Below are 52,945 nucleotides of genomic sequence, written 5' to 3'. Positions count from 1 at the left end.
CTCTGCCGTGCTTCTGGTCCTGCTTGCCAGCTCCTGCACACATCTACACCTCAGCTCCAGTTCAGTCCTGCATCTCTGGTTCCACCTGCCATTATTTATCTTTCTTACAATAAACTCTCTATTTTAGCTCTGTGTCTGCGTGCTCTGTCCGGGTTCATCCAAGAACAAATCATGACATAAACACCATCAGGGCGTATATTGTTTTATTTGAAGATGATTATATGGGGTTTTTATGGTCATAGTACGTGACTAGGCCCTTTTAAACATTTGTCAAAAAAGGTTTTAATAAGCCAAGGTTTGTATTTTCATACAATCTAAGGAAAGACAAAGGAAAGACCTTTAAGTTTTGCATTAAGAAAAGAGAGTTTGATGTGCGACACACTTGAAAGCGTTGCATAAAAGAAAAAGAGGCTCAATCTTCATAATGTCACACATGTCAGTGATTCAGCTTTAAGTTAATCAAACTGTTTGAAACAAAAATGCTTTCCACCCACATTTAAAGGTTGAGTCGAGCACTGATCTCTATCCCTGCATTCAAATTAACAAAAACAATAAACACTTTATTTTGTGTCGATTTAATTCCGAAACAAAAGTTTAAATCTTTCCTGGTTTTTCACGTTTTTCGCCCAATATAAACATCAGTTTCTCTTCCTTCATTATTTTTGCACAACTACGTCTGTTTTTCTTTACATCTTTTGAAAAAAAAAGTAACTAAAAGCAGAGTTAACGTTGTTTTTCATATTTATCATGCATGCAAAAAAAATTGTTTAGTGTTATACAAACTTGAAGTGGTTTACAGAGCTAAAAGTAATGAAAAGCGGAGGGCCTGGATTTGAATTATAAGGGAATAAACTTGTGGAGCATGAAAGCAGAAATGTTTATAATTGGAATTACTTGAAAACAAATCTGATTACATAGAAAATAACTATCATAAACCAAAGGGTTAGTAAATTCAATGCTGCGCTTCCAGTTCATCTTGTTTTTTTTGGAGTTTTTTGCCGTTTTAGATCAAGTACAGTAAATAAAGTATAATTATTTTATCCTGGAGACAGAAACCAGATGCATGGTCAAAAGCCCAAATATTTAAATAACATTCATGAACATGAATACTGTGTTTTATTTAGACTTTCTAGTGTGTTCTGTGCAAACTAACCCCTATAATTAAAGCTGAAAGTCAACAACTCACAAACAAAGAAAGAACATCTTGCAGAGAATCTCTGGATCTCTGGAAATGTGTAAAACCGTGGAAGCTCTAAAGAAACGTGGCTGAAGTCACAGGAGGGGTTTCTGGCGTCTTTAATAAATTACAATTTTATTAAAAGTTCATTCAACTCACCAATGAACCAAATATTTATAAATCAAATACACACAGATCGATGTTTTCAAGCCTTTATTTCTGTTAATTATGACTCGATCGCACGTTGCTGCTGCTGGCTGCTCTTCACCAGCTCTCTCTGTGCTACACAACTGATTTTAAAAACATTTTATTGCTTTTCAAGTGTCTTAATTGTTTTTGTTTCACCCTCACGCTCTTCCTCGGTCCCTGGTGTCCAACACAGCATTGTGTTGTCTAACGTTGTTTTATGTCTGTTTTTACTTTATTTACTATTTTTACTTAATCTCTTAATGTACAGCGTTTTGGTCAACCATTTGAGCTCTTTAAATGGGCTTTATCAATAAATCGGATTGGATGCATTTCCGCTTACAGCCAATGGAAACACGATATTTAACATCACAGTATTACCTTAGACCAATAAAAACACATTACTAATACAGAAATGTGGGCCTAAGTCAGGTTGTCTGAGTGTTTGTATTTTCAGACTTTTAGTTACTTTCTTATTCTGTTTGAGTTTGTGTTTTTTTTTTCTCTTTTTGTGTGTTCCTGTTTTTATTTCATAGTTTTTATTTTATTCTGTCTACATTTAGTTAGATTCCTCCCATGTGTTTCCCTTCAGTTCCTGTTCATTGGACTCCTCCCTTCATCTCATCTGTCTTCATTGGTCTCAGCTGCTCCTCACTTCCTTCTGATTATCTTCACCTGTTTCTCCCTCTCCCCCACATTCCTCTGTATTTAAACTCCCTGGTTTTCATTTTTCGTTGCTGGTTCTCCCCTTATGTTCAGGGCTACTCAGTTATTTTCTCCATGCCCGATGATCCTTGAGTTCATTCATAGGTTTTTACCTTTTATTGAGTCTATATCAAATTCTTGTATAAAACCTCACAGATAATGACAGTTTACCTGCTTAAAGGTTATTAATTTTAATCTGACAAATTAGCCTCATCTGAATGCATATTCTTATTTATTAAACATCCATAATTTCTGACACTATTTTTCTTTATCCCTAAAACAACTGTTTCATTAATATCTGTCACATGCTTGAAACATGCATCTGCCGCTGTGGCCGGTGGATCTGATGATGTGAAACCACCACCTACAAATTATACAAGACCAAAAACAAAAGCAATCATTAAGCAGAAGACAACCCTGTACAGCAGGGATTAAAGCCACTTTATCAAACCTGTATTGAGGGAGTACAGAAGGAGTGAACATTTTGTGATTCTGGTCTTTATGATTATTGAGAGATAACTTATTTGGTTTAAATGTATTTAGTATATAATAGAACAGAATAGAAACATCTTTAATATCTCCCTAAGAGGAAATTCAGGCGTACCAACAGCAAAGAGACAGGCAAATTGAAAGCAACGGTAAGAATAAAACAATCAAAATTTGAAGAGGAAACTGTAAAGTAAGAGCATATTTACAACATAATAACAAATACAATACAGTTTTTAGTTATTGAAAACAGCATATTTTGATTAAAAGGCATATAACTGTGTAGGGCGGGTTAGAAGATCTACAAACTGTGGAAATGTGTATTTGCGCACAAAGAACACAAACAGAATATTGTGTAAAAACGGCAGCGATGTAAACAACTTACTGAGTTTGTTGGGAGCAGAAATGTTTGTAAAGTCTAACAGATGCTGGGAGGAAGGAAGAGCGATAACGCTCCTTTGTGCACCTCGGATGTAGCAGTCAAGTTTTTATTTCATTATTTAACCAAAATCTTTATCAGCAGTTTTTATTTAATTCCTCAGAACCGCACATTTATTATTTTTAGCAATCACCAGTGGCTTTTTTTAATTTTCGATCCTCTTTTCTAAACGCATAGCTGCTGCAGGCGGATCCGTTGCACCCAGAACAGCCGCTGGTGCCAACCCATGACCGAGGCCACCAGGGATGAAGTCACCTGCAAGGTTTTTGGTTCAGATCTGCATTCATCAGTATTGTTTATTGTCCTCCAAGGTGTGCGATTGGATTTAGAGGGTATTCAATGTAACTTGAGAGCAGTCATGCTGCAGAGAGACAGTATGACGGCACCAGATAAGGTTTTAATAACACACACACACACACCCTCTGACAGGTAATCTACACCTGTGTAGTTGTGATAAGGATGTAAATGAGATCTGCTACCGTGGGTCTCGTTTCTGTAGTGGCACCAGGTCAGTCTTTCCCCCCTGTTTTTCTCTCAGTCCTTTAATTTCACAACTAGATTTTATTTTCACCACCTACAGGTCACGAAAAGGTTGGCTCTTCATCGGCCGTTTCTTGAAAAAGCAAAACAAGCTGGACCCAGAAGAAGAAGTCCTGTTTATCAACAAATATAATTCACTCTGATGTTGACTTTGTGGTTGCTTAAAACAACTGTAAGGATGCCTGTCGCAGACAGGATGGCTTTGTTTGAGTTAAATTTTCCAACCGCATGATATTTAATGCGTAGAGGAGTCAAATGATATCTTTACACTGGATACAGCCCTTGGTACAAAGCAGAAATAAATCATCATGGACATGGATGGTCTGCATTAGACACGTCCAACCTTGAAGACCCAAATCCAAGCTTTCGTTTTAGTTCTCTAATTTACCAGCTCCCGGTCTATTTTAAGGTGCGTTCACACCAAATGCACTCGCTTCACCGCGTCATCAGGCAGGAGGAGCGTCTTTCTGCTTGCCAGTTCCTCCTATCTGTTCAACTAGATATAGACAATATAGAAAAAAAAACATATAGATAAAATGAAAATCATATTGATTGATATCGATAATTCTCAACATATTAAAAAAAAAAACATTTTAAATGCAGCCCTGGACATTTTATACTGTTGTTTAGCGACCTGTTTTTAGATCCAGACACAAACACTGAATTCAAACTCAACCCTTTATTCAACCAACTTTTTACCAAAACTGCAAGTTTTTAAAGAAGAAAAAAGAACGTGTGCTCTCTGGACTCCTTGAAGGGGGCGGAGCTTGATTCCTGGGTCTGCGCTGTCATTGGCTGGGAGGATGTAATGATGTAATATTAACCTACATGATTGGCTAGAATGCAGAAGGAAGGAAAACTGTTATTCTATTGAACTTTTTATTGACCTTTTGTGTTATATCATCAATATAAATCTAAGGGTATACTATGCAACCGGGGTTTATTTTTCAGCGAGGCTCCCCCCAGAGGGCGAAAGTAAAAGTGCACTGTCATAAAGATGCTCAGCTGTTCTGGTTTCTCCGTCAAGCCAGGCGCGGTTGTTTTGAGCTTAGCAGACAGGCGAACGCAACGAAAAGTGGAAAAAACGGCAGTACAAACAATGACTAACACAGTGAAAGTATGAACATGCACACAGAGAGAGAGAAACCATTCCAATGTTACTTACAATCGCATCAGCAGAAACGCGAGGTCCACGTCAGCCTTGAAGCCTTTTTTTTCTTTTAGCTCTCGCTATTCTGAAAAATCTTGCCCGATGTTCACCTGTGTACGACTCCTCTCTCTGTCCAGAGCCCTTTTCCTCTTTCTTGCCTGCTCAGACATGGGCTTTCGCTGTTTTCTCGCTGGTTCCGCCATGATAACTGCACAAATATCGCCACTGCGCTAGCAACGAGCATGCCTTTCACTGGGGGCATGTAGCAGTTCTCGCCGTAAAGCAAGACCGACTCTCGCGATGCACCAGACTTCTGAGCCTGTGTGTGCGGGCCGAGGGCTCCTGCAATTGCAAGTACGGTATTTCCCCCACAGACCCCCAGGGTGGCAGAGAAAACCTTAGTTCGACCTGAAATGACTAATTTAATCATCCAAAACGGTATGGAACACATTAATTAACTGAAAAATGTTGCATAGTATGTCTTTAATTGATATATATTGTTATTTAATTATTGTCCAGCCTTATGTTCAACACATTGTGGTGGATGTGGAGTCATGGTGATGTATTTAATGTGGAAAGCTGAAAAAGTGCGTCGGCACCGCTGGGTCCACCAGGTCCTCCAGAAACCACCACCTGTAGCTGTGTCTGGAGGACGGTCGCTTCCAGTGGTGTTTCCATCTGAACCCAGTATGAGGATCTGCTTCCTGGGGAGAAGGATCTTCCTCCAGGACCTACAGGCATTTAATCCGTCAGTAAATCCATCATTGCTCAACAGAAATATGGCCTAACTGTACCGTCTAAGGCTATGTTCACACTGCGGGGAAATGTCTATCCCTCATGGGGTGATGAGGGGAGCCGGTGCCTATCTACCAGCTGTCAGTGGGCGAGAGGTTAAGATAAGATAAGATAGTCTTTATTGATCTCACAATGGAGAAATTCACTCGTCACATCGGCTCATACAGAAGGTGCAGAGTAGGGAAGGTGCATTCAGTTATATACAGTGAATCTTCATATCTACAATGGATCAGAAAGAATACAAAAAAAAAAAAAATACAAAAAAGGAAATAGGAATGTAAATGTCTCATTTACATTCTTAGTGGTCTATATATATATATATATATATATATAAACATATCTATATACTTAAATATATACATATATCTATGCGCCTACATACATACGTACCTACGCGTATATACGTGCATATACATTGTATACATTTGTACATACATACGTGCATACATTTGTACTGACTTATGTTCAGGTGGTGATAGCAGCAGAAGTTACTACATCAGGATTATTGCACAGGTTGTAGGACAGTGTATTAAATAGATTATTGCACCTTGGTTATTGCACATTAATTATTACAGTTATGGTCACAGTTGCAGTTACACCTGGACAGGTCGCCAGTCCATCGCAGAGAGGTGCTCCAACCTTGGGAAAAGAGCCTGAGGCCGAAAGGAGGATGTGGAAAGTAAGATTTTGCTAAAAGCAGTTTCCTTCCCCCTATGAATAAACGCAGTTGGATTTTTCTAAACTTTTCAGAGTGAGATCATCCAGCGGCAATGAAAGATGAATTAACCAAACATCTTGACCAGAGGTACCATTAATCTAATATTAAAAACAACTAAATAACAGGATCACAATGCCTCATTCATTAATTGATCCCTGACTAAAAACGTATATAAGAGATTTTTATCCCCAGTTATACGTTCCAACAGTGTCTTATTGTGATTTTTAAACTCTAGCCTTGAACTCGGCCCGGTCGAGTGAGCTCTGGTGTCGATGTCTTTGGACTCGTTGGCCAGCGTGAGACACGATGAGTCTGCCGGCCCCGAGGAATCCCTGCCGTGTATGTTTAGCTGCTGTTTGTCTTGCAGTAACCAAAGCAGACAGCCTCACCGTTTGTCACCTCGGCTGAAAGCTGAGCCACTGTTTGGGTTGCAACAATGACCTCATGCTGTTCGCGCTCACCCCCTCTGCTCTGCATCCCCGGCCCTCCCTCCCTGAACCTGTGACTGGCTTCAGCGCAGCTGTAATCTCTGAAAGAAAGAGACTGTGTGCGTCTTACTCTAAGGTAACCTCAGGTATCACCATCTTATTGATCCATTCCTGCTCATAAGTCTGCGAGGGTGATAAACGCTTTCCCCCCATTTCTGCTCCTGGTATTAAAGTCTGCAGCAACAATTTTGCATTTTATGCGTGGCGCTTCATCAAATGCAATAAAGTATTCAAAATATAAATGCAAAACAACTGGTTTGGATAAAAAGTCTCAGATAGCTGCGGCTGAACTTCAGAGGATATTTAAGTTCAGTCCTGCAGAGCTACAATCCTGCAGCTTCTAGATGCATCCCTGCTCCAGCTCCTGAGTCCAGTGGTCCTTCATCAGGATGTCCTTAAGCTCTGCAGAGTCCAGGGGCCCGTTCTTCATACGTCGCTAACTCAGTTAGCTGGATTTGATTGTTGACGATTTGGCATGATCTTGGATCGTTTGGTTCTTCGAAACTCATCCTGGACTTGTTGTCATAGCAACATGTGCGCTAGCTTAAGCCTGCTCGAGAGCAGGCTTATTTCATGTAAACAGGATTAGATTGCAGCTTTATAAGAGGAGGAGATAGGGAAGTCTGTCGTAGCCATGTCCATTTTTACGACAACCTGTTGCGGAAGGTGCAAGAATAATTTGCAGAGTTTTTCGAATTAATCGCGTATTGCGCAATAGACAGGATCCTTTAGCGCAGCGCAACAGTGTAATTGTAGAGAGATTTTTCTTGGTGGCTGTTATAAACAGACAAACACATCATTTAACAGTCGCTTTTAAAAAGAGGAAAAGGTGTCTTTTTAAAATAAAGTATAATAATTAAAGGCTAACATTTTGTAGAATATTCTTGTACTTCACTTTTACTTGTACCCATGTTCTAGTGTGTCCCGTGGAGGCTCTGATATAAAAGAACAAAGTAAATATCAAATTATTAAAATGCAAAAATTCATGCTGTAGAAAGTGATAGAAACATCTACCATGGACAGTATTTACGCATTAATTTGTCTGCTGCTGTTTGCCAGCCCTCTCTTCTGGCTTAAGCAGACTTTGAGGTGTTCCCTGTCGTTTTAATTAATGACTCAAATTCGGCATAACCTTCCATTAAAAGCTCTTGTTCTGCTTGAGAGAAAAACTGTGGGCGTTCTTTGGCCATGCTGAACAGCCTATAGCAGCGCTGCTGATCATTATTTCTATCGATACAAGGAAGAAAAATGTCTGAAATGTCTGAGATGTGCAAACATGTTTAGAAAAGTCTTTCAGCTGTAATTACAGCAAAAGCTGCTTCTACAAAGCTCTAAATTTAAATACACTCCACACTTTTATGATTTCTATCAGTAAAAATTTACATTTTCCTTCCTTTATACGATCATTTGAAGCTTTGATCGGTCACATAAAATCCAAATAATACATAATTATTAAAACTCGATCAGTTGTGTAAAATTACAGGGTGGTACGGATTATTTTTAAGGTTCAAGACATGTTTGATTATTCAGTCACAAGTTGAATATTCATCATTAATAGTAATAAGTGGTTCATTTGTGGATAGTTTGGAAAACGAGCTTTCAGCATCATAAACGGGTGGAACAAAAAGACCCGGATGTCGGGTCTGGGCGCCTGCATGTAAAAGTCAAACTAAGCTAATCTCAGAAAATAGAAACGGCAATCAAATGCATGAATCCTGAGATATAAATTCAAAATATCACTAAGTCAAACATTTAAAAACGTCAAAAACCCAGTACCATGGGATTCCCTATCCCTTGTCCTGGGAGGACCTCCATGTTGAAGATGTTTTCCTGCTCCAACATGATTCAAAGTACTTTAAAAACATGCCATCAAGTTCTGCAGAACCCTTAAAACAACTTATTTAAATGTTGTTCTGGGTGTGTTGAAGCGCGGAAACGTGCAAAACACGCAGGGCTTTTCTGCTGCTGAGGAACAGGACTGGGAGCAGGAGGATCCAACCAGATCGTCTGTATTTTAGGACTTTTTTCATTTTTTTTCTTACTTTTTAAATATTTCAGAATGCTCTTTTCATTCAGCCTCTGTTTTATCAAAGTAAGCTCAACACATCGGTTCCCTCCATCTTTTTCCACACCTGCCATAAACTAATTATCTCCTGGCGTTGTGATAATTATCAGCTAAAGAGGCAGCAGAGGTGATAACGTCTCGTGGGTCGTCTCTCGCCGTCACGTCGTGGCACCGGCAGGCATGAAGCCACCTGTGGACGGTTTGGAGATATTTCCAGGCTTGTTCCCATTGGAGTCTGGACTGTACCAGGTTAGCGGACAAGATCTTAAAGTGTAGGCCTGGAGGAACTTGAGCGTCTCGCCACAGAATGCGGTTCTGTTGGAGCCTCTAACTCGCAATCTTCAGCTAGCATCGGTGAGTTTGAAGCACGATCAGAATCAGCTCCTCTGGGTTTGAGGCCGTCTTTCTCAACATGAATGAAGTGTGGTGCTCCTTCAGGGTCAGGGGTCGGCCTGTGCCTCAAGCGGAGACGCCTAAGCATCTTTTCTTTGCCTCTGGCTCATGAGAGATGGTGAGGTGGAGTAGAAGACGGAGAGACGGATGAGAGGACGTTGAGCCAAAAGGCCAAGCTCTCGGTTTTCTATCTACAGGACTGTCTCAGAAAATTAGAATATCGTGAAAAAGTATACTAGTAGGCTATTCAACTAATCACTTGAATCGTCTAATTAACTCAAAACACCTGCAAGGGTTTCCTGAGCCTTGAAAAACACTCAGCTTGGTTCAGTAAACTAAATCACAAGTATGGTAGTGGTTAAGAGACGACATAAGATTCTCACAGTAACTGGTGTACTGACCATGGCATTACTGTCCTTGATTGGCCTGCCAATTCCCCTGACCTGAACCCCATAGAGAATTTGTGGGGTATTGTGAAGAAGAAGCTGAAAGACACCAGAGCCAACAATGCAAATGAGCTAAAGGCCGCTATTGAAGCATCCTGGGCATCCATAACACCTCAGCAATGTCACAGGCTGATTGCCTCCATGCCACGCCGCATTGATGCAGTAATCTGTGCAAAAGGATTCCCAACCAAGTACTGAGTGCATTAACAGACATTTTCAAATGTTTGATTTTGTTTTGCTGTTATAATTTTTTTTTTACTTGGTCTGAGGAAATATTCTAATATTTTGAGATAGGATTTTTGAGTTTTCTTCAGCTGTACGCCATAATCAGCGATATTAAAACAATAAAAGGCTTGCGATATTTCAGTTGATTTGTAATGAATCCAGAATTTATGACATTTCATGTTTTTTAATTGCATTACAGAAAATAAAGAACTTTATCACAATATTCTAATTTTCTGAGACAGTCCTGTATGAGCTAACCCTCATCTATGGTCAAGAAATATGCACCACGAGCAGGAGAAATGTCTTTCCTCATACGGTTATCAGGTAATGCCGCAGAGATGAAGTGAAGAGTTTTGTCGTAGCTCAGAGTAGAGCAGCAATCTTTCTCATCCAAAGCAATCAGTTGAGGAGATCTGAGCAACTCCTTCAGATGATTTTTGGAGGTTTTCCACTAGAAAGAGACCCAGAACTTGCTGGAGGATCTGCATATGTTTCTTTATTGGTACAAGAATCACTTTGAACCCCTTCATGGGGAACTGGAGACTGACGGCCAGCAGAAGGATGTCTGGGTTTCCCCTTGGAAGCTGCCGGTTCTGCAATAAGAACACTGCAAAAAGGGAACTGAAAGTAGGTAAAGTCCTTATGAAATTAGTGGATTTCTCATTGATTTGAGCTGGTAAATCAGACTATTTGCCAATGGAATAGGATTTTCGCATTTAAAATAAGAACAATTCATCTCCATCATCTTATTTCAAGTGCAGGGTGTCTAATTATCTTATTTTAGGGGTAGAAATTCTCATTCCATTGGCAAAGGGTCTTCTTTAGCTATTCAAATCAAGGAAAAATACATTAATTTCAAGAAAATTTTACCTACCTTTAGTTCCCTTTTTGCAGTGAAGAAGAAATCTAATTAACTATCAAAGCTTTTTCACCAAAATTTCACTTCACATTACAGTGAAAGTGGAACTAATTTAAAAGTAATTTAACCTTTCTGTTTTTCCTGATCTTTTCTTTTTTTTTTTACAGCAGACTGGGTGTGAAACTGGTGTAGCGTTTCAGTCTGATCCCAGTCTAGCGTTATTTTTCTTTTCTATATTTCTTTTTTTTAATAGATAACAGGAAGGAACAAAGAAGACAATAAGGAGACGATGAAAACAGACCCATCTGCTGTACAGTGGGAATAAATCTGATGATCTTTCTGTGTGAGGAGAGAGCAAAGGTATCAGGCCTCTGAAGAGGAGCACCATTACCTCATCGATTCCTCCCCCCTGGCAGAGATGGACAGATGGACCTGGTGTGTTTGTGCGTGTGAGCCGACCTAATCCCGGTTATGATCGCTCGGGTCGACACAGTGTGGAGGAATGTGCATCTGTAGCGCGTCTTGTCCGTTCACACAAGGCTTCATTTCTGGGCTGGGATGTGAACATGCTGTGTACAGGTACAGTTTGGATTCCGCTGTTCTGTTTTATTCACGCTTTGACAGATTCACAGACAAAAGACGTCATTTCCACCGCAGTTTTTGTCCAATGACGTGTAGATCTCTGGGTTTGTGGATTTACATCTCTCTCTGCTCGTCTCCTGTGAAATATGCTGTCGCAGTTAGGAGTAACATCCATGGATATAATATAATTAATGTTGGGAATGTTTCCCATTTGTCTTTTTTTGTTTTTGTTTTGGTTGAATGTTGATAAAACAGCTGGAGGTAGGCACCACACACCTGCATGGATAAGTAGACAGTGGATGGATGATTTTAAGACACACCACTGAAATTCTTATTAAAAAATAATTATTTATTGTTGATTTTGTCTAATACAGCTAGTGTCAATAATATACCCAAACCCATTCCTTTTCTATACCCACTTATCCTTGCAGGGTCACCTGCAGGGCTGGTGCTTTTCTCCAGCGGTCATTGGCCGAGAGGAGGGCTACACCTGGACAGGTCGCCCGTCCATCACAGGGCAACACAACCATCCACTCACTAACACCTGAGGACACCTGTACCTGTAGAGAACCAATGCATTTACTGGGATGTGTTGCAGAAAGACCCCGGGCTGGGATTTGAACCTAAGACCTCCTTAATTCAGACCAACTGTACCAACCATTTGTTTGAATAACTCATTTCACCAAGTGAAACACATTATGAAGATTAATTAAACACAGCTCACTGCAAACAGGGAACTAAAAGTAAGTAATATTTTCTAGAAATTAGTCTACTTTTCATTGATTTGAACAGGTAAATAAGACTATTTGCCAATGGGATTAGTAGTTCTACCCCAAAAATAAGATATTCAGATATTCTGTACTTGAAATAAGATGATGGAGATGAATTGTTCCTACTTTAAGTGCAAAAATCTTATTCCATTGGCAAATAATCTTATTTACCTGCTCAAATCAAGAAAAAATGCACTAATTTCAAGAATAATTTACTTAATTTTAGTTCCATTTTGCAGTGAGACTGGTGTTTTCAAGCTGTTGTTTCTGTTGATCATGATGCATTTCTGACATTTAAGATTAGAATACCACATCAGCAATAAAAACATTTTAATACAAAAATGCGGGTTTAATGAAAGCTAATGTATGACCTTGAGGATTGGTATTGTCAAAACTGGTAATCTAATCGAGCCTCGTTGGAAAGCATAATCTAATTTATTGAATATGACCAAAGTCACATTGGCTGTCATGACATGTTGGACTTTCCTGTTTTTTTTCCTTTCAATTTGACTTCTGCTTTCTGTCTCTCTTTTTTCTGAGTTTTTTTTTTTTTTTTTTTTAAAAAGACAATGTTTGAAGGAGTCCAGTTGGAGCTTTCATCCATTAAAAACACAGTGGCAACCATCGGGCATGGAAGTGGTGGCGTCCATGATATGGGGCTGTATTTATGGACCATCCTTGAAAGCTGTGTTATGGCAGGAAACCAACTAGTTTTAATGATCCTTACTAATTCTGCTGTGGATAAGATAAGATAGTCTTTATTGATCTCACATTGGAGAAATTTACTTGTCACATCGGCTCAGTAGTCAATAGTCAGGAGAAGGTGCCAAAACTAGGAAAAGGTCCATCATTTATATACAGTGTATCTTCATATATACAGTGGATCAAAAAGAAAATGAGAAAAAAACAAAACAAAACAAAAAACAAATAGATAAAAATAAAAATACAGGCGAAATCGTACTAGGCAAATGAAAACAATAAAACAATAGCACAAAAGCAACATAAAAAAAAGGCAATAATTTGACATTTATAACAATAATGAGTAGATTGAAACTCAAGAGTGCTGTAGTTATTGAGGAACAGTTTCAAATAGTCCACGTTATAAAAGTCTAACTTGTACAGAAATGTTTTGGTTCAACCAAATATGAAGGAACTTGATGTTTTTTTTTATTTCTTATACACGAATCCTTTCGCTCATCACCGGGTTATAAATAGAGAAACGTCTTAGCGTCTGTTGAGCAGCCATGTAAGACGGAAATTATTTGCAAAGGTCAACGACGTTCTCATGTTGGAAAGTTTTCAGATTTCTCAGAGGGAACTTCTTAACTTCCCTCCAGATAAGTCAAAGCGTCATCCGTAACGTCTGCCCGGTGATAACTCTGTGCAGATGCTGATACCGGTGCCTTAAACCCCCCAAGTGCTGCTTGTTTATACCAACAGGAGAAACCACCGTCACTTTCCTCGCTGCGTGATCAGGGACACTGGAGGGTTCTCATGTTGTCCCTGGGGAGGCTGTTGTTTGGCTCTGTCAACAATGAGCTCATCGGGTCCGTCCCACCCCCAGCCCCTGTTTCTAGGCTTAGACTGAAAGGGGATCCACATCTCCCCACCAGTGCGCCATTTCAAACCAGTGGAGCTCCTGGGTAATTAAGCCATTCTTTAATCCAGCATGCGTGTGCTCTCGCTGACCTGTCGCACAGGGTGACATAAACCTGCCAATTAATACATCAAGTGCAACCAGGATTAAAGATTTAGTTGTTTAACAAGTTCAAGCCAAAAAAAAGTCTGAAACTTTTATACAATTTAATGGACTTTGGTGGATATTTAGGTAAAAAAAAAGTAATGAATGTGAAGCTATCTTTGTATCTACAACACCCTTAAAAGTCAAATCATGTTTTGTTTTTTTTCCTACACTGGGATGTTGAATTTAATTAAATTGCTAAGATTGCTGCATCAGGTTTTGTAGGCACAATGTGGTGCAATCTCCTTCAAACTCTGAATCTATTTCCAGTCGGGAAAAAAAACCTGGACTGTCCATTAAACTCAAATTTCAAAGGTGTACAGTAGGGATGGGCCTTTATTGTATTGTTTTATGGTTATTGTGAAAAATTAATTTGGATTTTTCTTGACGACAATGAACTCCAGCTAGTGGTTGAAAAAGAAAAAACTACCAATATTGTCAGCATTGTTATTTATGCTATTTTCTCCACTGTTGGTTTATTGAGAGCACCAATAAATATCGCTAAATTCAAAAATACAATTAAATGCAGTTACGGTCTGCAGTTTGGTACTAAAAAAAAATCACACTTCTTTTTATAACTAGAGTCGTGATGAAACATATTTGGAATTTTGTTGTAATATGTGATACATTTAAAAATGTTTTTGAGGACAGTATTTGTGCTTATTGGGCAATAATTGACATGCAGTCATAGCCATACAGTTACCTGAAAATGACTGCAAGAAGCTGTAAATAGTCTTTTATCATCACTTTTACCATTATCACAACATTGCCAAACATATTGTGATAAATTTTAAATTCCATCTTGCCCACCGCTGGTGTACAAGTAGGCCCAGAACTCAAAAATCGATTTGGCAGACATACACCTGCTAACTGTGTGAGTGAGATGACAAATTAACCAGCTTGTTGGTTGACATTTTCTTGTAGCAACTGAATCCATTAAAATGCTGCATAATACAGTTTTATTAGCATACATGGCTAGCAGTAGGCAAAGTCAGCATTGGTTGCTGGGGGTGCCGTGGTTGGACATGGACCCCCCTAATGAAGGGTGTAGGCGCTAATCTCAGCAGTAACGCAGGCAATAAAAAAAAAATTAATCAGAAGAACAGAAATTAATCAAAGTGACACTGCGAAAACTGAATCTCTTCTTGTTGTTCATGCTTAAGTACAAGCTAGCTGCTAGCATTAGCTCTGCAGCACAGTCCGCCCCTACAGGAAGTTATAAAAGCAGCAGTTTATAATTTTCATGAGCAATGATTGGTTCATTTTACTTTAGTAAGTGGAAACTATTTAAACATAAGAGGAGGATAGAATAGAATACAATAGAATAGAATAGAATAGAAAGATCCTTTTTTGTCCGACAGTGGGGAAATTCAGGTGTAAGAGCAACAAAGAGCAAATTTACCGTAGAAGAAAAACGGTGAAGAGTTATTAGTTATTAAAAACTGCTTTCTCAAGAAATTAAATAAGTGTGCAACTGAGTAGGGTGATTTAAAAAATATTTGCAAAACATATGTATATTAAACCATAAAAAACACCAGCAGACTATTTACAATCTAAAAAATGCTGTGCAAAGATAACTGCAGGGACGTAAACATCTTACTGAGTTTGTTGGGAGCAGTGATGGTAATAAAGCCTAACAGCTTCTGGGAGGAAGGATCTGCGATAACGCTCCTTTGTGCACCAAGGATGCAGCAGTCTCGGAGTCTTTATTCCAGTATCTTCTTTGCACTTTGCCCAGAAATCCAGTAATCTTGTGCCTTCTTGATACTTAGGGCACCAAAGAATGGATCCGATTGGCTTCCCATGTTGCAATTTGAATAGTTGGCTTGGTTTTGAGTTGGGATGTAAACAGAAGCAATAAAATAATCTTACATGGGACTTTTCAACAGAAATCATGTCATTATCTCACATGTCAGAAAGTTTAAAGGTTAATGGGATTACCTCAGCATTACTTTCCTTGTATTCACTGTTATTGGCAGTTCCTTTTTTCCTGTAACTGCCATGTCATGAGGTTTACATAATCTCATCATGCCAAATCAGTATCAACTTACATTATGAGGGATAATCCCTCATTATTTTTCAAAAGAGGGCTTATGTAAATCCATATGTGAGCAGTTTGTGTCTTATCTGGCGATAAAGCTGACTACTCAAATGTGTTTAAAATAACTGGTATAAAAACCTTTTTATTGTGTTGGTGTAAATTTCATCTTGCGTTAATGGATTTTAAAGTAAAATTGGTCATAGGCAGACATTTTTTTTATTTGCTTCAGCAGAATTACTGATTTTTTTAAGTGTATCCGGGGATTACGAAAGACGTAATTGAAAATGTGGAACTATGACTGTATTTTCTGTCCTAGAAGGACACATCAACCCCTTTAAGTGACTGTAAGTGTTAGATCATGCTCTGTTTAGTGACATGCGGGTTTAAGGTGATGCATGGTGTTAGCAGAAATCATGTGGGGTTGTGCTGAATTTATGGTTCTCTCTGTGACAATAGAACAGTGTTATCAGAGTAATCTATGCTGGTGTCTGACACGTCCCCTTACCTGTCCCCACCTGTCTCCACTTTTACCGTGGCAGCAGGTCTCTTCTCGTGTTATCAACACCTTATCAGGTGATTAGCAAATCCTGCGTGTTCATTACTGTGTACCGCCTGACAGCAGAGTAGTTGTTTGTTTTGACTGTCCCTACTGAAACTGGGGCACGTGATCGTCTGCATGTCTTTGTTTATACGAGACCGTGTTAGTTAGGGGTAAAGAGGTGGCATTTTAAAGCTGTGACAGTAAAAATACTGCAGCCGCTTTTATTATGTCAACATTCTTGGCACGTTTTGTGGCCTGCATTGGAGTCTTTAATGAAAAAAAAAAAAAAAACAACAAACATGTTTTTGTCTCAATTGTACTGATTCTGAATTAAAGATCAATCAAAGAGTCAGATTTGCTCACCTCTGTCCAGTCTAATGTGTGCATCATCCCTCTGGGAAGTAAATTCTAATGTCATGTGTACTACATACAGAAGTTGGCAAAATATCATGACACATCCATCCATCCATCAAATCTTTTTACTCACTTTGACAGGATTTAGGACTTAGGTTGTGTACACAGAGAGCTGTGAGCAATTTTCTTTCCTTTAGGGCAGGAATCATCAACCTTTTAGAAGTTGAGAGCTACTTCATTGATACTATCATACCAAGGGCTCCCTGTACTAACCTTTGAAATAGAAGAGTCAGGGCGAACATTTACTTTATGTAATATAAACATGATTTTAATGCATTTATCATTTTAAAACTATGTAGTATGATTAAAAAGGAGGAGCAACTAAATAAAATAACATTTTAGATGCGGCTCCGTGGAGGGTTGAGCTATTTTTTTATTTTTTTTATTTTTTTTTATAGGCTTCAGGGCACCTCATATGACCCCTGCTTTAGGGGTATGTATGTGTGTGTTGATGCTATGATTAAACTTTGAAGATGACATAAATTAACCGGCTCCTTTACTTTTACTTCATCTTCTGCATTCATCCCATTAAGAGGTTTTTTTTGTCTTTAATCAGACAGAAATTGTGTTAAACTCAAAGTCTGAACAAGTTTTCAGCAGGAGGAAGCAACATTTTATGCGTGTATACCTTTAAGAGTTTGCAGAGCATCGTTGTGTGCTTAGAAGTTAGCCTCTACCGCCCTCTAGCGACCAAAAGCTACCATTACATTTAGTCTAACTCGGTGAAATGTTGCTTTTATTTCTACTTTGAAATCTATTTTTTTTACCAGTCGTTCAATTTAATATTGAAGAGCCCTTATTTTTCTATTTTTTTTATTTTGCTCTTTTAGTTTTAGTGTTTTAGTTTTTTTGGGCTAAAAAAACAGCACTGTCCCTTTAAATCCGCCGAGCGGGTCCTTTTTTGGCAGGAAGTTAGCTTTGGCTAGCATAAAACCAATAATGAGGACCCTCTGAGGACAAGTTAGCTGCTTTTGGCACAAGGTAAAATGACTACGACGTGATATTTAAAGAGATAAAAGCGTATTTTCTGTCATTTGTTGCCCGCGGACCGATTGGCTGTGTCTGTGGTTTAAATGCAGGTTTGGCGCTTAGAAATTGCTCAGACATGGTTCGTGTTGACTGGATTACATGCAGCAGACAACACTCAAACAAATTCACTGCTGCTCCTGCTTAATAATAGGAGTGTTGACCGGGTTGAATCAGTGTGAATGGCTGTTCGGACTGAGATATTATGACTGTGTGCGCAGCTCTAAGACGCTTACAGGAGCTTTGAAAAGCCTGAAGGATTTATTCATTTGGGTTGCGTCGAAACCTGAACTAAATCTCACCTGTGTTCCTATCTACACCATATCACCAGAGGTATTCACTCCCCTACAAGCACAGTAACTTCACTGACATCCCTTTCTTAATTCATAAAGTTGTCCACAAGGTTCTGAGGTGTTTATGGGATTTTTTGTTTTATCATTCTTCCATGAAGCACATTTGTGAGGTCAGACACTGATGTGGGACAAGAAGGCCTGGCTCTCAGTTTCTGTTGTAATTCATCCCAAAGGTGAAATAGGTGTCTCTGTACTAGGGCTGGATGATAATTCGATAACTATATATATATATATATATATATATATATATATATATATATATATATATATATATATATATATATATATATATATATATATATATATCGACAGACGTATGTCGATGATAGAAAAAAATGTTCTGGTCAAATATTGAAGAGCGACACAGTCGAGTGGAGAAGCTTCTCGACTAGATCTTATCGAGCCTACAGAGCAAACGAAGTCCACTAAGCAGGCTGGAGCCAGGCCATTTAAGATCTTGTAACCCAGACTAAGGTTTTAAAAAAAAATGTCAAAGCTTAAAAAGCAATGTTTTTTAAAAAAATTCTGCAGTTATGGTACTGAAATGGCTTTCTATCAAGGACTCGCGGGGGTTGCTGGTGCCTATCTCCAACGTTCACTGGGCGAGAATTTAAAAATTCCAGTTTTGGTAAAAAAATGGTTGAATAAAGGGTTGAGTTTGAATTCAGGGTTTGTGTCTTTATCTAAAAATAGGTTGTTAAGCAACAGCATAAAATGGCCAGGGCTGCACTTAAAATATATGTTTTGAATTTGTTGATAATTATCGATATCGATCAATGTGATTTTTATTTTATCGATATGCTTTATTTATATATATCGTCCAGCCCTACTCTGTACGTCTTCAGACCTCTTTGAATTTCTTTTTACGTTTATTTAAAAGGGACCATGTACAATTAAAACATAAATGTTACCATTTGATGCATTGTACCAGAGTTAGCCCAACGCTAGTTTGCTTCTGCAGTCCCAATTAGCAGGGCGCAATTCATATTAACTCCATGCCACATTCATCAGATAAAAACGGCAAACATACAGAAGAAGTTCAAAACGACACTCACCCATTACCCAAAACTCATTCATACATACATAAAGCCAGTACCACGGGCAGAAAAATTAATAGTTACCATGTTGAGAGCTTTTCAGTGGTTGTTTTAGTTCATTTTTAAGCACGGGTTTTGATATCTATATATCAAATATATAGTTTCCCTATTTATCGATACCTTAATATGAAATCTGTCAGGACTCCCTAATAGCTTGTATAACCATCGTTACCATCAATAATTATGAGTGGCTAACTGACTTTATCAGCCTGTTACATTCCTTTGGGGGAAATTTGATCAACTCTACTTTCTAATGCTGCTCCAGGTCATCAGGGTTTGTAGATATTTGTTTCTGCACAGCTGTTTTCAGGTCCAGCTACAGCCTGGACTTCAACTGGGCCAATGCAGTACATTGATTATTTTTGTTTTGCAGCCATTTTGTTGCAGGTTTTCTGCTGTTTGGAGAGAGGTGGACGTATTTTACTCTGCAAACCGTTGTTCTTCTGAAAAGTTCATGATTAACTCAACGACTGAAAGGTGCACTAGGGAAGCAAAACCAGTCCTTAGCTCCACGCTTCACAGTTTGTATGAAGTGGACAGCGATATTTGCATCATTGCTCGTGACTTTCCTCCCTGGAGTCTTGTTAGCACACAGTTATTTCTTTCCAGAGCAGCAAATAACTAAAACCTTGAATGACAGCGCTAAATCTAAGCTATTTATAGCTAAGATTCAGTAAAATTTAGCAAATAATTATTGATTAGACAGGTCTATGATGTTTTATTCTGTTCTATTTCTGGTCTGCTTTGCTTACTGGCTTCCATGTTTGCAGGCTGTTGCTCTTTTGCCAACATAAAATACCAAATGCTGCGCTCTGTTTTGGGAACTCTCATGTGATTGGCTCAGAAACCAGGAAGTAAACACGGGCTACACACTGAACAGAAGTAGTTCAGGACCGTAAATCTAGGTTTGAAAGGAGAAAAACGTGACTAAGACATTGTTGATGGAGAGGAATGACTGTTAATAGGGAATGTTACTAACATCCCAGGTGACAAATGAGAATGACTTTAGGCTGATTTTACAGTAAATATCTTAATTATAGCTCCTTTTAAACCAAATGATTTCAGTCGGATTGCTTTGTGGGGTTCCTCTAGGATTTGTCTTGGGTTTAATTAATATTATTTTAGCTTGTCAAATGTAGAAACATTGAAATAACTTCAGTCTGTGTGTGATTAGCACATATTTTATTCTAGCATGGGTAAAAGATTTTGAGCGTGGCCTTGGGGGTCATGGTGGTGCGTGATGAAAATAAAACAAATACCCAATTTTTACAATCAATATTAACTGAGTGGCAGTTTTAAAACTGTATATATATATATTTTTTTACATTGCAGAACACCATTTTTCACCTGTATTTGAAGACAAGTCCACGTCAGCCATGGTAAGTATGGAGCAAAACAAACAACACGCTTTGGTAAAGCTAGCTTACCCCGTAGCTCTGTATATGTATATCATGGACCATAATCCATCGCTGCAAACTGGGTTAAATGAGACTAAAGTCATTTTTTTTACTCTCCTCCTCTTCGTCTCTCAGTCTTTAGTGGTGGACCTTAAGTCCAAGGAGGAGAAGGATGCAGAGCTGGACAAACGAATTGAAGCTCTGAGGAAGAAGAACGAAGCTCTGGTTAAGAGGTACCAGGTACGGAGGTCTGATTTAACATAAATACACCCTATCTCTGTCTTTGTGGTTTATACAGGAGCTTAAAAAGGATAAGTTTATCATCTTTAGGCCTCAATGAGGTCAGAAAATCTGGTTGTGTTTAAAACTTTAAGTCTTAAATCTGTACATTTGTTCATGTTATCAACATTTAAAAACTAAATAGGCAATTTTCTGCTGGTGAAGTGACTTGTCCCCTACTGGCTCATGTAACCGTTATGTAGCTTTCTGTGTATTATAAGAAGGGATTGAATTTAGGTGGCCTATGTGTATAAAATACAGAATTTTATAATTCAATAACATTTTGTTTATATAGCACTAATTCACAAAATGTCATCTCAAGGCTCTTCTCTTTTTAAAATAGACTGGCTTTAATTCAACTCAATGTTATTTATATAGTACCAATTCATTAAACGCATGTCATCTCAAGGCTCTTTCCAAAGTCAGACTCCATCAGATCCTCCAGGTTGGTCAGAAAGTTTCCTCTCTAAGGAAACCCAGCAGGTTGCATCAAGTCTCTCCAAGCAGCATTCACTCCTCCTGAAAGAGCGTAGAGCCACAGTGGACAGTCGTCTGCATTGTTGATGGCTTTGCAGCAATCCCTCATACTGAGCATGCATGAAGCGACAGTGGAGAGGAAAACTCCCCTTCAACAGGGAGGAGAACCTCCAGCAGAACCAGAACCGGGCTCAGTGTGAACGCTCATCTGCCTCCACCCACTGGGGCTTAGAGAAGACAGAGCAGAGACACAGAAAGCACAGAAGCTCACATTGACCCAGGAGTACTTTCTATGTTAGATGGTAATAGAGGATGATCTGCCTCCCCTGATGATGTCACAGTTAACAGAACGCCAGACCAGGTGTACCTACTATGAAGAGAAAATGACAGAGAACAAAAATGTAAAAGCTGAAATAACAACAAACAATGCAGATTGGAGAGCAGTAGGAGAAATCAGCAGAGTGAGAAAAATAGACCCTGATGTCCTCCAGCAGCCTAAGCCTATAGCAGCATAACTATAGAGATAGCTCAGGGTAACATGAGCCACTCTGACTATAAGCTTTGTCAAAAAGGAAAGTTTTAAGATTAGTCTTAAAAGTAGACGGGGTGTCTGCCTCACGGACCAAAACTGGGAGTTGGTCCGTGATTTCCATGCCATCGTCAAAAAACAACCTAAACTGATAGTTATTTTAACTTGTTTTATTAATATTTATTAATTTATTCTGTTACATATAATTTATAAAGCTAATAAGTTAACTTATCATGTTTTTTTTTTTTTTAATCATTGTAATTCATGCAGGTCTAAACTGTCGTTCATAGCCGTCTTAACAGGGTCTTAAAACATCCTAAATGTGACTTACGGAGACAGAAAACCTACGTTTTGTCCTTGAAATGAGGAAAAAGCTGATTTGATTGTTATTTTTGGGGTGGTGGGGGGGTTATGACGTTGATGCCGTCCAGCTTACTCAGCAACTCGGTCCCAAACAGGAAATCGAGGAAGACAAGAAGAAGGCAGAGCAGGAAGGTATCGCCGTGACGACGCCTCGGAAACCCCGCACGCCGGAGGCGGAGACCGACCGGCGGGAGGCGGACCGGCGAAAGACGGAGAAGGAGAACTTCACAGTCACGGTGGATCTTTCCAAGCCGGCAGGGGTGAGACGCACTTTTACACTTTTAGGGGGAACCCTATTTCTATCTGTGAAGCCACTGGGTAAAACGATAAAAACAGAACAAATATAAATAAACTACGGTGGGGGGAAAAAGTGGTTATTTCACAAGCATATTTAAAAAGCTAAATTCACCCTGGTTGATGGTTCAGTGGAGGACATGTTGGCTCAAAATGCCCCGCAGGCGGCGCTCAGTCATGTGGCACAGTAAATATAATTTCTATGTTCAGATCTACAGTTAAATAGCTCCGCCGTCATCTCACCAGTCCTGATTTATTCTTGGAAATTCACTTTAGCTCCTGCTGAATTATCACCCTCCTTCCTGTTTATGGTCCTTTTTATTAAATTAGTCTCGTCTTACACGGGTCTGTGACGTCCACGGTCCTTGGGAGGAAACCTGGCTGGGATAAATTTCAACCTAACAAGGCCTGAATTTACTAAACGTTACCAGATGAGAGTTTATGAGTTTTCTTCATCTCTCTGGGGAGCTGGTTCAGACGTTGATCCAGCTCTGAGATTTAATTTGGCTCTGATTCTGACTGCAGTTGGATTGGACCTGCTGCACCAGGGGTCAGCATAGGGCTGGGTGACATGGCTTAAAAATAAAATCTCTGATTGTATTACACCAAATCCAATTAATCAATTTTTTTTTTTTTTTTTTTTTTTTTTTTTTTTTTTTTCTCCGTTTTTGTTTCTCAAAAAGAAATTAAAGAAATTTTTTTTTAAAACGTGCTTTTATTTCACCTCTTCGTCTTGGAGTTGAGCTGAATTAAAAGTGCAACTAGATACAAGATGGGGAAACAAGATGGCGGCCCTGTGGTTGTAAAATATGAAAATATCAACAAAAGTTTTGCTGCTAGTGGGTTTTACACGATGAGCTAAGAACAGGTTTCACTTGTGTAACTTCACATTAACTTAAAAAAAATAAGTAAATGAGAAAATTTAAGTGCCTCGTGTTTATACTAAAAAAAGTTTTCTTTTTACAATATATTTTCCTAAACATATATTCAACATTGCAGCTGTTCTCTTTATGGAAGCTTAATAAGCGCATTGACATAATAAAATCCTGAATTTTTCCCCCCGAAAATTTAATCTTAAAAAAATTGTAAATTAAAATTAATCGATTTAAATCATTTTATCGCAACCTTTTCAGTCCAAAGTGACGTTTGTTGCCCTCATTCCTGATAAATAAACTGACTGGAGCCATAAAACCCTTGAAAAAAAGCTAACTTTTACAATTTTTATGAACACCTAATGTATAAATTGTTTGCTTTTAATGATTACATTAAGCAAGTATTTATTTTTTAGTTTTTAGAACAATAAACATATGAAACTACGAGAATACAATAAAGCCATTTTCTTGGATGAAATTTGTGGAAACGGCAGAAAGAACATTTAGTTTGCAGCCTAATAGCTATTCTCTAGTGGAAATTATGTACAAATACAGCATGAATAAAATGCTAGAACCATCTATTTTACTTTTTTTTTATTTTTTTTCTTTATCTTCTTTTGGCCAAAGTTATAAGGAGCCTCTGCGGAGGACCTAAAGTGCTGGGCTAATAACATTATGTTGTAACGGCTTCTGCTGGTGCCGAATAACCTCCAGGTAACACATTAAAAACATGAAAATAATTATAATGATGACCGTATGGATTCCAATTAACCCAAATTTTGTCACTTTTATTATTATTTTTCATGATCAAAATAGCCCCCATCACTCTGTGAGGTTTAACCTCTCGGTCAATAAGGTTTAAATCTGGTGTCTGCTTAAAACCAGTCAAACTGTAATTGTTGGCCAATTTTTAAACAGACATGTGTAACACGCAGCGCTTAAATAAAGGTTAAAAATGCTGGAGTTGTACAATAAAATTGCTTGAATGCAATATTTGGTACGTTAGATTTTAAATGACATGCATTCACACTCTGGTCCTCAGTAATATATTTGGCATGTTGGGATGGATTGTAACTGCCCTTAATTTCTGAATTTATATCCAATAGTACTAAAAAAATAGCTGCTGTCAATTAGAGCAATTACCTTAAATCGTTGAAGCTGTGGCGACTGCTGCAGTTTGGCCTGAGGAGGAGGAGGAGGGAGAGGCAGGGTGGCCGCGGATCGGCCAGCCAGAGCAGAATTACCACAATAACGTGAATAAGTCCCCCTAAAATATTTAAACACTTTTTAGAGGAAATAAAAGCATAGAGAGGGATTATTATTATTATTAGTATTAGTAGTATGTTAAAAATAAAAAGCAAGACAGCAGCAGCCAGCATATTTTACTCATCCAGGGCAAAGGGGCAGGTGCTTAAGCACCGGCAGTTTTTACCGCATATTTTAATTATTAATGATATAATAAATATTATTATGATCATAAGTATTGGCCAGGAAACAACCTGGAGATTCATTGGCTGGGGTTCGAACGTCAAAGGCCCAATTAAAAAAACAAAAAAACTAACAAAACAAAAGGATGAAACTAAGTAAACAAACACAAAAATAAGATAAAATGGAAAAGATGGAAATGCAAACAGAACACATCAAAGATAGATGGGTAAATAAAACACACACAAAAAAAATCATAACCAAAACGGAAGGGAAGGGAAAATACGAGTTATGATAAAATAAAATGGATATTAAGCTTTCCACAAAAGAGTGAAAATTCATCCGGCCGTGTAAAATAGACGGGTTTCAATTCAACTCAATTTTATTTATATAGCTCCATTTCATAAAACATTTCATCTCAAGGCTCTTTCCAAAGTCAGACTCCATCAGATCCTCCAGGTTGGTCAGAAAGTTTCCTCTCTAAGGAAACCCAGCAGGTTGCATCAAGTCTCTCCAAGCAGCATTCACTCCTCCTGAAAGAGCGTAGAGCCACAGTGGACAGTCGTCTGCATTGTTGATGGCTTTGCAGCAATCCCTCATACTGAGCATGCATGAAGCGACAGTGGAGAGGAAAACTCCCCTTTAACAGGGAGGAGAACCTCCAGAGTTTTATTTCTTTAGCCACTATTTAACTCATTAAGTCTTGATAGGAAGTGTTTTAATATTGTATTTCTGCTCTTCAAGGACCATTTTAATCTGGTAAAAAAAAAAAAAGTAAAATTTTTCTTTGGACTTAGGCCAAAGTCAGTTCTTATTCCTGAACGTCGTAATTTACTGTGTTGTTTGTCTCAAAACTCCAGAAACGTCACAAGTGGAGGAGGACAAAATATGCCTTTTTTTTTTTTTAGGTTATTTTTAAATTTTGAGCTACTTTGAGAATATAAACAATCGTCTGCATTGTTGATGGCTTTGCAGCAAACCCTCATACTGAGCATGCATGAAGCGACAGTGGAGAGGAAAACTCCCCTTTAACAGGGAGGAGAACCTCCAGAGTTTTATTTCTTTAGCCACTATTTAACTCATTAAGTCTTGATAGGAAGTGTTTTAATATTGTATTTCTGCTCTTCAAGGACCATTTTAATCTGGTAAATAAAAAAAGTAAAATTTTTCTTTGGACTTATTCCTGAATGTCGTAATTTACTGTGTTGTTTGTCTCAAAACTCCAGAAACTTCACAAGTGGAGGAGGACAAAATATGCCTTCTTTTTTTTTTTAAGGTTATTTTTAAATTTTGAGCTACTTTGAGAATATAAACAATCGTCTGCATTGTTGATGGCTTTGCAGCAATCCCTCATACTGAGCATGCATGAAGCGACAGTGGAGAGGAAAACTCCCCTTTAACAGGGGTGAGAGCGGTTCAGACACCTTGGTGTCCTGCAGGCACCTGATCTAGCAGAGGTTTCGGGATAAAGGCGGTTTGAATTTTGAAATGTTGCTGCTACTGAACAGGTTTAGACCTCTACTGGTCATGTTTGATGAACGCTGGAGCGAGTCAGATCGTAGAAAATTGGTCTAGGTTTCTGGCTCTCAGAGCAAAGGAAACAATTTCTGCTGGAAGAACGTTGCTGCAGTTTCCTTGACCTCCAGTGACGCGATGCAGATGTTTCAAGACCTGGTACGGTTGTCCTCTTCTACATCTGTCCCTCTGCTACGTGTCTCTGTTTGCAGCAGGACAAGAGAGTGGTGAACGACTGGAAGCCCAGCACGCCTCGCGGCCGCAAGAAGTCTGAGGAGGACGATGGTCCAAAAGGGCCGAGCGACGGGCGAAGCCCCCCGAGGAGGTCGGGGTCCGGAAGAGTTGGTCGAGGCGGTCAGAGAGGAGGAGGAGGAGGAGGAGGAGGAGGAGGAGGTCGCCAAGAGAGGAGAGACCGTGAGCCCAGACCTCCCAGAGAGGGAGAGCCTGGTGAGCCAGGAGGCCAGGGACGCAGAGGAGGAAGAAGAGGAGGAAGAGGAGGAGGTGGTGGTGGAGGAGGAGGAGGAGGAGGAGGAGGCGGAGGAGGAGGAGGAGGCGGAGAGGGTACACCAGGTGCAATGGACAGAAAATCCAAGGTGAGAAAGGATGATTACTGGGGAAAAAGCTTATTTATGGGGGTTTTCAAGGAATGCAAACAATAATTTAAGTAATTTTCCTCTGTGATTATTAAAGTATGTCTGATTCTGAACAACGATGGCTGATATTTCCTTAAATAACCCCTAATCGGCCCCTTAGCTGCACTGATCTGTTGCTCCTGGTGGTTCCCAGCTCACGGGGCCCTGAAGTTATACAACGCTCTACCCTCGCACATTTGACGGGCCCCTTCACTTTGTCCATTTTTACTTTTACTCATTGGCCTTTCAACCCTTTTATTGTGTTTTGCAGCAAGTTTCTTAATTTTTTATTCTGTGCTTAGTTTACCATTATATCCCTTAGTGCCATTTTTTTTTTTTTTTTGCTTTTGATGTTCAGCACTTTGTTTTCAGCTGTGGCTGGTGTTAAACCGCTTTATAAATAAAGCTAATGGTGATATTAGAGGGACCCAGTCACGTACCAAGACTTTCCAAATCTGTACTCAGACAAAGGCTTTCCGATTAAATTATCGCGCCCTGTTTGCTTATATTTTATTTCTGTGTTTCACACTTTGCTTTCGTTCTATTTGACAGTGAACAAAGTGCTTTTGGGTATATTTACCACAACAAGAACACGTACTGAGACGCATTGCTGCCTCTTAGAGTATTTGTCGCCGTCAGACAGCACAATAATGTGCATGTCTGCTGATCGGGCCCGGTGCAAAGTTGTTCTCATGCTCAAAAAGGACTAATTAAACATTATCAGGAAGAATGGTTGACGAATATGTTTATTTATTTATTTATTTTTTAATACACAAATGGCAAGATGATGGAAATAAACATTGGCTGTTGATATCAGCCCTCTTCTACTTGGGGGACCGATACCAATAGAACGGTCGATACCGATGTTAATACCGCTAATACCTAGTCTTCCAATTTAAAAGGTTTGACTCGTCTAGAAGGTTTGATTTGATTGGTTGTTGGTTTTCCATGATATTAATGCAAAACTTCGCCGGCAAGATGAATTCCCGCGGTATTGGTGCGTTCACAAACACGAGAATTCATCTTGTGCCACCGCTCTGTCTTCAACCGTTTGTGTTACCTTTTTGAGGCTAAAACCAGCGTTTGGTAGGCCGGCGCTAGGTGTCGCTTCAGCCAATCAGCTCAGAGATTTCCGCTGAACGTCACCTCCTTTCCCTAGACCTATTTAATGGTAGCAGACCCAGATTGATGATGTGCAGAACGGGGAGTGCTGCACATCATCAATCTGGCTGTCAGGTTTGGTTAATGTCCCACCGTGGTGAGATTCAGGTGTACCAGCAGCAAAGTGAAAGGCAAACGGAAGCATGCGGAGACAGACATTGGTAAAAAAAAAAAAAAGATAGGAGACGGTACAGTAAGGCTAAAGCTTAAAGAAATACTGTACATTTATTAAAACTAGAATACTACAGTAAAAAACAAAGCAACTGGACTGGTTTTCCGTAGTTGAAGACGTTTCGCTTCCTCTCCAGGAAGCTTTCTCAATTCAAAAAGTCTGGAGTAATGCGGAGTAACAAGCTTTATAGTATACCATTGCCAAACAAAGGCCTTGCAATGGCTTAGATAACATGGAAATTCAATCGAAACAGGTCCACCCCTTAGTAATGGGCTTATTCTAAGCCAACAACGACCCTAACGAGTCCTCGTTACAGAGGAGTGGATCAGTTTCGGTCCAATCTGCTGTCTTAATGGCTTTAACAACCGCCCATTACTAAGGGGTGGACCTGTTTCGATTGAATCTGCATGTTATCTAAGTCATTACAAGGCCTTAGTTGGGCAATGGTATAAAGCTTGTTACTCCGCATTACTCCAGACTTTTTGAATTGAGAAAGCTTCCTGGAGAGGAAGCGAAACGTCTTCAACTACGGAAAACAAGTCCAGTTGCTTTGTTTTTTACTTTTTTTTTTGGAATGACCATGACCTGGATGACTGAGAATCTTCACCAGCGTAGAATACTCCAGAAATTAAACTAGTGTGTAAACGAGCAGAGTGATTTTTAAGAAACATGCAAGAAAAACATCAGCAGACTGTTTGCATGAATGAAAAAGACACTTTATTGGGAGTGGGGATGTTTTTCTGAAGTCCAAACGGCTGCTGGGAGGAATGACTGGAGCTCTCCAGCTGTGCTTCTCAGCATCCAGTTTACTTCCTGTCTGAATGTTAACTTCCTGCATTTGTAAAACGACTGATCCGATCTCTGTTGGGTATTTTTTTTTTATTTATTTTTTTTATTTTTTTTGGGGGGGCAGGAATGGGAGGAGAAGAGGCGACAGAACATTGAGAAGATGAACGAGGAAATGGAGAGGATAGCGGAGTATGAAAGAGGACAGAGGGTAATCGGAGCCGCCGGTTTCAGTCTTCCTCTTCACACTGCAAAAACAGAACTAGAAATAAGTCAAATGTTCTTAAAATGAGTGTATTTGTCCTTGATTTGAGCAGGTAAATAAGATGTTTTGCCAATGGGATAAGATTTTTGGACTTAAAACTGGAACAATTCATCTCCATCATCTTATTTCAAGTGCAGTATATCTAATTTTCTCATTTTAGGGGTCAAAATACTCATTCCATTGGCAGATGATCTTATTTACCTGCTCAAATCAAGCATAAATACGCTAACTTGAAGAATATTTTACTTATTTTTAGATCAGTTTTTGCAGTGCATGCAGCTTTAATTGTGTCACGGCTTGCAGTGTCTGATTTTTTTGTAATTTGTCTGTTCAGCCGGATGGAGACAAGCCGCTCCGCAACTTCTTGGACGACCCAAGGCGCTCGGGTCCGTCGGCGGACATAGACCGGAAAGAAGGCAGCCGGAGACACGTGCGGAACTGGGGGGGGCTGGACTTTGAAAACGTCAAAACGGGACCCGAGCTAGAAAGAGAGTGGACCGTAAGTCTCTCCTCCGATCACTACCCGCGGAGGGGGGGGGGTTGGGGGGGCAAAACGTGAACGATTCATTCTGATTCGGTGCTGTTCGTCTGTGCAGAGTCGCCGGCCGGGTCCCAAAGGCGGCTCTATGGACATGACGATGTCGATGACCGGCCGCGAGAGAGCCGAGTACCTCCGCTGGAAGAAGGAGCGCGAGCAGATCGACGAGGAGCGATTAGCGCGCCACCGTAACGCCACGGGCCAGTGGAGGCGGGAGTGGGACGCTCAGAAGACCGATACCATGTGAGGAGGAGGAGGCATATTTTTATGATTTCTGTTGGTTTTGTCCTCTAGCAATAAAATATCCTCCAAAGGACAGACACCCATGTCAAAAAGCATCAAATATGCAGTACCTTGAGTTTCTCACCATAACCTATTAACAAGAAAAGTAGATTAAAGCAACAAAAAACTATCTAGTGTAAAAAAAAATTAAAAATGCTGATCATTTATTCTGACTTTAGATTTAGAAATAATTAATAAAAAGTTAAATAACAAAACAACTGGACTTTTTTTTCCCAAAGTTTGAAGATGTTTCGTTTCCTATCTAGAAAGTAGTGTGGAGTTCCAAGCTTTATATTATTGCCCAAAAAGGCCTCATATGGCTAGGATAACATGCAGATTAAACCAAAACCTTCTGCAACAGGGAGTCGTTATTGGCCTGGCTTACAGGAACGATGTTTTGATCACCTGCACTGAGGTCATGCACTGCAAAAATGGAACTAAAAATAAGTAAAATGTTCTTAAAGTTAGTGTATTTGTCCTTGCAGGTACATAAGATGATTTGCCAATGGAATAAGATTTTTAGACTTAAAATAGGAACAACTCATCTCCATCATCTTATTTCAAGTGCAGGATGTCTAATTATCTTATTTTAGGGGTCAAAAGCGCTCCATAAAACACTGTTTCTTGCCTTACTTCATCTTGTTGTGATGTGGTCTTAATATTGTCGTCTCCCGTTTCTCAGCAGCTTTCTAATAATAACAAGAAGAGATGCCGGCCGGTATCGGCATTTATTTTTCCAACGTTTTTAACTAACCTTTTTTGGAACATTTCTAGAAACGGTTACATTCACCATTACTTCCGTAAACAGCGCGCTGCTCTGTGACGTCTCCTGTTATCTGTACGCTTTGTGGTTTTGTACCGTTCAGACAGCAGAACGATGGCGGTAGCATTTAAGATAAGATAAGATAAGATGGGCTTTATTTATCTCACATTGGAGAAATTCACAATAGTAGTAAGTCATTTAATAGTAGTAAGAACGGCCTCCCAAAAAAAAAAAAAATCTGAATTGAGCATCAAGACCTGCAGTGTGAACGTAGCCTAAGATTTACTTCACAATAGACCTTATTTGCTCCAAATAGCAACCATTTTCTCCTCACAAGTAGGGCTGGACAATATGGCCAAAAGTTATATGATGATATATTTCTTAATTTCGGTCAATACCATATAATTACGATATCGATATAAACAAAATAAAAGCCTCACACTGCCAAAAACGCTCAGGACAGATGTCTGTATTTTGTCATGTTTATAAAAACTCCTCCAGTATAACATTTTAGAAATATCTGCTTTAGAAAATAAATTGCATAAAAAATGCTGTTATCACAGACATGTAATGCATATTGAAATATGGGAAATGTAATTTCACCTTTTATTGAATAGTTATATCTCAATATATATTGAATTATTGTCCACCCCCACTCACAGGCAGCCACCGCACTTCTTAATGAGGAGCAGCTTAGCAGGGCCTGGAGCAAAGGGCTACATACCAAATGTTCAATAAATAATTCAAACTTCTTGTGTGCAGATGGTTATTGACGTCCAGGCTTAAAGTGCTTTTAATAAAGAGCAAAGGTCCTCACAAAGGGCAGTTACGGCAATAAGAATGATGCCGGTGATAAGGACCGCTTCGTCTCTGATTTATTCTGCCTGAAGTGTTTTTAATTGATGTTCATTAAAACACAAACTCCCCTGTGGCTTTGTTGACAGGTTCAAGGAGGACCCATATGTGGCTGCAGAGGGCATAACGACTGAGGAGGGTGGCAGGAGAGGTAAGTTCACCCCCCCACACTGACACACGACCACATCAGGCTGTTTCCTTTATGCATCACCATTTGACCCTCCATCTACTTCCATTAATTTGCTCCACGGCTTCACGTCCTCACACACACGCTTCACCAGAACTTGACACAATAGACGCCGTCGTCTCCTTCCTCCAGCTAATTAAGCCGGTTATGTAAATGCTAGCTGTATTTCCCCAGAGTCCAAATTAGCCTCAGCGTTAAGCTTCAGTCGTTCTGTGATCAGAGGAGCTTTTATAGAGACGCCGGCTGTCGTCCGTGCCTGATGGTGAGCGACATCCAGCATTAAAATCGCCTCCAAAACACGTGTTTTGTCACGTTCGTTCTTCTTCAGATTGATCAGTCGTTAAAGTTACAGTAAAAAGTGGATGAATCCCCTCTTAATTCAAGTCATAATGAAGCGCATCTGTTCTTTTTTTTTTACCAGTTTGTTATTTGCATTTAACCTAAAGTGCATGAAAACACACAACATAATTTGTTATGATTTATTGAACAGAGATGGAGCCATAGTGGGGAATCCATTATGCATACTGAGTACATCCCATGAATCAACAGCCTGTGGAAAACACCCTTAGCAACAGTAAATCTAGAGGTTTTCCGTCTGACTGCATCAGCTCCTCGTATCACTGTGGAGGAACTTTGGCGCCCTCTTTAGAGCATTTCTGCACTTCATTGAGGTTCGCAGACGTTCGTGTCTGCACAGCTCTGTGTTAGGTCAGGTTGAGTTCTGGACCTTTTCTGGACCAGCATTACGTTAATAATAAATTTTTCTGCCGCTTTATTGTAGATTTGTTGCTGTAATTGGGATCGTTGTGCAGCTGACGCCCCAGTCTGGGCTCAGCGTCAGCTGTCCCGTAGATTGGCCCACATGTAACCTAGTCTTAAAAGTAGACGGGGTGTCTGGCTCACGGACAAAAACTGGGAGTTTGTTCCAACTGTTGCATCCTTCTACAGTAATCCCCAGAAACAGCAATATCTTTATCGTGATTGACACTTTTAAAGGTTTATCTACCTCCACCTCTTCCTCCTCTTCTTCCTCCTCTGCGTCCCTGGCGTTCTTAGACTTAGACAACTTTATATGTCATTTTGTATATACAGAGTTCATACAGAACGAAATTTCGTTGCATACATCTTGTAAATTACAGTATAAAGTGCAGCAGTGATTCAAAAGTAAACAATTGAAATGTAAACAATGCAGGAGAAAGAAACTGTGCAATCACAGTGTACAGGTGAATATTTAAACCATTTGTATGTGCAAAAATGATTGTGCAAAAAGGCATTTGTGCAAAAGTGCGAGCAAATGTGGAAATGTGATGCAGAGTCCAGTTATAGCTTCAGCAATTCAACAATCTGATGGCACCAGGGAAAAAGCTTTTGCAGAACCTGGTGGACCTGCAGCGGCTTCTGCGGAACCTCTTCTCAGAGGGCAGCAGGGAGAACAGTCCATGGTGGGGGTGTGAGGGGTCCCTGATGATGTTACGGGCTTGGGACACAGCGCTGGGACGAAATGTCCTTAATGGAGGGGAGAGGAGCCCCGATGATCCCTTCTGCTGTCCTTACCACTTTCCTCACATTCCTGCAGTCAGAGGCGCTGCAGCCTCCACACCACACAGACAGCTGGTCAGAATGCTCTCTATGGTGCTTCTGTAGAAGGTTGTAAGGATGGGCGCGGGTAGGTGGGCTCTCCTCATCCTCCGCAGGAAGTACAATCGCTTCTGTGCCCTCTTCACCAGTGACGTTGTAGCAAAACACGATGAGCAGTGACGAGAGGGAGAGGGAGAGACCTCTCTGGAAGAATTTGAAGATTTTGAAATCAGTCGTTCTGCACCTGACCTATTTAGAGAGAAACCGTTGTCGCTGAACAGATGTCTCCTCTCCCAAAAGATGTTAAAGTTGTCTATGAAGGTTACAGTTGTTTGTTTGCATGTTTTTTCCAGCCATTTGTTTAGCATTAGAATTCTGGAAAAAATCTCATCTCCACAATTAACGGGCGCATGAGGGCCACTGAGAAATACCTTGACATTAAGGCCATCAACTAAGTTCAGAGAGACCTCTCTGGGAGGTCTGGGCTCCTGGTCTTTCCTCTCTTGGCGACCTCGTCATCCTCCTCCTCTCTGACCGCCTCGACCAACTATACCAGACCCCGACCTCCTCGGGGGGCTTCGCCCATCGCTCGGTCCTTTAGGACTATCGTCCTCCTCAGACTTCTTGCAGCCGCGAGGCGTGCTGGCCTTCGAATCGTTCACAACTCTCTTGTCCTGCTGCAAACAGACGCATCACAAAGACTAAAAAGTATAATGAAACCTTTAATATCATAACTATTATGTCACACTGCTGCTGTAAGGCCACTCTCCAACCCTCAGAGCGTTAATGGTCAAAAGTCCCTGCAGTGGAAAAGGGATTTAAGGACTGTCCAAATATGTTTGGAGGATTCAGAGCGGGGCTTTAAATCCAAAAATAATTCAGCGATTGTGAAGCATGGTGTTGGCAGCATCATGCTGTGGAGCTGTTTCGCTGCCTGTGATACTCATTTGCTTTCACAGAGGGCTGCCTCCAATTTCTCGTACTTCAGCTTGAGATAAAGAGTCAGTGATTTGAGAATTTGACAAGGTTGGGCCATCCAACAGGACAATGATACAGAAAACTCATCCTAGCTGGTTCTGGGATGGATAAAGATGGCTGACGTTAACGGCCTGCATTCCAACATGAACCTAAACGAAAATACTTTGCTTAAACGCCTGTTCTATAACAGGAAACCAACCAGTTTGAATTAACTCGACCATTTCTGCCACGATGAGCAGGCATTTATGAGTTATACCTGAAGCTTGATGATGACTGTAAAAAGAAATAGGAGGTCAAGTTCTAACTTATTAAGGGAAACCTAACCAAACATTGTTGGTTGTATCTGTGTTATTTCCTTGTGTGTGGACTAGAGGAGATTCACAATATACTTAAACAAGTACATTTTGTTTATTTGATCAGTAACAATGCACAGAAAAAACATTAAACTCTTAACAGAGTTAAGACGCCGCACCTGATTGTAGCTTCTAGACAATATTTTCAATCTTCCGTCGCTGTGGCAGGTAGGAAAAAGACGGAAAAATTAGATGTTAGTACAGAAACAAGGGTTTTCTTCAGATTATGTAGATAAAAATACCATCTATAACCCAATGCCCAGGATAAATATTAAAATCCGTATGTTTGCTCATAAATTATAGACGCACTGATCCAGAGTTTTCCGATCTGATACCGATACCTGGGCTGAACGTATCGGCCCGCTGCCAATCCGATACTACTGTTGAATTAATTAACCCTATACCTTGTTATGTGAGTGAAGCCATCAGGCTTGACATAAACATTGTTTAAAAAAAATAAAAGCATGCTCTTCGGCATGGAGCTTTTGGCATTGCAGATATTGCACGTTGCAGTCGGACTTGTTGGCGCAGGGCTGCACGATATAGGGGAACAAAAGCATATTGATAAAATAGAAATCATATTGATCGATATCGATAATTATCAACAAATTCAAAACATGTATTTTAAGTGCAGCCCTGGCTTTTTTTTTTTTTTTTTTGCTGTCGGTTAATGTCTTATTTTAAAAAAAAAACACTAAATTCAAACTAAACCCTTTATTTAACCAACTTTTTACCAAAACTGCAAGTTCTTAAAAAATAAAAGGGAACGCGCTTTTTGAACTCTTTAAAGGGGGCGGAGCTTGGTGACGGTGTGTTGTGATTGGTTGGAAGGATGTAATGATATAGTATTAACCTACATGGCTAGAATGCAAAAGGAAGGAAAACAGTTTTTCTATTTAACTTTTAAATTAAAAAAAATTCTATTATTAATATACGTCTGTCGATGGATATATTTTGTTATTGAATTATCGTCCAACCCTTATTCCTTCTCCAGCTAATTAGTCGATGTTGGAGCCGATATTCGATCCAGGGTATCGGATCGGTGCGTCTCTATCATAAATATTTAAATACTCTACAGTTGCTCACTGATTTACTCCTATCTTTCTTTTGCGGGCCAGTTGATATGCTTTTTCAGTTTTGGCCCCCAAATTTTGGAACATGTTGCCTTTAGATAATAAACACGCACCGTAACTTCCTGTGTTTTTATTAAAAAGCATTTTTCTTAGTAGCATTTTTAATATCCCTTAATTTTACCTCTAATATATTTTTTGTTATACAGCGATTTGGGCAAAGTTTTTAAATATGTGCCTTTATAAATACATGCGATGTGTCTTTATTTTCCTCTAATAATAAAGCACGATTAAGATGAATTTACTCTCACCATCATTATCCCCAACAGACGACAGCAAGCGGCCTCCTAGAGGACCAACGTTTGCCGACTTCCTGTCCCAGGGCAGGAACCAGGGGCCCCGTGGGGACCGAAACAGAGGGAGGGGCCGAGGACAGAGACAGAGCTACAGGTCAGTCCAGGAACTCATAAGAGTCTCTTGAACTCAGGAGGCCTGATCTTTATTTTTAGACACGTTTTTTTTAAATGTCTGTCTAAATATAAGCTGCCCCAAATAATTTCTCTTTTTTTTTTATTTAACAAATTATTTGGAATTTCTTCAACCAACCCAGAAGGATCTATTTCAGTTCTAAAGGGTTTAATTACCAGGACCTAAAGGACCTTTTCTTACCATCTTATTAAGATTATTCAAATCTAAGTGCTGGGAAAAGTAAGTGCATCCTTGTTGCTTTTATTGGATTTAAATTGAAAAAACCAGGTGCGACGTTCTGCAGATCAGATGTACCCGATTAACTTTTTAAGTGCAGATTAGGACTGCACAATTAATTGCATTTGCAATATAATCTCAATTTAAAAAAATCGCAGAGGTCTGCAATTTTTGGCTATGTAACAATTAGTGAATCAGACGCATCCTTTCAGTAAAATGTTTAAAGTGGGTTTGCTCCACATGGAAGGGAAGACAGTTGCAGCAGTGAGATAATCTAATTTATATTACTTGTTTTAGAGTTTATATAATCATACTGTTTTACCAGAAACTTTCAGGAATCTCACCTTAGCATTAAGTTCTGGTCAACCAATTTAATGCTGTGATGAGCTGTGGTGAGCTGTATGAAAACGAAATTTCGTTCTGTATGCGCTCTGTGCATACAAAATGTCAATAAAGTAAGTCTAAGTCTAATACATAGACTTGCTTGTTGGTTGTTGGTTGTCCAAATCAATTAAAACATTAAAAGTTCTTGTTTTAAATAGTCCTTGCTTACAAACATTTTTATCTAGAGGCCATTTTTGTTGCTTGTGGTTAATGCAGAGAAAAGTCAAAATCAAATCATAATTTTGGATGAAATATATCGTAGGCAGAACGCAATCATTTCTGCTCCGAGTTGAGACGCAGCGGCTCTTTTAGCACCTAATCTGCACAGCGGTGAAACAGATTGATTTGTTGTTTGTATATGTTTAAAAAGACATGATAAATTAAACTGCAAAAAAATGTATCGCATTAAATCGCAATATTAAGATAAAAAAAATCGCAATTAGATTATTTTCCAAAATCATTCAGCCCTAGTGCAGATCTTTTCACTGCAAATTCACCCTAATATTAGGCCGTGCAGTGTGTCAGAGGCTGCAGACGACCCAAGAGCTCCTCTTCTGTGTCTCAGGCTCTTCAGGAGGTGTAAATTCCCAGCTGTACAAGTAGATAAAGGATGAGGGATGACGACTCGCTATGATAGGTTGAAGGAGCAAGCCTTTTCTCTCTAGAGCAGGGGTGTCACATTAATTTCTATCTTTGGCCACTTTGGCTTCTTGAAGTCATTAAAAGGGCCGGTTGCACCTGCATAGATGATACTTTTGATTTAATTTCAGTAGAAGTATAAAAATGCACAGTAACATTAAAGTAGCACCTTAGGCCCAGTTTATACAGTTTATCTGCAATAAAAGTTGATATTGGTGTGAGTTAAAATTTAAACTCATCATTCTGCATCACTTTTTCTCATTTCTGGGTTGTTTTAATGTGTTGTGGGAAAACTGACATCTAGTGGCAGGATGCTGTCACTACACAGTGAAAAAAAATCAACATTCGCTACAGGAAGCACAGTTTTAGCCACTTTATACACTTTAAAAGGATATATTATCTATTTTTATCACATGATATGCCTTTTATGGCCCCTACACTGCAAAAAGGGAACTCAAAGCAAGTAAAATGTTCTTGAAATTAGTATATTTTTACTTCATTTGAGCAGCTAAATAAGACTATTTGCCAATGGAAGGAGTATTTTTACCCGTAAAATAAAATAATTAGACATCCTGCCCTTGAAATAAGATGATGGAGGTGAATTGTTCTTATTTTAAGTGCAAAAATCTTTTTCCATTGGCAAATAGTCGTATTTAGCTGCTGAAATCAAGGAAAAATGAAAAAATCTCAAGAAAATTTTACTTACTTTGAGTTCCCATTTTGCAGTGTAAAATTGCGTTGACTGAATGAAGCACAAGATTAAAGTAGAGATTGTTGGCCAATAAATGCACATTATTATTATTATTATTTGAATGTTTTATTCTATTTTTATTCATCTAAAATCTGTAGTCTAGCAAACTTGAATTCTGTATTTTAAAAAAAGTTTTGAAGAGTCATAGCTGTTTTTTATATGTTTTCATATTTTTATTATTCACTGTAAAATTCTTACTGTGGTGTTTTTTTAGATTGACAATTTTAAGATCTGTCCAGGGACAACAGATGAAAAATAGCCTTTTGGCTAATTCTGGTGCATTTGCAGGAATGCTAATTAATGCACACTGTCCCTGTCAAATACTAACAAAAAAAATTGAATAAAAAAACAGCATATGTTTTGCACTTTTAAATGTACTCGGCCATGAACTCCTCTGTTTAAAAGAGTCAGATTTAAGAGCATTTCTGGCCCAAACCGGGTCATCTGCAGTAACTTTGCTTCTGCTTTCATTGATGACAGCATGCACGACAACCGCTGGGAAGGAGAGAGGGAAGAAGAGGAGGAGGGGAAAGAAAAGGAGGACAAGACGAAGAGAGAGGTGAAACCTACAAAAAAGAAAACTAAGAAAGAGGAAGAAGAAGAAAAACCCAAACCTGAAGCAAAAGAACAGAAGGTAAGGTTTTTTTTTTTTGTTTTTTTTTTTTTTTTTTTTGGGACCTGCTGAGGTTAGAGTCTGCTGTCATAAAGCCTTAATCATTTTCCTGTAGCTTTCTCTCTAATTCCCTCCTTTTTGTGTTTTCTTCATCAGGTGGAAGAGAAAAATAAAGACGAGGCGGGAGACGATGACGACGAATGGGAGGACGCCAGCGATGAAGAGGAAGCCGGAGAAAGAGGCGACTCAGAACCGGAGCCCCGAGGCGGCGAGAGGAAAGGCAAAGACAAAAACGTCCCGTCCATGTCTGCCAAGCAATCTCTGCAGACGAAGTCAGCGGGAAGCCCCAAGGAGCAGCGCACGCCGAGGCCGAAGATCCGCATCCCGCCCCCAGCGGCCGTTCAGGAGTCGTCAGATTCTGGGAAGCCCCCCAGCCCCTACTACCCGCTGGAGGGCCACCGGCCCGTGTCGGACTGGGGCGAGGAGATGGAGATGCAGTCGCCCAGGAGCAGCTTGGGAGGGGAGAGCCCGCTGAAGCCCTCCAGCACCGAGTCCAGTCCTCCTCAGAAGAAGGACCAGGAGGAGAAGGACCAGGAGGAGAAGGACGAGGAGGAGAAGGACGAGGAGGAGAAGGACGAGGAGGTGAAGGACCAGGAGGTGAAGGACCAGAAGGAGAAGGGCGAGAGCCAAGCTGGGGCCCCCAGTGAGCCACAGCAGGAGGAGCAGACGGAAGCGACAGCCGTGGATAAATCTCCTCCTCCTCCTCCAGCAACCCCTGAGCAGACCGTTACCGTATCTGAGCCAGAGCAGATCATCTCAGAACCCCCCGCTGCTCCGCCCTCTGATCCCGCCCCGCCTGAAGACCCTGACCCCGCGCCGTCCTCCCTTCCTGACGCGTCGCGCTCTGACGTCGACGAGGAAGCAGGGACGGCTGACCAGGATCCACCTGTGGCTCCATCAGAAGGTAAAAAAACAACATGGAGAATATAAAAGCTGCTCCTCTGATCCCTCATGACTAAAGCCTCTTTCAGACCTGGAACTGACGGTCCCATTTGTTCTTGTTTGGTTCATTTGGTCTCGTTTATTCCCGTTTGGTTCATTTGGTCCCGTTTGTTCCCGTTTGGTTCATTTGGTCTCGTTTATTCCCGTTTGGTTCATTTGGTCCCGTTTGTTCCCGTTTGGTTCATTTGGTCTCGTTTATTCCCGTTTGGTTCATTTGGTCCCGTTTGTTCCCGTTTGGTTCATTTGGTCCCGTTTGTTCCCGTTTGGTTCATTTGGTCCCGTTTGTTCCCGTTTGGTTCATTTGGTCCCGTTTGTTCCCGTTTGGTTCATTTGGTCTCGTTTATTCCCGTTTGGTTCATTTGTTCCCGTTTGGTTCATTTGGTCTCGTTTGTTCCCGTTTGGTTCATTTGGTCCCGTTTGTTCCAGTTTGGTTCATTTGGTCCCGTTTATTCCATTTGGTCCCGTTTGTTCTTGTTTGGTCCCGTTTGGTTCATTTGGTCCCGTTTGGTTCATTTGGTCCCGTTTGTTCCCGTTTGGTTCATTTGGTCTCGTTTATTCCCGTTTGGTTCATTTGGTCCCGTTTGGTTCATTTGGTCCCATTTGTTCCCGTTTGGTTCATTTGGTCCCGTTTGTTCTTGTTTGGTCCCGTTTGTTCCTGTTTGGTCCCGTTTGGTCCATTTGGTCCAGTTTGTTCCTGTTTGGTCCCGTTTGGTTCATTTGGTCCCGTTTGTTCTATTTGGTCCCGTTTGTTCCCGTTTGTTCCCGTTTGTTCCCGTTTGGTCCAGTTTGTTCCCGTTTGGTCCCGTTTGTTCCATTTGGTCCCGTTTGTTCCTGTTTGGTCCATTTGTTCCCGTTTGGTCCCGTTTGGTCCCGTTTGGTCCCGTTTGGTTCATTTGTTCCCGTTTGGTTCATTTGTTCCCGTTTGGTCCCGTTTGTTCCCGTTTGTTCCCGTTTGGTCCAGTTTGTTCCCGTTTGGTCCCGTTTGTTCCATTTGGTCCCGTTTGTTCCTGTTTGGTCCATTTGGTCCCGTTTGTTCCCGTTTGGTTCATTTGTTCCCGTTTGGTCCCGTTTGTTCCGTTTGGTCCCGTTTGTTCCATTTGGTCCCGTTTGTTCCATTTGGTCCCGTTTGGTCCTGTTTGTTCCTGTTTGGTCCATTTGGTCCCGTTTGTTCCCGTTTGGTTCATTTGGTCTCGTTTATTCCCGCTTGGTTCATTTGGTCCCGTTTTTTCCCGTTTGGTTCATTTGGTCTCGTTTATTCCCGTTTGGTTCATTTGGTCCCGTTTGTTCCCGTTTGGTTCATTTGGTCTCGTTTATTCCCGTTTGGTTCATTTGTTCCCGTTTGTTCCCGTTTGGTTCATTTGGTCCCGTTTATTCCATTTGGTCCCGTTTGTTCTTGTTTGGTCCCGTTTGTTCTTGTTTGGTCCCGGTTGGGTCATTTGGTCCCGTTTGGTTCATTTGGTCCCGTTTGTTCCCGTTTGGTTCATTTGGTCTCGTTTATTCCCGTTTGGTTCATTTGGTCCCGTTTGTTCTTGTTTGGTCCATTTGGTCCCGTTTGTTCCTGTTTGGTCCATTTGGTCCCGTTTGTTCCCGATTGGTCCCGTTTGGTTCATTTGTTCCCGTTTGGTCGCGTTTGTTCCCGTTTGGTCCAGTTTGTTCCCGTTTGGTCCCGTTTGTTCCATTTGGTCCCGTTTGTTCCCGTTTGGTTCATTTGTTCCCGTTTGGTCCCGTTTGTTCCGTTTGGTCCCGTTTGTTCCATTTGGTCCCGTTTGGTCCATTTGTTCCCGTTTGTTCCCGTTTGGTCCCGTTTGTTCCATTTGGTCCCGTTTGTTCCACTTGGTCCCGTTTGTTCCTGTTTGGTCCATTTGGTCCCGTTTGTTCCCGTTTGTTCCCGTTTGTTCCCGTTTGGTTCATTTGTTCCCGTTTGTTCCCGTTTGGTCCAGTTTGTTCCCGTTTGGTTCCATTTGGTCCCGTTTGGTTCATTTGTTCCCGTTTGGTCCCGTTTGTTCCGTTTGGTCCCGTTTGTTCCCGTTTGTTCCCGTTTGTTCCCGTTTGGTCCATTTGGTCCCGTTTGTTCCCGTTTGGTCCCGTTTGTTCCCGTTTGGTCCCGTTTGTTCCCGTTTGGTCCCGTTTGTTCCGTTTGGTCCCGTTTGTTCCATTTGGTCCCGTTTGGTCCATTTGTTCCCGTTTGTTCCCGTTTGGTCCCGTTTGTTCCATTTGGTCCCGTTTGTTCCACTTGGTCCCGTTTGTTCCTGTTTGGTCCATTTGGTCCCGTTTGGTCCCGTTTGTTCCCGTTTGTTCCCGTTTGTTCCCGTTTGGTCCCGTTTGTTCCCGTTTGGTTCATTTGTTCCCGTTTGTTCCCGTTTGGTCCAGTTTGTTCCATTTGGTCCCGTTTGGTCCCGTTTGGTTCATTTGTTCCCGATTGGTCCCGTTTGTTCCGTTTGGTCCCGTTTGTTCCATTTGTTCCCGTTTGTTCCCGTTTGGTCCATTTGTTCCCGTTTGTTCCCGTTTGGTCCCGTTTGGTCCCGTTTGGTCCCGTTTGTTCCGTTTGGTCCCGTTTGTTCCTGTTTGGTCCCGTTTGTTCCTGTTTGGTCCCGTTTGTTCTATTTGGTCCCGTTTGGTCCTGTTTGGTCCCGTTTGGTCCCGTTTGTTCCTGTTTGGTCCCGTTGCCATTCAGATTGAGGTTTCAACTGTTGTATTTAGCGAAAGGAGCCTTCCTGCTTTAACCCTTCCAGCCCGTTAGTTGCTATTCTTTAATGTTGTTTAATATTTAAAATACTGGTGAGATGAAGCTCGAGCTCTTGGTTTTTTTTTGTCCTTCTGATCATCACTCGCTCTGACTTTGGGATAATTAGCTTGAACGTCCATAACGTCTAGAGTATCTTATCTTTTAAGATGTTGCGTTGGCTTCTGTGATGCATTGTGAAAACGGAGGAAGCGACGAGTCTTTCCAGTGCAACAACAACAAGTACCAGAGTCCATCTTGTTCAGCTTATGACCACTTAAATGCCTCCCATGTGCAACAAACGTCCACAGATCATATGGCTCTCTAAGGATTTTAGCAAGAATAGAGAAGACAAGGAGTGTAGCAGGAGCCTGTTTACATTTATCTCAGGCGGGACTTAAACCTGGTCTAAATCTGGACCATAGCAGTCGCTGTGCCGCTGTAAACTGAGTGATGCTGCAGTGTTGGCGTAATGATGACCCATAATCTCTTAAAAACATCTTCCCCACTTTGCTCTAAGATGATTAGGAGTTGTCGAGCTGTGCTGGACTGATTTATAATACACTTTCACAATAATTTGTTTCTGATTAAATGCTGTTTTTAAAAATATCATCTAGCAGAGAAACCAGGTGGACGAGGAGGGAAGCAATCAGTACAGGATGTGAAGATACAAAGTTATTTTTAAAAATCGCAAATGTCTAAAGAAATTAAATCTGGTTAAGTGAAACCAGCTGCACAAAAGAGGCAAAATTATTTCATGTATTGAGAAAATGCAACTATTGTACCAAACATCAAAGAGGAATAAGTGGTTTCCAGTGATTAGTGCAAAAGGAGAGATTATGTTGGCAATAAAAAATAATGTTTCCTAATAGGTATTGAGTTTTACTACAGCTGGATTAAAAGTGTTGGTGACAGATTGGTCTGACTGGAGGGCGACTTCTCCAGGAGCAGCCAGCCAAGAACGACTTACTGACTGTTTCACATCCAGAGGTCCCCAACAGGCTGACCAGTTATAAAATTAGGGCAATGGGGTGGGTGTGGGCATAGGATGTTCTTCTTTAACATCTAACAGGTTAACAAGCATACAGTGTTGGGCGATAATTCAATAAAAAGTTCAACAGTTTTCCTTTCTTTTGCATTCTAACCAATCGTGTAGGTTGTAATGATGTAATATTAACCTACGTGGCTACTATGCAACCGGGGTTGATTTTTTTCAGCGAGGCTCCCCCCAGAGGGCGAAAGTAAAAGTGCACTGTCATAAAGATGCTCAGCTGTTCTGGTTTCTCCATCAAGCCAGGCGCGGTTGTTTTGAGCTTAGCAGACAGGCGAACGCAACGAAAAGTCGAAAAAACAGCAGTACAAACAATGACTAACACAGTTAAGGTATGAACATCAAGGTTTCCCGCAGCGCTATCTTGGCGAGGTGGCCGCCTGGCCAAACTCACGCTACCGCCTCGCCAACATTAAAAAAAAAATAGATAAAATTAAATAAATAAATAATAATAATAATAAAAACTCGATATGCTTGCATGTTTATTTGACGTTAACACGCGGTTCTTTGTTGTTGCTTTCGCGCGTGCATATAGTGAATGGCAGGGCAAAAACACATGGAGTTCTCGCCGTAAAGCAAGACCGACTCTCGCGATGCACGAGACTTCTGAGCCTGTGGGTGCGAGCCGAGGGCTCTTGCAATTGCAAGTACAGTATTTCCCCTACAGACCACCAGGGCGGCCGAGAAAACCTTTGTTCGACCTGAAATGACTCAATTAATGTGTCCCATACCGTTTTGGATGATTAAATAACTGAAAAATGTTGCATAGTATGCCTTTAATATGACATCATTACATCCTCCCAGCCAATCACAATGCAGACCCAGAAACCAAGCTCCGCCCCCTTCTGAGAGTTCAGAGAGCACACGTTCTTTTTTTCTTTTTTAAAAACTTACAGTTTTGGTAAAAAGTTGGTTGAATAAAGAGTTGAGTTTGAATTCAGTGTTTGTTTCTGTCGCTAAGCAACAGCATAAAATGGCCAGGGCTGCACTTAAAATGTATGTTTTGAATTTATTGCTAATTATCGATATCAATCAATATCATTTCTATTTTATCGATATGCTTCTTTTCTATATCGCCCAGCCCTACCAGAACGCCCGAAAGCGTCAGGTTTAATATTTTACTCTAAAATTAAATAAAGGACTTTACTGTCTGGAGTTTAATTCATGCATCTGCGTTCAGAGACGGTCCAACATGCCTCCTGGTTCTCCAGCACAACGTTGGAGTTTTCCTTCAGAGGAGATTTATGACGCCAATCTGCAAATTAAACGGGTGTCAGAAATCATTCCTGCCCAGTAAAAGTTAAATATGGGAAGTGCTCCTCTCCTCGTATTGTGTGTCTCTTCTGATCCCGTTTTCCACAGGAAAGTCAAATTAACTCTATTACAAGCTGCTGCTTTGTATTACCTGTTCTGCTTCTAATGTTCTCAAGTATCTTTTTACATCCACTGCTGATGTATTTATTTTATTTTTTTACTTATTTAACTGACATTTAACTTGTTAGAGTGTGAATTGTTAGATCAGATAATTTGGGACTATATCTCACCTTCGTCGTCTCTCTGTCAGAGGACAAGTCGGACCCTCCTCAGGCCGCTGCATCCGTTGAGGCCGAGCTGATTTCCCCCAAAGAAGCGGCGTCCGGGAAAGAAGACGAGGCGACGCCGGCCGGGGACGCCAACGCTCCGGCCGGCGAAGCAGAGCTGCCGTCAGAGCAGACGTCATCAGGTACGGATCTTTACCGACTCCCGTTTGTGAATTATGAAGCGCTGTGAGCCTCAATCAGGCGTCGCCACAGTGAATCACTACGGTTTGTTTCCACGGTTAAATTTCTTTTTTTAAATCGTCCTCCTTTGCAAACATCTTTTTCTACAGGCCATTTTATTTGCTTGTGGTTAACGCAGAAAAAAGTCCCAAGTCAAATCGCAGTTTTGATTTTTTTTTTTTTTGCCAAAAATTGTACAGCCCTAATTCGCACAGAGGTAAACTCACATTGCCGCCAGGTGAGAGAGAGAGCGCTCAGAGTCGTGACAGATTTTTACCTGCATTGGTAAATATTTCTGCTTTTTGTAAACGGGCCCAATTTCTGAGAAAAGATGGAGAGAGAGACAGAAGCTGGCTGCTCATATAAAACTGTATTCTGGGATATTAATGGAAAGTCAAGTGGAAGGAAAATCTTGGCAACACAGCAACGCCGACTCTCCCCATGTGGGGGCGCCCTAGAGCCGCTGCAGCGTGGTAAAGAGCAGCTGCTGTCGTTGTGCAGATCAGGCTCTAATGCAATAAATGCTTAAATGACCAAGAATGATTAGGATTCAACTGGATAAATCGTTCCTTTTCTGCTGAATAAAGGTTTTACGTGGTGCCCCGATTACTTCAATATACCGAGAACGCTTCCCTGATACAAATGTAATGAAGATCACAGCTGTTTAAACTCGATTAGAAACATTATCGCTCAGTACAGCACGTTCTCAACAAGTAAACGGCTCTGTGGTCATTTTCAGATGTTCTACAAAAAAATTAAATAAAATGCTGGCTTTGATTGTCGCAAATCACCAAAGCTCTTTCCTTTGGAAACAAAAACCCATCATCGATGAAAACAGATCGCTTCTTTATTCTTGGAAAAAACGCATTTTTGTTGCAATATACATATGGATCAGAAGCATCCCAAATGTAATAAAATTAAAACTGAATTAAGTTATGCTCAAAATTATTCTAAACTCTGGCAGATGTAGATTTAAAGAGATTTTTATTCAATCATAAATGATAGAAAGATGGAGAGAGAGACAGAAACTGGCTGCTCACATAAAACTGTATTCTGGGATATTAATGGAAAGTCAAGTGGAAGGAAAATCTTTGGAACACAGTAACGCCGACTCTCCCCATGTGGGGGCGCCCTAGAGCCACTGCAGCGTGGTAAAGAGCAGCTGCTGTCGTGTAGATTAGGCCCTAAAAAAGCCACTTTGTCTCATCGTTGAGCAGAAATGATCACCTCCTGCCTCACATCACCGCTCGTATATATATAATATCACTTTGGACATGAATTTGATGAAGGAATTGCATCGTGACAGGGTTAAACGCTCATAAAAAGTAGATTTTTGCATCATGTAGGCCCCAATCTAAAAGTTGGTTTTATTTGCTTCAATGTCATTCCTCTCCGCATCTCGATTCAAATAAAAACATTTTAACCCCAGCCTCTAATTTCTAAGCCATATGTTATGACTCTGTAGCTTGATTAAGATCTATAAGCCCTGGCAATATTGAAAGTGTTTATTTTCATATATATATATATATATATATATATATATATATGTATATATATATGTATATATATATGTATATGTATATATATATATATATATATATATATATATCTATATATATATATATATATATATATATATATGTATGTATGAAATATATATATATATGTGTGGCTATATTTACGTGTGGCTGAACCCTCTGAGTTCAGCCACACGTAAATAAAGGAACATGACAAGGATATATATATATATATATATATATATATATATATATATATATATATATATATATATCCTTGTCATGTTCCTTTATTTACGTGTGGCTGAACTCAGAGGGAGAATAATTCAGGAACGAGCGTCTTCTGTTTTAAGAATTTCCCAATGTCATTGTCTTGTCTGAGTCCCTTGAATCCAGCGCTCGCTCCTCGTGGTTTCATAAATCATTAGTTTGACCATTTGCAGATGGGAAGGGGAATTGCTCATCCTCGTTAGAATCAATAATCCGCTCACATTTCCTCACCAGCTATCCCTTCGTCTGTCGTCTGCGCGCTGCGGTTTAAAAGTGAGGCTAAGTGAATAAACCACAGGCTGAAGTCATTATTTCTCTTTTTACAGCCATTTAGCTCCTGTCCTCTGTGTCAACACTTAGCCTAATGGGAAAGTTATGTTATAAATGTTTGTGTTTTGTATTTATTTATTTGTTTTAGGCTTTACGTGATTTCTGAATCGTAGTCTGGGGCCACACTTTGGACACCCCTGCTTAATTGATAATTGAATTAATTACACGTTTAACTGGTTATTTCAAGTTTAACACTAACATGCATTTATTCATTTTCGCAAATTTAGAAACCTAAATTGATTAAAAGTTCATGAATTATTCTGAAATTGGAAAGTCAAACGCCTCACTTGGTTTTGGTTTATTTTCAAGTTCATTCAGATGTGGTAAAAATAAATTAAACTAGACTATGTTGATAGATAATTTCAGTTTAGTTTTTAAAAACACCCCGGTTTCATGTAAAAATAATACATATAAGACCTTTTTTGGTCTCAGATTGATTTAATTTAGTTTTATTGTATTAGAGCCTCAGGTCTGAAGGAGCATCCACTCTGTATCTGAAGGCGGTTTATTAGGATGTGGAAAACTGTGGTCGTCGGTCCCCTTTGTGACATTTTGTCATAAATTACTCCAGTAGCCCTTTTACTTCAAACTTCTGATGTCCATTTTGGTCTGTTTACTCACTGGCAAAGATTTTAGGCTAAAACTTTGAAAGAACATCCTAATCGGATGGTGATCGTAAGGACAGTCGTTTTCTTGGGAATTAGGAGGAGCACTGATTGCATTTTCGCTTCGTGTAACTGGTGTGTGATTACCAGCGGAAGTCAGATGAGCTCATGTGGGCATAAAGTACGCGGCCGTATGGCTGTGTGTGTGTGTGTGTTTGTTGGGATCAGGAAACCAGGGAAATTAGAGGCTCAATTAAAGCTTTTAAACGGCTCCTTCGGAGGAAATGAGCCGCAGCCTGCAGGACCGATGATGGTGGCGATATCAGGGAGGCGTTTGAAGTATGATTGAATTAAATCTTCTGATGTTTCCGATGGACGATCTGGGAGAGGCCACAGGCGGGTTTTGTGGAGCCCTAAAACAAACTCTGAAAAAAGGGATTTAATAAAAAGTTAAATTTTCTTAAAATGAATGTGTTTGCCCTTGATTTGGGCAGGTAAATTAGCTGATCTGCCAGTGGAAAAAGATTTTTGCGCTTTAAATGGGAACAATTCATCTCATCTTTTTTCAAGCAAATATATCTAATTATCTCATTTACTTTCTTAAATCAACGACAAATACACTAATTTCAAGAACATTTTACTTACTTTTACTTCCCTTTTAGCGTTGCATATGGAAACAGACAAAACACTTTAAGGAATAAAATATCAAGGACAAGGACCAAATCCTTGTCCTTTAACCTCATTTAAAACACGAGCCCTAGAGACACTGGTTGCTATAGTGATTCCCGCCCTTTTGTAGACCATGGGGGGAGGGGAGAGGCGCCACATTGTTCTCAAACAAAGAAATCTTAAAGAAATACTGACTTTTTAGGTTCTGCTGGGCTCAAATAAATTTCTGTGTCCTCGCAGTTTTTTTGTTCTCCAGTATATGACGGTTTAAACGGATCCTTCAGTTCCAGATTTCAAAGAAACATTTAGAGCTGAAATATATTGGAGGTGAATAAAAGTTTGGGTGCGCACAACCCACGCTATTAAAAACCTTGAACGCTGCAGCAATGGGAGTCACGCTGACGGAAAATAGACAGAAATGCCCACATTTAGAAGTGTTAACTGTACAGGGCATGATGGAACTTTATATATCAAAATTTATATATAATATATCAAAATATCAAACTTTCAGAATAAAATCACCCCACCAACTTACGCTAACTTAACTGGTGTAAGCAAAGCAGAAACACAAGGGGCTTTTGGAGGATGAAAATAGGATATTTAAGTGCACGGATAATGAGTTTTGCCCTAGAAAATGAAAACCATGACTGTTTTTTTTTTTTAATCATTGATGAAATATAGCGGCATAAAGGACCGCATCAACTTCTGTTCTCGCAACCCGCAGCTGGCCGTTGTTTCCCTATGAGCAGTGTGAGTGGGGGTTTGTGGAGAAGCAGCACTGGATCAGAACCATAACTCGCACCATAGTCAGTGTGAGTCCAGGGTAAGCCTGTAGCAGCATAACTACAGAGATAGCTCAGGGTAACATGAGCCACTCTAACTATAAGCTTTGTCAGAAAGGAAAGTTTTAAGATTAGTCTTAAAAGTAGACGGGGTGTCTGCCTCACGGACCAAAACTGGGAGTTGGTTCCACAGGAGAGGAGCCTGATGGCTAAAGGATCTGCCTCCCATTCTACTTTTAGAGACTCTAGGAACCACCAGCAGACCTACAGTCTGAGAGCGAAGTGCTCTGTTAGGAACATACGGGGTAATCAGAGCTCTGATATATAATGGAGCTTGATTATTAAGGGCTTTATACATTAGAAGGAGAATTTGAAATTCTATTCTTGATTTAACAGGAAGCCAATAAAGGAAAGCTAAAATAGGAGAAATATGATCCCTCTTGTTGATTTTCATCAGAACTCTTGCTGCAGCATTTTGGATCAGCTGAAAGCTTTGAACTGCATTTTGTGGACTTCCTGATAGTAAAGAATTACAATAGTCCAGTCTTGAAGTAACAAATGCATGGACTAGGTATTTTTTTTTTTTATGGGTCGGTTCTGTGCAGCAGACTCAAATGTTTAGGCTTAAGGATTCGGGTTAGAGTTATGGTGCGAATTAAGTTCAGGGTAGAGGTAAGGGGTAACGGATAAGGTTAGGCATAAGTGCAATTACTAAAATCCATGGAAGTCAACACAAAGTCCTAAAATGTGTAGAAATAAAAACTTTGGGTGTGTACTAATTTCTTCTATTTAGCAGCCTATCAGAGTATGAATGCTCTGATTAACAAGGGCTTCGCTGCCCGAGTCGACATCAGGATGAGTTTTTATCCCAAAGGTCTTCATGTTGCAGCTGGATTGTAATTTCATTTTTATTCATCTAAGTCTTTGAAACTCAGCCTTTCCTCGCGTGTTTCTGTCGACAGGTTGACACTGACAGGAGCAGAGAAGGAGCCGAGGATCACGGCACAGAAGGCGCCGATGTCTCCATCAATGAATGACCTAAATCATCATCATGAGGAAGAGGAGGATGGGTCAGGGAGCTTTACATCCATGGACCCACCGGTCGCTCCAAGCTGGTTTCAAGACTTTGGATCATTGGTTGTGATCCACATCAGTTCTGTTCTTCTCTGAGGCATCATTGGTAACATCTCCATCGACTTCTTCAGTCCTCTATATTTTTTTAATCTTACAAAATCAAGGGATTTCTAACTCCATTGAGAACTAAACCCGATGTTGTGCTGAAGTCAAGGGGGAGTGAGTTGTTCCTACGGGTCAGGCAGTAATTGGACCCGTCTTTGGCTCATTAAATCGACCTCAGATCCCCAAAGAATAGGGCTAATCACACTTGGTTCAGGGTTTTAGTGAGTGGGGGAATTATTTTTTCACATAAGTTCAGGTTTATCTTTTTTTATGTATAAATCATGATTTGGAAAAAGCGGTTTGTATTTACCCAGGGTATCTTTATCTCATTTTAAATGTGTTTGATTTGAAGCGTTCACATGCGATTAAAAGAGAAAAATAAATCTGTGAGCAAAGAAAATGCGTGTAAAACGGGGAATCTTTTAACCCCTTTTCTGTTAACTGATTTTGTAGGTTTTAAAGCCTCCTTATGTTAACGAAAACTTGAGCAAAGTGAGTTAAAGCTATAGTCGGGAATCTCGTTCAGAAACACTTTTTGTTATACTGGGTAAAATCGTCCTTCCATCCTGAAAGTAGAAAATACATTATGTATTCACAAAATAAGGAGGTTAAAAAAATCGTAAACCATAACCAGTTTCTGCCGTTTGGTCCGAATGGCATGGATTTGTCATAATTTTGTTTCTGCTCTCACCCATAGAAGTTATATACTGACCCCCCTCTGTCCCTCAGATTCCCAGGGAATAAACTTATCTATCGGTTCTCCCACATGCCAGTTATTCTGACGCGCTCACGTAGCGCCAGTGTCTGTGCTCTTTCCTTCCGAGTTTCCGCTTGCTGGCTGCGCATGCGCACTTATCTGGTTAGCTTAGCGGCTAGGTTAGCGGTTAGCTTAGCGGCTAGCCGTTTGTTGTAGCTCTGCTGCTCTGGCCGTATACTTTGAACATATCTGAGAGTCGCAAGAAGCGAACCGTGTTGATGTTTATGAGAAAAAGAGGAAGGCCTCAGTAGAAAGAAATAAGACCAGAGTGGATTTGGGAGATTTTTTTTTTTTCCCACGCCATCCCACTGAGGAGCGGAACAGCAGGGAAGGCGGTCTTGAGCAAAGAGCGACTTGGGGAAACTTACAGGAAAATTGCCAGATGTTGCTTTAAACAGCAGATTTAACAAAGACTGGAAGCCGTTTAGATCAGGTAATGTTAAATTAGTTCACCTGGTTCTGACCTCCAGTCAGAACCAACCCTCCTCCTGTCAGACCCGAAACAGGAGATGTTGCTCCCCTATTTGCACAATTCACCATATTTCAGCTGCATTTTCCTAAAGCCATTTCTTAGAAACTTCATCTTTTATATCTGTTTAAGCATCAAATGAAAACGAGGCTGGTAGGAAAAGCCCGACTTGGTGGTGTTACCCCTCAGAGCTGCTGATGCACGACACCTAAAACTCACCTGCGGCTGCCAGCTTTTCTGAGCTGGGGGCTTCAAAGCTGCGCTCTCAGGTTAAAAAAGTCTGATTGTTGGTTTTAAATCCACCTAGAGGACAGAGCAGAGATGCTGGATGCTTGCTTCAGCATCATAAAGGGAATGTGACACATTAATCCCATGTTGTATATAAAATGAAAGTGAATATAGACATTATTGCAAAGGGTTTTAATGTAAATGATGCAGTAAGCTGTCCGTTTAGCTCATCTCGCCTCATTGTGTCGCCTTCACACATCCTCTGCTTCCTGCTTGAAGAAGACGACATGACGTCTGTTTTAAATGAGTTTGTGTCTTTCAGTCTGAAATGGTGAATGCGTTTTGCATTTTTTGTTGCTGTGGCATTTTAATCGGCGCTCTCTGCTTCATTAGCGGAGCTTTTCCAGGGAATTTAAACCCCTGACCTGATTGGTCCAACGAGTCGGCTCACGTTTTATAACGTCTATTTTTATTGCATCGGAAAATCATGTGACAAGTTGTCGT

At 40.3% G+C, this 52,945-nt stretch overlaps 1 protein-coding gene across 1 annotated transcript; it reads left to right on the top strand.

Annotated features, from left to right (window-relative positions):
* The first annotated feature begins 17,631 nt into the window (after positions 1-17,631).
* ccdc9 (coiled-coil domain containing 9) lies at positions 17,632-51,886 on the top strand. The gene is made up of 14 exons (XM_036149857.1): positions 17,632-17,742; positions 20,570-20,616; positions 20,770-20,874; positions 22,378-22,542; positions 26,601-26,981; positions 29,267-29,350; positions 29,739-29,903; positions 30,001-30,185; positions 31,932-31,993; positions 36,338-36,458; positions 38,968-39,121; positions 39,257-40,064; positions 45,440-45,598; positions 50,771-51,886. Exons 2-14 carry the CDS (start codon positions 20,614-20,616, stop codon positions 50,773-50,775), a joined length of 2,397 nt encoding a protein of 798 aa, XP_036005750.1. The 5' UTR covers positions 17,632-17,742; positions 20,570-20,613; the 3' UTR covers positions 50,776-51,886.
* Positions 51,887-52,945: the final 1,059 nt, after the last annotated feature.

The sequence above is a fragment of the Fundulus heteroclitus genome, chromosome 18 (assembly GCF_011125445.2).
Source record: "Fundulus heteroclitus isolate FHET01 chromosome 18, MU-UCD_Fhet_4.1, whole genome shotgun sequence".
Lineage (NCBI taxonomy): Eukaryota > Metazoa > Chordata > Actinopteri > Cyprinodontiformes > Fundulidae > Fundulus > Fundulus heteroclitus.
The sequence above is the reverse complement of the archived record's forward strand: the minus strand, read 5'-3'. Positions and strand labels throughout refer to the sequence as shown.

Bases quoted from the DNA above. Each gene is read 5' to 3' on its own strand.
- ccdc9 (XM_036149857.1), top strand. The intron at 22,543-26,600 runs GTGAGACGCACT...CTCTGTTTGCAG, and splicing joins ATCTTTCCAAGCCGGCAGGG to CAGGACAAGAGAGTGGTGAA. The intron at 26,982-29,266 runs GTGAGAAAGGAT...TTGGGGGGGCAG, and splicing joins CAATGGACAGAAAATCCAAG to GAATGGGAGGAGAAGAGGCG.